The 59,405-nt window shown below is 38.0% G+C and overlaps 1 protein-coding gene across 5 annotated transcripts; it reads left to right on the forward strand.

Moving 5' to 3' along the window:
* Positions 1–20,039: 20,039 nt before the first annotated feature.
* LOC129270716 (WD repeat domain phosphoinositide-interacting protein 4-like) lies at positions 20,040–48,936 on the forward strand. Of its 5 annotated transcripts, XR_010295073.1 has the most exons (12): positions 20,045–20,186; positions 29,950–30,107; positions 30,798–30,872; positions 36,809–36,877; positions 38,800–38,923; positions 39,410–39,504; positions 41,005–41,207; positions 42,746–42,831; positions 44,240–44,341; positions 44,802–46,451; positions 47,049–48,090; positions 48,283–48,936. XR_010295073.1 is itself a non-coding variant. In XM_064106458.1 (10 exons), the coding sequence occupies exons 2-10, from the start codon at positions 30,062–30,064 to the stop codon at positions 45,028–45,030; spliced, it is 1,029 nt and encodes a 342-aa protein (XP_063962528.1). In that variant the 5' UTR covers positions 20,040–20,186; positions 29,950–30,061; the 3' UTR covers positions 45,031–48,936. The 5 variants fall into 5 exon arrangements, 3 of the variants coding, with proteins under 3 accessions (XP_063962528.1, XP_063962529.1, XP_063962530.1); XM_064106458.1 differs by having other exon boundaries at positions 20,040–20,186; positions 44,802–48,936; XR_010295074.1 differs by lacking the exons at positions 30,798–30,872; positions 48,283–48,936 and having other exon boundaries at positions 20,048–20,186; positions 47,049–47,949.
* The last annotated feature ends 10,469 nt before the right edge of the window (positions 48,937–59,405 follow it).

Below are 59,405 nucleotides of genomic sequence, written 5' to 3' on the forward strand. Positions count from 1 at the left end.
GTAAATAAAAAATGACGATTAGTCGCAATCTAAATTGAATTTTAATTTCTCTCTCATTGCTTCTCCTTTTCTTTCTCTATCCTCGCATACTCTCCCTGTCTGTCTACCCTTCTCTCTCCCCCTCTCTCACCCTCTCCCCACTCACTCTCTCCTTTTCCCTCCCTCGTTTACTCATACACCACTCTTTCCCTTTCGTTCTTCTACATGTTCTTCCCATAGGCCCGTTTTCTGAAGTCGGGTTTAACTTAAACTCAGGTTTAAAGTTGTGGTTTAAGTATGGACAGCCAATTGTTACATAATCACGAACAGTAGAGATATCATACTTCAGCTCAATCGGCTCTCAAATCATTCATAATTGTGTAGGAAGTATAAATAGATGATGATTGTCTTCACCATTGATGAATCAGGCAAGAGCACACTAAACATAAGAAACATACAACTTAATACAAATTTGATACTTTTGGCCTCCCATACTTAAACCGCTACTTTAAACCTGAGTTTAAGTTAAACCCGACTTCAGAATACGGGCCATAGAGTGCCAAATCCCGCTCACTACAAATTCCCTCAAGCACTCAGCTGAAGAGGAATGGTGCAAGGATGTGCACACTTATGTAGTATTATGTTTCTGCCATTCTGCGTTCATTGCCCGTCAGAGTGATATAACCGAAATATATGAAAAAGAAACCAATTATTTGAAAATCAAAATCCATTTTCATTGCCCCTATTGATTGATTGGGGCAATTTTAGAGGCATCGAATCTGCTATTGAAATCAAATCTCATCGCATGCAAAATGTGACTTATTGGCTGATTATAGTCTCACATTAAGGCATTTACACATTCCATCGACATCAAATTATTTTAAACTATAAGATAGAACGGAAAAAAGTAATTTGATATCAACAAGAATTCGTGGTGGGGGAGCTACTATTCACGATAATTAACAAGAATGAAATATTGATAAATTGTATTTTGTTGTGCGTCATTTTATTGGGTTTGGAGGCCATAGACCCCAAAAGATTCACGGCAAAGAAAAAAGGGGGAAATGAAATAGAATAGGTGAAAATATAACAGTAATTTCTGAATATTATGTCTAACTTCATCTAAAAATTAAGATATTTGTATTTAAAAAGGTCAAAACTTTTGCTCGCTCGTATCGCTGCTCTTGCTAAAAATTTGCACCATGTCTGCACCCCCCCAAAAAAAAAATTATCTGACTCATTACGCCACTCATAGGAATTCACTCCAGATTACCACACTTAAAACTCACACTCTAACTAATAGTCACGATTTCTTAATGGATTTCTGGACCAAAAATTCCGAGTTTATTCAATTTCGACGTACAGGTCGCTGTGTAGATTGACTTGGTTAAAGAAAAGGGCATGACTACCCTGCTATATCGTCAATGATCATAGGCTCAATTGCTAGTTCTATAGCAACCACGAGACAACATGACGATCTGACGCGGTACAGGTGGAAGGCACGGGATGGAAATGAAATGTTTGCTTTTGAAAATGTGTCAAGGGGTTGGTTACAGAGTTCGTTTGTTGATGGCAGCGCTATATCCATGGATACGAGATTCGCATTGGATAGCTCATACCAAGGTTATAAATGCTGGACTTTTGTAACATTTTCATATTTATAAGCCAAACTTTACAGGGGCGGCGGTATAATTATGCAGGAGGGGCAAACGCCCCCGTGATTTTTTTTTTCAAGTGTAAAGGGAGGAGATATGAGATCGAAGAGTATTTAAAAAAGTACTATGTCTGAAACTATTATTCAACTGAGAAAAGGTACGATACCAGCCGATCTTGCCCTTGCCCCCCTCTCCTTCCTCTCATAATTATGAAAGTTCCCTGGCAATGGACCTGTGTACATAACATGCCCTAACCAAATACATCCTTGGCTGCAATGGTTATGATTATAAACATGATGATGTTGAGCCACAGCATTTATATTGCCCTATATTTCTGTCAGAAACATTCATAAACATGATAAAGGATGCACAATTGAAGCAATTTTTTTACAAAATATTTTTTAAAGGAGAGAGAAATGACACTAACCACTTAAAATAATGACTGACGATTACCCGAAGTATAGCAGGTTCGATTGATTACAGATCGATTAGGAAGGTTTACAAATTAAGACAATAACAGAGACAATTATAAGCATGCTAAGGAGAGAGTATTCTTGCTAATTACTGGTATTTCTATCACCGAGTAACCCAATTCATTCATTTTTTTTACTGGCGTATTAAAAAAGGAGTATAATAAGAAAAATAAAAGGAAAAGTCGTGATATGCGATACAGTTCTCTGATATGTTTTATAAGAACCTATTTTTTTTTCAAAATTAGATTTTCAATTTAACGGTTAAAATTTCAGCTCGCTTGCCTCATACGTTAATGTTGCGCTGTGCCCCTTGCCCCTATGCGCCACAGCCTCTAGCTCTTGCAGCTTGAAAAAAAAAACTATCAGAAATTAACTATGCAATGTGTTAATATGAATAGCTGACATTGTGATAAAGAATAGTAAAGAAACAAATATTAACCAATATTTAACATTATATATCCTTTTCTTTTCTCACATAGTTCTTCGGGGGATATTTCAAAGATTGGATTAACATCGAAATTATAAATTCGACTAGGCTGTTATATATTTCAATTTACTTGAACTATATTATATTCGTCAGTCAGTAAGATCAGAGAAAGAAAAAAAAAACAGAGAGGTAGTTCAGTTGGATACGCCTCCAAATTACATTTTCAAAAGCTTCAAGCACACAGCAGGCACAATTATTTATAGGCGGGTGCATAAACACTGTAAGCTTCGCGCCTGTGTCAATAGCTAGACGGTATTTAATGTGATTTGGTGACGTAGGACAAACATAGTATAGGACGGGTATATAATATAATTACACGCCTATGTGTGAAAGTGTCTGTTTCAAATTGAGAAAGATACTGTATCGGGAGATGGGACAAAATCTAAAGGAAAAAAATGTTGGAGTAGGGTGGGAGTCGCAGGCCCGTACATGCATTTCCTCCTCCTCCTTCTTCTTCTTCTTCTTCTTCTCTTCCTCCTTCTCCACCTTCTGGGGCGACATTTATTCCAACGAATAAAAATTCGCTGTAGCCGATGAGATGAGCTTGCTTATTGATGTAGGTCTACAGGAAAAGTGTAAAAAATCTTTTGTTACTGTTTTTTTTTCGAATTGAAGGAGTGAGGAAGTATTCAGATAAATGAAAAAAACAATTAAGTTAAATCATATGTAATACCACGTTTTCTTGTATATAGAAGGGAAATTATCTTAGGGGATATATTCTTGTCAGAGCAGGGGGGGGGGGCTCGGATTTCAATGTTTCTAGTATGATATCACGTGTATAATATATAATTCATAATAGTCACGGAGCGCACGCTGAAATGCTTTTACATCAATTCTTGATTAAAGGAAATGTGAAGACCTTGGGATGATAACGATCTCACAATAGGACATAAAATTGAATATGTAAACAAAATCATTAAAAATACAATAGGGATGAAGAGAAAGGGAGGGAGAGAATGTGGAAGGATTTTAGTGAAGAGAACGAAAGATATGAAGAAAGAGAATACATGGGGGAAATTAAGGGGTTAAGGGAAGACACAAAAAGATAGAAAGACATTGTGTGAGTGTGGGTGTGTGTGTGTGTGGGGGGGAGGGGGAGAGAGATAGAATAGGAAGGGGAAAGGGAGGTCTGAGATATATAAGTTAGAATGAAGAACGGATTACGTTATCTGATCGTACTCGTACATGTACATCACCCCTGGACCATTAATTTCGCACTCTGTTCATATCTTATGATGATAACACCATTTTGGACCATACCTCTGGCTCTACAATGTTCCATTAACAATTACTTAACGAACAAAAAAGATAAAATTCAATAATTTATAAACCTTTTATCTCTATTCACCTATGTTTTGGGTTTTTTTTCACTGGAATATTGAAGAACCATAGTCGGATGCAGACCCTATTATCGTCATAAGATATGAACAAAGTGGACTTTGTTATCACTTAAAAAGAATAGGGTTGCATAGCCGCCCCCCCCCGAGTGACGTCACCCCTGCTGACTTCCTTTGTCATGTTGATAAGCCCACGATTTCCTTCCGACATATTATTATTGTGGCCTTTCCCTTTTGATGCATGTTCACCGAACATGTACATTGCCTTGAATATTCAAAGCAACAAAAACTATCGACCAAAAATCTTCCACCGCATGCCTCTAGGCAACCAAAGCCTGACATCAATATTCAAAGATAGGCATCTTCACTCCAAACCCCTCTGTGCTTGTGAATAATAACAACAATTTCCATCAACGAACTATATACCGTAATATATACTTCGCTATAACAAATCGAGAAAATTCGCAACAAATCTCCGTATGACCATTTTTAAAAATGAAGCTTATAGAGAATATTATGCAACTAAATGTATCTTCGATTTTTCATATCAGGAATTTCATATTCGGTATTAATATTCTCATTATCAAGCCCCCCCCCCCAAAAAAAAAAAAAAAAAACCCGAGTCATTTGGCCCCAGTCAGTTTGGGGTCACACTTCGATTTGTTCTATCTATCTATCTATCTGTCTTAATTTCAGTTATTTATATTCTGCGTTGTACCTACTTTGTTAATCTGTTTGAGTTTGAAATAAAAAAGAATAAACGCAATCAATCTATCTATCTACCATATTTTAAATATTACAAAAATGATATTTGTCAATAATAATACATACAACGCTACTCATTCATATTTGCCCCTATATGTTTTTTCAAATATCTCCCCCTTCCACCCTACCCCCCCCCCCTCCTCTCTCTCTCTCTCTCTCTCCTTTTCCCTGTATGCCTCGTGTGTTTCCATCTCTCATGCGAGTATTGGATTACACAAAGCTTTGTTAGGTCAATACCTGTTATAAGCTACTGAAATCATCGCATCCGATTGGCTAAGACCAATATCATCAGTAAAAATCACTGGAAAGATTCCTGAAACGGCCCCCGTCTCTCAACGCTACTACTATACTGCATTCAAATTAATCAAAACGGAGCACATGCAGAGTTCGGAGGATAGCTCAAATTGGATTGCGATTATTCATTCAATTTCTTCCTAGTTTATGTCTGATTTTTCAGCACGAGACAAATTTGGCGTTCAGAAATTCAATATCTGTGGAACGTCATGCGGCGACTGCGATTGAAGTAATTGGGATGGTGCAGGTTTAAAAATAGAAGAATTTATTCGAATGTCACGGAAGCATTTGTCAATTGAGTGGATTTGGTTAAGTCTTCTTTGAATGAGATTATTGATTTGAGTCTTTTCCGTTCGATTACAATACAGCGCAGTATCGCAGCCACTTATCTCAAGTAAATTTACACTATCATTTGACGTTATCATGGTTATAGCATGGACCTACTACACATGGTTATAGTGATCCCACGGCCGGGCAGGCGTATTATTATGGTAACAAACCTATTCTGCTAAAAATATAGGCTTATTCAGGGGGTCCGCCACATGCAGGCAGGGGGCGACCACCCCTTATAATTTTCAAGTGATTTAAAAAAATGAATAAACTGAGATGGAAAAAAGGAAAAATAAAGAATTAAGGAAGTATAAAAGTATAAAGTGTACCGTCCCCTTTTTGATCATTTTCTTCAAGGACAAAAATGAAATCTCCTTAAAGTCCAATGAGAGATCCAATAAGTATGCAAATATTAATTTAAAAATTATCAAGAAAGTCCCTTCTTGTCTAGCCCATGCTTATATGAATATAAGCCCCGAAGCCCCCGATCATTTTTTGGGGGGAATATATACTACATTTAGAGTTACAGTGCATGCTTTAACTACATAAATTACTCCGTTAAAACTATAAGAACTTAGAAGACATAAAGGGGAAATACATTATTCAGAACAAGTCATAAAAAACATTAATTTAATCTTTTGCATTTAAGGTCAAATTCGGCTTTTGAATTTAAAATGAAATGAATCGATTCCATAAGTTATTGTATCCATTAATTTGTGTTCATTCATTCATGTTTTATCCCATCTATATAGATGGAATGGTGAGGGGGAGGAGGAGGGGGGGGGGGGGCTTGGTAAGTCATTAAGTCATGTTCGCAGCACGGCCGTTGAGGGAGTTAACATAAGTTCGTATTACTATCAACTTGAGCTTGATCATATTTACTCAAATTTTGGTGGCGTGATGGCGTGTTATGATAATTCAAGAAGTGAAACCTAATACAGTCATGTACATGGAGTTTATGAACTGGGGAGAAAGAGTCCCTTAACTTTGCTCTCCCTCCGCCGGGTAAAGACTGGCGAAAAGAGGTGACATGGCGACAGGGGGGGGGGAAGAACGATAGGGTTGTCGAGGGGAGGGGAGGGGGTTGAGAACGAGGAGGAAAAGAAGGATATGAAGGTATGATTATTTGAATGTGAATCAACTTGTAAAGGATTGCATTTTGTATATAGGCACCAGTCAGATGTAAACGTGCAAGGAAGTACAAGTATCTAAGATTCAAGATTATTTCTCTTTTACTTTATATTCATTTTCGGTAAACAAATCAAAATTAATATAAACTGACATAATCTAAAATAGAAATAACAAAATTAATACACTAAAAATTGATCATAGTGAAGTGAGATGCAAACAGGAAGCATAGTTTCTGAAGAACTGGCCCCTGATTTACACACAAAGAAGAATTAACATGATGAAAGGGCGGGTGCACACTTAGAACAGGGGGGCGTTTCATGAAAGGACTTGTCGGACGTTTTATCCGACAAGTCCTATTTTATTCGACAGTTACCATAGTAACAGTACCTCTCAGCCAATCAACATCAGAGAAAGATGTCAGATCTGACAACTTGTCGGATGAAAATGTTGATGAAACACTCCCCAGAAATAAAGGAGAGAGCGCAGAAAATAAGAAGGGAGGAAGAAGACATCACTGAGGGAATGCTTGAGATGGTGACTTCCGGTTCTCAGGGAGCGTGTATTCCCCGGTGATCGATCAAAAGGTCAATCGATAATGACGTTAGCATGATCCAAGATCTGATCTGAATGATGAATCGATGGCCTGTGTTTTTAGCCAAAGCAAACTGGTTCACATCCGTGGGGCTTATTCATTTTCGGTCAGTGATCGGCACCAAGCGAAGAAGTCGACTTGGCCTCGCTGCACTGCATAAAGTGACCTTAATAGGGAGGCATCAATGAAAAGGATAACCGATGGAAGGAAAGGCCTACTTTCAAAAATCCATTCATACTTTATTATTATTAAGTAGTTGAAGTTTAACTATATTATCTATATATCTCCCAGCTATATTTCACCAGGGGCGGCAGTTGAAAGGGGGGCACTGGGAAAGAAGAGCACATTTCCTTTCGAAAAGGGCACTATCTTAAAACTAAGGGGGGAATGATTTATACCCCACTCACATGACTCATTAAACTTAAGGATTATTCTTAGAAGTTTCTTCCTTCATAAGTAGTAACATATAAAAATTAGAATATTTTTCTTTTTTTTTACCATAATGATGCTGATTCTTTATGGGAATTTGCCAAAGTACTTAAATTTGAACGAATTCACTAAATATCAGTAACCAGATCTCCTCAATATCAGTAGTTTCAATAGATTACTTTAAATTCAAGCCACTTCATTTAAGCATAAAAACTCAGGACAATACATAATAGACAATACATTCATTAGAAACAAACTAGTAGGCCTATATTAAAGTAATGATACAAGTTTGAATACTTTACATAGACCTACTCAACCCTTGCCTTTTATCAAAAAGGAAAGCTTTGAAAAGAATGACGGTCTCTTCTAATCAATACGCATCAAGTAATTATTACTTGACGCATTTCCGATTGAAGTCCTGCGTGTGATACGCATGGAACGTTTCAGTTGCGCGTATTGAACACGCATACGTTTTCCTCTGCGTATAGTGTTTTGTTTCGAAGATCAATAGCCTCGTATTCGTCGATATAATTATGTGAAATTCATCAATTTAAGGACGTTCCACAGTTTACAATGAAGTCCATGTCATTTTCACCAAATTTTGCAGAGAGTTACTTTGGTATCTATGCATTATGAAAATGCAAAAAATAATATAGGTTCATGTGCTTTTTTTTATTTCTACGGGTCTTCAAAGTAGCCGTATTTGAATGATATGCAATCTTGCGCAATCAAGAGAATTATGCCTCTCTTAGACCTCACGAATTCACCAAATGAGTTCAAATAATCTTTACTCAGTGGATACCGCATCAAAATTCATCTATTTTCAAGATATATAACATAGTGTATACCAAAGTAAGAGAAAGTCTTTTAATAGGTCAAACTATATCTTTTTGGCACAGAGATACGATCTTACGTATAAGCTCCCGAAGGGAGCTAGAGAGGGAACTCTTTCCGCGCGTTTTTATTTCCCATAGGTTTTGTACATAGCCAACATGGCTGCCGGCGGACAATTTGAAGGATGATTTTGGAGGGTCAATGTTTTATTCATGAGAATGACGTGAAAATACGCATAATGCACTTGTATGATTGGATTAAACGCTAATGTTTTATTCATGTACTCATGCATTAAACATTTTTTTCCGTCCCACAATTCCCTACGATATCTGTGCGAAGTGTCGTTCTTTTGGACTCTGCGAATTTGAAGTTTCTGAAACGAAATAGCTAGACTAATTATCTGTTTATAGAATTGATGTTCGAAATCATGGTTTCTGAGTGAACTTCATTGGAGCGGAAAATCTTGGAGGGAACATCAATACTATTCTAATGACATTCCTTAGGAATAAAAGTAAGTTACGCTCATTTTCATGTTTTGATCTCACTTGCAAATTGTAATGTGTTTGCCGGGGTTCGGGGCTCATCCTGTATTACGCACTATGTAAACCTCAATTTCAATATTTCTTTTGCCTGACTTCCAAATAAGTGTGATCATTGAGTTTCTCAAAAATACTAAATCTAGGACTAAAGTTAGGGGTCTATAGTTTGTCGTAGATCTAGACATTCATCGGAATGCTTCATGTAGGTCCAAAGTAAACCTTCATTTCAGTTTTATTGTGATTAGACAATTATCAGGGGTAGATGTGGACTTGTTTCCGACCTCCTGTTTTTTAGTAACGACAAACTGTCGATTTTAGGCCTATTCAAATTTAGGTCAATGTAGGGATATGGTCAGAGCGGGATCCGGCCTTTGATATCGCCGGTGCTAGCCGGCTAGCGAGATTGTCGATGTAGTCATGGGGTATGAAAATAGCGGGGACGGACTAGGCCCAAACTTCAAGCTTGAAAGTTGAAGTTTAGGCCTAGTCCGTCCCCTCTATTTCATCTTCATATGAATAAGTATAATTCTCAGCAGTTTCTTTTATTCAGGAACGCTTTACTTCAGAATAATCAGTGTTGAAATACGATTGACTTGTCTTAGCATTAATGTCTGTTATGTTAAGTGTTACTTGTCTTAGTCTTAGATTTGAATGAAATGGCGTAGCCGTAGCCTACCCTAGACCTAAATCAAGTCTATTTGAACAGGATACCCTGGGCCCGGCCTGGGGTGGTAATTTGAAAACGTTCTTATTGTTTACTTCATTCAAATGTGATGTGATTCTTAAGTTATACAGGCCCAGCATAGACCAGATTCAGCTATATACAGCTGTAGAAATATGTGGTTGGAATCATTTTACTTTTATAAACAGAGTGAGGTAGGCCTATGCCTCTATGTGATAGAGAATGAAGTTTCGGGTCCAGATAACTTTTTTGTTCTAGTTTGGAATATTCATTCATAGACCTGGGATATGGGCAGCTGGAAATTTCAAAAAAATATTGTTTAAGAAGAGTAATTTTATTATCTCTAAAACTCTCAAATTTAAATTGCCAATTGCAGATCCAATGGGACCAAGTTCTTAGCAGTTCACACCTAGTCAGAAGTACAAAATTGAGAACCATGCCGATCAGCAAGTGTTAGTTACAATCTAATGAGGAACAGGATATCTGAATGGAAAAATTGCAAGGTATGCTTACTGTTTTGATAATATACAGACTGTATCTAAGCTCATCACCCCCCCCCCCCCAAAAAAAAAAAAAAAAAACCCAAATAAATGAATATTTCCCCTTTTTTGGGAGGGGGTGGGCTATGGCCAATTGTGCTGAAACATGATGCGATATCATGTAATGTTAAAGTTCCATTGTGAGTTAATATTTGTTTGAATTCAGATTCACCAGTATTTCCATTTCTAACACTGCATACTAATTATCCATATCTCCTGTCTATACATACATTTGCATAAAAAACCCAAGATATTAACAGTTATCACAAAATTCTGATAAATATTTGAATTAATTTGCACTCTTTATTTTCAAAACATACTGTAGATAGTTATATTGATATATGAATTTATCTGGATGTGGGACGAAAGTGACTGCATGTGCTAAACTTGTTTTATCACTGAAGATATAAAATAGAGTTTACATCTTTTTTTTTTACTAAACTGGACTAGATGAGTAAAAATAATTTACAGCTTATTATGTTCTTTTCTCTTTTTTACCATGCAGGTTTCCCACTTCCTAAGCTGTTGCTATCACAACATAAGTGCCAAGAAGAGATATGAAACGGTCTCAAAATTTTTGCTGGTGCCACCCCGATGCCGTGACCCACGGTACGCCACTGCAAGTCTTCATAAATTATGTAGGGTTATTAAGTTGCATTTATTGTTATCTTCATTTTAAAAAAATGTGAAATGGGCTACCACTGCAATAATATATAAATAGACTATATTTCAAAAATAGATTGAATTCTAACCACAGTGACAGTAGACAAATCAAATTTTGTTAACGATTCGCTAATGTATTGATTGGGGAAGGCACTCTGTAGGATTCTGGCATTGTGTCCCACCCCCCCCCCCCTCCTTATGAGGAGTGCTCTCACATCAGTAGACTATTTCTTGTCAGCAAATTTGAAAGGAATTTACCAATTTTTTTTAGTGACAAACTTTTGTGGAAGGAAATAAACGAATATCAAAGGTTTTTATGCTCTTTTATGGAATATTAACTATAGGCTCATCGAGATCCTTTGAATGAAATTTTAACAAACATTGTACAATGTAGAAAAATGTACTTAATCCTATTTTTGTACATTTATATACCCACCCCATACTACCCTTACCCAGTAACAGCCCTTTTTAGCTATGCATTGCCTTCATTTTTTAAAATACAATTTAATGCTTGGTAGATGCTAATTATTATTTTTATGTTAATGTCAATGTTTTAGAAAATGGATTCCTTAATAAACATGTTAATTTTGAATTGAATTTTTTGATCTTGGTAATTTTCATTTATCAATGAATTGTGATGTCGATTGCTTCTGAGCTGTTATGCACAAATGGCACAAGATGTTGCACTGTACTGAAATGTGATGATGCCACTGTTACATGAGATCAAACAGCAGTCAATTAAAATATTATTCAAGAAAAATAAGGATAAGAGTGGGAAAGAAAGTAAAATGACAGGAGAATTATTTGCTTGTATGCATATAGTTATGTCAGTTTCTGAGAGAGAGACAGACAGAAAGAGAGAGAGATGGGGGGGGGGTGAAAGTTCAGTTTGTTTTGAAAGAAGCAATTATAAGACCTTACTGTTCATAACGGGGGGGGGGGGCTAATTATTTCTCCAAATTTTTTAAACCTGCATATAAAATGTATTTTTTCTTTCCAAATGAAAATTACACCAGATTCATTTTCAGTTGAAAATAAAAAAGAAATAGCCTACGATCGGTTTGCTCTCTTGCCTATTTAATTTTGAGAACCCCCCTCCCCCCTAAAATATGGTATATACCTAGGTCATGATTATTGATGTTTGACATAGAAGTCGCCATTTAAAATTAAGTGCTCCGAGGACTGCTATTCATAATAGGACTTATATTGGAGACTACAATTATGGAAAAGAATTTGATTTGTTATTATCTTTGTTTATATTATGAAAAGAGGTTCATTTCGTTTTCTGCAATAAAAAGAAAAAAGGGCTCCAGAAACTTAAAGAGATGTCATCGTATATGGCAACATTTTCTTTGGGAACCTCCTCTGTAATATTTTTTAGCAAAGATCCTGGCCATTTGCAGCTAAAACAAAGCAAAGATGCAGTAATAATCGTAACAAGCAATAACAAATAGATCATTAAAATAGATGAATAATAAAACTCTGAGGAGGAAAAAAAACGAATGATCTGACATGATGTAATCACTGACAGACACCATAAACGATATTAATCAGGTCGCGCATTATGCTAATTAGTGACAAAATACTAATTTACATATATTTACGCTATATATGCGCGAAGGACGTTCCGTGACCACGCCTTCATTTCGCTGGTGTACCAAAACAGTGGCGGTGTCCATAGGCTTGTATACGAAAAATGGGAGCAGTGTGCACTTTTGACCCTCCAAAATTTTCTTCAATTCTGACCGGATGCAGAAGCGGAGTTTCACCCCCCTGCTTTTTGGAGTCAGCAGCGCCCTCATTTGGCAAGAATGATGTAAAAACTCGGAAAAAACAAATCTTCAAAGACGTGAATCTACTCAAAAATTAAAAAAAATATTTTGAAAGCTGCACTTTTTTGAAAATCCATGTCATTTTCATCAAATTCGGCTAAATTGTAGAGGAATGCATATCGAAGGTGTAGGGAAGTAAAAATATGGGGTCCATGAAAAAAATTGTGCTCGTCTTTTAACTATGAGTGTCCAAAGTGTTGCGAGTTGGCTTGAAACAGCCCAACATGCGCCGAAAACAAGCAAAAGTCTTATAATACCGTCCGAAATGTCTAAAATACAAATGATTCCTTAGTTCTGCTCCCAAACATTTAAAATCCATGTCATTTTCATCATAATCTCTAGATTTGTAGAAGAATATATTCTGAAGACGTTAGAATATTAAAAATATGGGGTCCATGTGCTCGTTATCAAACTATCAGTGTCTAAAGTGTTGCGAGTTGGCTTGAAAAAGTCTATAATGCGCCTAAAATGGGCAAAAGTCTAATACCGTCCAAAATGTCTTAAATACGAATGGTTCCTTAGTCCTGCTCCCAAACATTCGAAATCCATGTCATTTTCATCATACTCTCAAGATCTGTAGAGGGATATATTCTGAAGAAGATAAAACATTTAAACTATGGGGTCCATGTGCTCGTTTTCAAATTATCAGTGTCCAAAGTATTGCAAGTTGGCTTGAAACAGCATTAACTACGCCGAAAACGAGTCTGTTAATACCGTCTAAAATGCGAATGTTTCCATATTTCGCTCCCAAACATTGAAAAATCCATGTCATTTTCATCATACTCTGCGCATAGATACTGTAGCACCTGAATATTCCAAATATGAAAAAAATAAACATTAGTCCATGTGCTTGATTTTTTGCTATAGAGCTTCAAATTTAACCCAAATGGATGTTCTTAAAAATTGCGCATTCAAAAGAATTTGGCATTTTTAGACCTCACGAGATCACAACAATGAGTTTAAAGCTCTATTACTCAGTCAAAATCCATGAAAATTTCATCAAATTTTTCAATATGATTAATAATTGTATCTTTAAGATAGATAATCTATTTATAGTGCTTTCAATCGTTTGCTCATTTAAGAACAGCACTCTCAGTTCTTAGAAATTGCGGGAAAGATAACAAATTCTCAACCTCGAAAATGTCAAATTTCAATAACAAACTTTAAGAAGTAAAATAAATGCTGCACTTTATTCAAAACTTTGCAAAGTTGTAGAGGAAGGCATACCTAAGAGGTGCAAACATTGAAAAATATGGGTTCATGTGCTTGTTTTCAAACTATCAGCACTCTTATTAGAGCAAATGTGCTTCTTAAAACACCCCAAAACCGGGCCCAAAACGCGCCAAAAGCTTTGTATCTATGTGAGGAAAAATTCCGAGCCACTCTACCATTTATTCAAATTCGGGGTCATGTTCATCATACTTTGCAGCACTACAGAGAAAAGTATTTTGAAATTGTAGAGGAATAAAAAAATGGTCCATGGAATAATTCCAGTTTATTAGCTTCATAAAGTAACACATCGGATATAGTGCAGATAAGGAGAAAAATCAGCTCACAATACCTACAGCTGATTAATCACCAGTTCATCCATTGTGACGTCAGCGCGCAGAGTGTAAAATATGCGCAGATCATGATGCGCACAAACATAACTGTGGAACGTCCTTAAAATTTGTTTAAATTCCAAAATCATAATAGGAAGACTAGTCTTGGTCTAAAGGAAAGGGACGCCATCAGAACATTAATAGACTGAACATTTACAGGCACCTGTTAGAAGGCAAAGGGGCACTAGTTAACACATAAAATGTGTCCTTCTTAGTTGAAAAGGGCATAGAACACGTTCATGAGGGGCACTCTTTTTGGGTAAAAAAAGGGGCACTGATTCGAGAAAGGGCACTTACAAGAAGGCAAGTGGGCACTTGCTAACACATAAAACGGGTCCTTCTCGGGTGAAAGGGGGCACAGAACAAGTTCGAGAGGGGCATTTTTTTTGTAAAAATGGGCACTGATATGAGAAGGGCACTTAATTATTGGTAACCGCTAAAACGGGTCCTCCTCAGGTGAAAGGGACACAGTATAGTGAGGGGGCAGTTTCCTTGCGTAAAAAGGGCACCTTTTCAGTGCTTCGAAAATCGCCGCCCCTGTATTTCACCTTTCCATTATCGTACTCTTTCCTCCTCTTTATGCATTAGCCACCCTATCTTGTCTTTAACAAACTTTAATTTCTAATGATTACTTTGTCTTCAAGATAATTGTTGTTTCAAATTTTAAACCCCTTTTTCAAGTACTTAACAACTCCTGTAAATTTCATACCGTATAGGAAACAGCGTTGGATAAACACTTTTATACAAAACAGCGTTTTTTTGTGGTGGCGGCTATCCCTTGCCCGCTGTAGCGCCATCCTCTGAAGATGGAGAAGTATTAGATTTCTCACTACTGACGGGGAATCTTTTGACTTGGGGGCACTGACTGGGGGTGGGGGCTTGGGGCAATGGACTCCCCCTTACAAAAAATACGATCAAGAAATAAAAAGAGAAAAAGAAAGAAAAGAAAAGGAAAACGGGTGAAATAGGCCTATGATATATTTTCTGAATATCATGGAACACATCACAAATAATTAATTTGTGTATTTAAAAGGTCAGAAATTTAGTTCGATCGCTTCGCTCGCTCGCAGCTATTTAGAGAAGTTTTTTCCCCATAAGGGATGGCTGGCCCCTTCAACATTTCTGGCTCAATTACTCCTTATGGGAAATTAGCCTTACTGCGCGTGAATAAGGAGGAGAACGCATGCAGACGAAATCCTATTTTAAGTTTATAAATCACCTGAAAGTGAATTGCTTGCACTGATGTGGAGGTTTTAAATTAAAAATGTATTTTAATAGATAGATTGTGCTTGTACCACTTGCCTGACAACAACAAAATATCTGCATAGGGTCTTTCTTATTAATATAAAACAAAATTCTCAATCAAGGAATGGGCTGAAAACTTCAAGCAGGCGTGATCTCACTCCGGGATCTCACTTTGCAACTTTCACTTCTCTCAAAGACGACTGCGCAAAATCTTGCAAACTAGAATCTCCTGTTTTAATCTTTCTCTCTTTTCTTCATCTGAAGTTATGAAAGTGGATTTAGCCTCGTTTAGAAAGCAGCTCTCCATATGTTGACAGAAGAGGCTTCCTCTGGCGAAAAAGATCCACCTCGAATAGCCCAAACCTGAATAAATAGAGTTGTGTTTTCTCACCAGACAGTGTAAACATTGCTGTGATTGTGCGCACCTGAAGTGCCCACTCCATGGTATAGCTCCATGGTTTAAGAAACTCGGTCGTCCGTTCGCGTGTAATATTGCAGGGGCGCTGATTGGGAGGGGAGGGGCGGCGGGGGAGTAGGCCTACTTTGTCAGGTAGGAATATGATTCCATTGCACTGCACTCGATTCGGTTCTGTCGGTTGCAGTGGCATAGTGAGCCGAAACTGTGAGGGGCAATTATGTTTGGGAAAAGGGTATCTGAAAAGCTGCTATCGAGCAACGAGCAAGGAAAATGTTTGACCATTTTAATACAAAAATACATTTTCTGATAGACTTTGACATATAATTTTTTCCCCTATCGTGAGTTTTTTAGGGGCGATTCGGCGTTGGTGTTTATGCTGGTGTTGGTACCATATAGCACAAATTAGAGTGATATTCCTTCCTCCGAAACCTAAAACCTAAAACAAAAATTATCCATTTAATATCATTAATATAGCTTAACCTCTAGTGAGATGAATCAATTTCATTATAATTTTTGTGCTGTTCCTGACTGAAACTTGGTAAGACGTGTTTATTTAGATGTGTTTATTTGCATAAGGGGTTAGGTCCACTTTGGACCATTCCGAGAAAAACCAGGTTTTTCATTCTCACTTATTGCAATATTCATATGAGAAACTAAACTGTCATGACGTACTACCCTATCATGTGAACATAAAATTGGGTATAGGAAATCTACCTGTGTTCAAAATTTTCTATATTAAAAAAAAAATTATCATTGTGGACCTAACCCCTTTTGCAAGCAAACAGAAATGAATGCAATCTCTTTTGATTAAAAAGGTGATTTTTATTTGCCACTTTCATTCACGTTTTCATTTGAATTTCAAATTTTCTTTGGTATCATCAGAGCGACTAAAAATTTAGAAGTTTAGAGACAGAAACAATAAAATTTATGAAAAATGGACCTAATCCCTTTTGACAAACGAGTTCTTCAGAAGAGTTTGGTTGCAAAAGGGGTAATTAGGTCCAATCCAAGAAAATCATTTTTTAAATATTCTCATGCGAAACTGAATTTCCATGATACCCTACCATAAGAACATAAAATTGGGTATAAAAAATCTACCTGTCATATTTCATAAAGATATTCTTTTCTTTAAAAAAAATCTGTGTGGACCTAACCCCCTTTGCGACCAAACTGAAATAGACCTAACCTCTTTTGCAAGTGAGCTTCATAATTATATAGACCCATTTTCCAGATTAATTCTCGCGTGAGGCTTGCATGGGGCTTTACTTGGCCCTTACCCATGATTTGACTGTGAATAGGTTCTCACATTTAAGGATTTTTCTCAAAATACAGACCCATGCCTAAGGATTTTCTTAGAAATATATAGACCCATTTTCCAGATTTTTTATTTATTATTTCTTATTTATTATTATTATTTTTTTTATAGCAATGAGAGCATCGTTAAACCCCCCACACATTATGAAGTCTGTGATGTATAACTGCAATTGACTATCGCACCAGGGGCGGAAATCTCTCCCAAAAGGTAGGGGGACACAGGGGCGGATCCAGCCTTCACCAATAGGGGGGGGGGGAATTGTTTCAGCCATATTTTCCCCGATCGGCAGCTCGAAGATGATTTGTGTTTGTTTCTTTGAAGGGGTAGTCTTCATTAGTTACTTCTTAGCTTTATTCTTATAAATTCATATATAATATCATAATCCTTATTTATATGATGCGAGCGCGTAGCGCGAGCTAATTTTTTGGACTGATGTATTTTTTCCTAAAATTTGATCATTCTGGGCAATGTTTGTTATCCTGAAAAAAATGTGTATGCAACTTAATAATTACTACAAACGCAAAGCGCGAGCAGAAATGAACTGATGGAAAAGATACCTGATAAAGACTGCGTGCAGTTAGCATTTAACAATCAAATAATGCGAGCGCGAAGCGCGAGCTGATTTTTTTTTAATTTTCACCTAAAGAATGGAAATTCTAAGCACTTTTTTTAACTCAAGCAAAATATGGATATAAGTAGACAATTGATGCGAGCGCGAAGCGCAAGCGGAAAATTTCGAGATTTAGACCTATAATATTTACTGAACGAGACACTCTATTCATGTTTTGTAAATCAAGAAAAGGATAAGTATCAATCACGCGAGCGCAAAGCGCGAGCAGAAAATTTCTATATACGTTTTGAACTGGTACCTGTTAAGGACTGCTTGCACTTAGCCATGAAGGCGTTACATATTCCAACAATCAAAAAATGCGAGCGCGAAGCGCGAGCTGAAAATTTTTAAAGAAAGAATGGAAAATTTTAATCAATTTTTGTAATCGTGAACAGGATAGCTATATAATTCAACAATAAATGCGAGCGCGAAGCGCGAGCAGAAAAAAAATAGAGATTTAGACCTAAAAATGGGCCACTCTGTTCATGTTTTGTAAACAGCCAGAGGCTTATCGAGGGCTTTTTACCGTGTTTAAATAAAAAAAAATCAATCAAAATCAATGTTTTGTAAATCATGAAAAGGATGAGTAATTAATGATGATAGTCATTAATGATGACTATCTTCCTACATTAATAATGCGAGCACAAAAATTTTGATATTGTGATCTGAAACTGGATAATGATTTAAATAGAGAACAAGTTGAGTATTTAGACCTAGAATCTAGGCATTCTAAATACATCTTTAATCATGAAAATCATGAAACTTTGATATTCCGATCTGAAAAAAAAGTCAATTACAGCTTTATATTTCAAGCACTTTGTAGGAAAATTGTAAGGTGGATATGGATTGCATTTTAAAAAAGAGCTAAAATTTTCATTATTATTACTTTGAGTTTTGACATAGGACCGGGACATCCTTACAGTCATGTCATGAAAATGATGACTATCTTCCTATTCCTCTTGCTAAGCGCGAGATGAAACAAAAGGGACAATTTAATTATCAAATTAATATCATATTTATTAATGCCTAATGAGGGCGCGAAATCTGATATTATGGCATAAAAACTGGACATTTCACTTTTGTAATTATGAATAGGATACATCAGTTAATATATTTTTAACCATTAATGCGAGCGCAAATCGTGAGCTAAAATTTTTGATAAACTGTCATGAAAAGGGGATTTTAAGTAGTTTGTTGTATAATCAATATTGAAACATACATAACTCGCCAATCAAAATGCCAGCGTGCAGCGCTAGCTGATACGTCTTGACAATCAGACCTGAAAAGGGATATTTTGAAAACTTTATGGAATACACGAAAATGATAGGTACCTGATAAATCAAAATTTGCGAGCGCGCAGCGCAAGCAGCAAATGTTGATAAAATTATAAAATTGACATTTTTACAGAGCACTTTTTAAAAATCAATTTGTAAATCACACAAAATAATGAAAGTTCGATTTCCGAGGTGAAATATGTTTTGTATATTGACTTCCAAACTTGATATTTGAGCTCCATATTGAACAAGATATGTAAATCACCTAACAGGTAATGCGAGCGCGAAGCGCGAGCGAAAATTTTATATAGTGGCACGAAAGATTCTTTTTATTTTCCATGTCTTCCCCTCATCTTATTTTATGCACTCGTCGTCCTTTTCTTCTTTTTCTCCTCTCTTTTCCCTCCTTTTTTCATTTTTTCTTCTTTCTTTCCCTTTTTTTCTTTTTTTGCTCCGCCAATAGGGGGGGGGGGGGGGCCCTCGGCCCCCCTGGATCCGCCTATGGGGAGAAGGGGCGGGAAAATTTGACAAGCAGAAAAAGGTTATTATCCCAAAAGTACGGTCATCTCGTCCCATCTCGTCCCAAAATACATGTTTTATTTCGATTTAGAATGATGTATTTCGTACCATCATAAGAGACAAAAAATAGTAGGGGGACATTTGATATTGTGTCCCCCTACCCCCTACTATTTTGAGTAGGGGGGACACGTACGTCCCCTGTCCCCCCTGGGATTTCCGCCCATGTATCGCACTAAGCTGTGGAAATAGTAGTACAGGTAGAATGTACTCGCCCCGGGGTCCCGGTTACTTGTACTCTCGACCAGGACTAACAGAGACATATATTTCCGGGGCTTTTCCGGGGGATTCTTTTTTTTTAAAGAAACGGACCCATGTTAGTATTTTGTTAACTGCATGTGGCAGCTTATGCGCCTATGTACATGTAATGTACTTCAATTCATGGTACACATATGTCTTCTTCTTCTTCTGTCGATCGTAGAGGGCGACCTATCAAAACATTGCGAAACTCAAAGTTAGTGAAGCCACGCCACGCCTCGCCTCGGTCGGAAATTCGATTGGAAATCATCGAACCAACCAAAATTTTAAGCCAGAAATTGAATTTTATTTTGAACTCAGTTCAAGAGTTAAACGACAGTTGTTGGAGGTTCGTTTGTCATTGCTTATTTTTTGTAATTTAAGGATCCAATAGTTACTATTTTCTGTCTTTGTCTTGTCTTGTCTTGTCTTGTCTTCTTGGGTTAAGTTTACCGCGGCAGCCCGAACACGTTAACCAGATCCTACCGTGTATTTGACCATGGCATAAGTCTTGTCGAGGTCCCCGGGCGCGGGGCAAGGGGGCATTATCGTGATCCAAGTCCCCGGTGACTCGGATCCACTGACAATTTTTCACAACGTAAAACTTGTCCTACCTGTCTCTACCAATTAACCTCGTAGTTGTGTGTTACTTGTCTCTTTTCAGTCTCCACTTTATTGGCGTAATAAATCAGAATTTGCATCATTCTCTATAGACCAAAAGCTTCGGTCTCTGTAAAAGACTGTAGACAGCTGGCAGCCGTCTGTTTCGAGGAGTTTTTTAACATTTTATTTTTTTTAAATTTCTCCTCATACACAGACGGCTCGCTAGCGTGCAGCCACCATTAGGGGACTTGCAATGCAAAATCCCCCCGTCGGGGCTCTTCAATTTTTGTCTTTAATGAGTAAAAATTTTGAAAATTCACGCGACCAAAATGCAAATTAATATTCCCTCTTGGCATCAATTGCCAAAAAACTGAGAAAAATCAAGTTAAAAGGAACAAAAACAGTGACTTACCTCGGGTGTCGCGCAAATTCACTTAACCGTTTTATCCGATCTTAAGTACATAAACATATGGCCATTGAGTCCCCTGTACAGATCGCGCTAGAACTTCGGTCTCTGTATTTGGTGAGTGAAGCCAACGGAGTTCAGCTGAACAACCAACATAACAGAGACCGAAGCTTTTGGTCTACGGTCTCTGTTATGTTGGTTGTTCAGCTGAACTCCGTTGGCTTCACTCACCAAATACAGAGACCGAAGTTCTAGCGCGATCTGTACAGGGGACCCAATGGCCATATGTTTATGTACTTAAGATCGGATAAAACGGGGAAGTGAATTTGCGCGACAGCCGAGGTAAGTCACTGTTTTTGTTCCTTTTAACTTGATTTTCTCCGTTTTTTGGCAATTGATGCCAAGAGGGAATACTAATTTGCATTTTGGTCGCGTGAATTTTCAAAAATTTTATTCATTAAAGACAAAAATTGAAGAGCCTTGACGGGGGGATTTTGCATTGCAAGTCCCCTAATGGTGGCTGCACGCTAGCGAGCCGTCTGTGTATGAGGAGAAATTAAAAAAAAAAAAAAAATGTTAAAAAACTCCTCGAAACAGACGGCTGCCAGCTGTCTACATTCTCTATTGCTTTACTTTAGTTCGTAAACTATTACTTTTCATATAAATAAATCAGGATTATATTCATCTTTTTATGTTTCTTACAATATCAAATTTGCTTTATTTCGTTTACGTTTTTACTAAATAAATCAATAAGCCCTATATAATCCTCTTCAGTCTCAATTGCTTTATTTCGTTGATTCCTTATTTACTAAATAAATCAGAATTGCATCTACTTCTTTTCAATCTATATTGCTTTATTCCGTAAACTAGTACTTTTCATATAAATAAATCAGGATTATATTCATCTTTTTTATGTTTCTCACAATATAAAATTTGCTTTATTTCGTCTACGTTTTTACTAAATAAATCAATAGGCCCTAGATCCCTCTTCAGTCTCCATTGCCATTGGCTTGCTTTATTTCGTTGATTCCTAATTTACTAAATAAATCAGGATTGCATCTACCGTACTTCTTTTTCAGTCCTTATAGCTTTATTTCGTCATACTTTTTATGCTAAATAAATCTCTTTTCATATATGGTATGTTTCTTATGATTTTGCTTTATTTCGTCTATCACGTTTTTACTAAATAAATCAAATTGCATCTCCCTCTTAACAGTCTCCATTGCTTTATTTCGTTAGGTAAAAAGAATGTCTGCATAATTACTCCTCGTGATCCAAGTCCCCCCTCTAAAATAAAAAGGCAATTAACCCCGTTGATATTCATCTACCCCTCATTTCCCTCCTCTTCAAAACCACTCTGCCACTTTTAGACAGTTTCCTAGAGATGATAAATGAATATTTTCGATAATAAGAATCATTAAAATCAATGAAAATCACATTAAAAACACTATTTAACTGTCTTATTACTCCTCGTGATCCGAGTCCCCTTCCCGTGTTAAGACTGTCCAATTTCTCATAGGAGGGGACTTGGATAACGAGGAGTACTATTACTCGTTATCCAAGTCCCCTCTCCTAAAAATACAAAACGGCAATTAACCCGTTGATATTCATCTACCCCTCATTTCCCTCCTCTTCAAAACCACTCTGCCACTTTTAGACAGTTTCCTAGAGATGATAAATGAATATTTTCGATAATAAGAATCATTAAAATCAATGAAAATCACATTAAAAACACTATTTAACTGTCTTATTACTCCTCGTGATCCAAGTCCCCTTCCCGTGTTAAGACTGTCCAATTTCTCATAGGAGGGGACTTGGATAACGAGGAGTACTATTACTCGTGATCCAAGTCCCCTCTCCTAAAAATACAAAACGGCAATTAACCCGTTGATATTCATCTACCCCTCATTTCCCTCCTCTTCAAAACCACTCTGCCACTTTTAGACAGTTTCCTAGAGATGATAAATGACTATTTTCGATAATAAGAATCCTTAAAATCAATGAAAATCACATTAAAAACACTATTTAACTGTCTTATTACTCCTCGTGATCCGAGTCCCCTTCCCGTGTTAAGACTGTCCAATTTCTCATAGGAGGGGACTTGGATAACAAGGAGTACTATTACTCGTGATCCAAGTCCCCTCTCCTAAAAATACAAAACGGCAATTAACCCGTTGATATTCATCTACCCCTCATTTCCCTCCTCTTCAAAACCACTCTGCCACTTTTAGACAGTTTCCTAGAGATGATAAATGAATATTTTCGATAATAAGAATCCTTAAAATCAATGAAAATCACATTAAAAACACTATTTAACTGTCTAATTACTCCTCGTGATCCGAGTCCCCTTCCCGTGTTAAGACTGTCCAATTTCTCATAGGAGGGGACTTGGATAACGAGGAGTACTATATTACTCGTGATCCAAGTCCCCTCTCCTAAAAATACAAAACGGCAATTAACCCGTTGATATTCATCTACCCCTCATTTCCCTCCTCTTCAAAACCACTCTGCCACTTTTAGACAGTTTCCTAGAGATGATAAATGACTATTTTCGATAATAAGAATCCTTAAAATCAATGAAAATCACATTAAAAACACTATTTAACTGTCTAATTACTCCTCGTGATCCGAGTCCCCTTCCCGTGTTAAGACTGTCCAATTTCTCATAGGAGGGGACTTGGATAACGAGGAGTACTATATTACTCGTGATCCAAGTCCCCTCTCCTAAAAATACAAAACGGCAATTAACCCGTTGATATTCATCTACCCCTCATTTCCCTCCTCTTTAAAACCACTCTGCCACTTTTAGACAGTTTCCTAGAGATGATAAATGAATATTTTCGATAATAAGAATCCTTAAAATCAATGAAAATCACATTAAAAACACTATTTAACTGTCTAATTACTCCTCGTGATCCGAGTCCCCTTCCCGTGTTAAGACTGGCCAATTTCTCATAGGAGGGGACTTGGATAACGAGGAGTACTATTACTCGTGATCCAAGTCCCCTCTCCTAAAAATACAAAACGGCAATTAACCCGTTGATATTCATCTACCCCTCATTTCCCTCCTCTTCAAAACCACTCTGCCACTTTTAGACAGTTTCCTAGAGATGATAAATTAATATTTTCGATAATAAGAATCCTTAAAATCAATGAAAATCACATTAAAAACACTATTTAACTGTCTAATTACTCCTCGTGATCCGAGTCCCCTTCCCGTGTTAAGACTGGCCAATTTCTCATAGGAGGGGACTTGGATAACGAGGAGTACTATTACTCGTTATCCGAGTCCCCTCCTATGAGAAATTGGCAGTCTCAACACGGGAAGGGGACTCGGATCACGAGGAGTAATTAGACAGTTAAATAGTGTTTTTAATGTGATTAATTTTGTTTTATTTAGTGTTTTTGATCATTGTTTCATCAACTTGGAAGAATATACAGCCACAGGAGAGAAAAGAAAAAGACTATTATTGTCGTTTGAAAAAGTGTCCGAGTCATTTGTTATTGTGTCAATGGGAAAACGTGTGGTGGAAGGAAGTCCCCGTTCAGTGAGAAGCTTTGCACCGCGAACAATAGATTTCTTTTGAAAATCTTCCAACCATGGATTCCATTGAAAGTTTGCTGATATTTGAGGTGTGTCTCAAGTTTGTCCCCAGTGACTTGGATGACGATAAGGCCGGCAAGGGTTAAGTCGGCATTAACCCAGGGAACTCCCGCCCGCACAGCGGGCGGGAGCCTAGGAGCTTACCGTGTATTAGACCAAAAGCTTCAGTCTCTGTATTTTGGTTGTTCCGCTGAACTACGTTGGCTCCACTCACCATACATAGACTGAAGGGGATGGGGCCCCGTACCTACAGCCAACGTATAGTGAACTAGTGTTTTATAGATCGCGATTTAAAACTGTTTTTTAAGCAAAATTGAAAGTTTCATGGTTTCCATTATCAGGGAAATATAAATAACTTAAGTAATTGCATACCTTGGGCCGGAGTTATTGAAAAAAATCCTCTGGATGATTGAGAAATCTGTCATCTAAGACATTTTCACCTGACCTGACGGTTTTTCTTGCAAGTTGCCATCTTGAATGACGTCATTATCGTTATTAAATATTAACTTAATGTCTCGAATCGATATATCGCGATTATAACTAGTACTAGTACTGGTATAAGACTATAACTAGTATCGTTTATCTTCGGTTTCGCTCGCATATGGAGCAGATCGTATAATATCGAAAGCAATATCGATATCACATTCGTGATTGTTGACGCCCTCTCCGTTCGTTTGTAAATATTTCATAGATTGGCTGCCATTTTGACCATTTTTATCGTGTTCAACCCAATTAAACATCGGTAAAGTATAATTTTCATGCCTTTTTCATCTATATCTCTATATCGTTTAAAGTATTTTAATAATGGAATATCAAGTTTTAAAAGTTTGTTGTTTATACATCCTTAGATTGTAAATTCGATGTGTAAAATTACATCAAACTTTGGACTGTGAATTGACAAAACGGAGGGAGTGAGAACACATGCGAGCCCACACGAACACTCTACCGTCGGTAAATGGGGATTACAGTAAAATGTCAGAAATTGTTGAATAAATCCCCAGAAACGACGGTTATTCCTGTCTAACCGTGTATTTGACCATACTCATGGGACTAGCGTGATTTATGGTCTAAATATTTCTCCAAATGAATTGTGAAAACAGAAATTATGCATTTACCACGATTAGGCCTATATGGATGAAGGTCTAACGAGTGGCAGTTTCCTGACATCGAGGCACAGACTGGAACTTCAAAAAAACGAAAAGTTCTCTCCTTCTACCCCCGTCTTGATCGGCCATTTTGTTACTAATGTTAGTGTTACGATTCATAACAAAAATGGCCGATCGAGACGGGGGTAAAAGGAGAGAACTTTTCGTTTTTTTGAAGTTCCAGTCTGTGCCCACCCAAGGGTTCATTACATGCCGCCGCGCACAGAAAAATCAAGCCATAGAAGTCGTGTGTTGTGGACCCAAGAAGTGAGATCCCAGCACGCGCGACCCACTAGTTAGAAATCCACTGCCAAACGCGGTTCGTGGTGCGAGGTTAGTATACTAATACTAACCCAAGGCCCGTTCGGGCCACCAAAATCTTTGAATAATTTTTTTTGGTGGCCCGATATTAAAGTTTGGTGGCCCGAAAATATAAAGAAAAACATTAAAAATGAATAAATGGGTATAAATGGTTTAACCACTGTAAAAAAAAAATGAAAGAAAATAATAAAATGGCAAAAAAAAGTGTGAGAAAATTCCTTCCCTAAATTTGCCAAAATGTTGGAAAAATTCACATTTCATATTAATGAAATGCCTTCCCAAAGTATTTACTTTCTCAAGAGTTGTTTAAGAAATCATTTATAAACAAGAAAGAAAGTAACTGTTTGTTTATTTTTGGCTAGAAAAGAGCGGAAAAGACACAGCTTCGAAAGAAACCAAGTAAAAACATACATACAAATGCACATGTGGGACTGTGATGTACTCACCTATGTGTTTTTATGTATATCATTTTCATTTGGAAATCGGTCTTTTTGAGTCAAAAGAGAGGTCATGATTCCTCTTTTTAATGCTTGCAAATAATCAGGATACACCAGATTTTAGCAAAAAGGTCTGTAGAAGGGCATTTCATTGGTGTAAAATGTGACTTTGACTTGGATTTTCATAGTTCTGTGGAAGATTTCTTAGCAGCAACATTTCGTATCGCAGCTCCCTGAGTCTGAGTAGGCTGCTAACGCACAGCTGCTTCAAGCATGCAAAGCTCACGCCAGCCGGCCGGCGCAGCCGGCTGGATAAAAGCTACTTAATGCTATAGCGGTAGGCCAACTTTGTGTGTGTGTTTGTGTGTAGATCAACAAAAAGGGCGCATGACGAACTGGCTTGCAATTTGAATTGTAGAATGTTGATAAATGCGTGCAAAATGGGGAGAAAAATTGCGCTATTCTGAAAATTATTGGTTGCCCGATTCGGGCCACCAAAACTTAATATTTTTTCAATAATGGTTGCCCGAGGTGAATTTCTGGTGGCCCCGGGCCACCACTAATGTCGAGCCTTGACTAACCTCGCAATACGTGCCTTGATGTCAGGAAACTGCCACTCGTTAGACCTTCATCCATATAATCGTGGTAAGTGCATAATTTCTGTTTTCACAATTCATTTGGAGAAATATTTAGACCATAAATCACGCTAGTCCCGTGAGTATGGTCAAATACAGGGTATGCCCCTGGGCTCCGGCCCGCACTCCCTGGGTTACACCCAAGGGTTCATTACATGCCGCCGCGCACAGAAAATTCAAGCCATAGAAGTCGTGTGTTGTGGACCCAAGAAGTGAGATCCCAGCACGCGCGACCCACTAGTTAGAAATCCACTGCCAAACGCGGTTCGTGGTGCGAGGTTAGTATACTAATACTAACCTCGCAATACGTGTGAGTGCCTTGGTTAAGTCGGCATATGCAGACTTGCTGTATTGGCGCGTTGCGAATGCACCGCATATGCACAAGCGCTAGCCCGACCAGGCCAGACCCCGTGCTCTGGAGCACGGCGCCTGGACTGGTAACCCAGAAGAGAGCTCCGGCCCGCGAAACACGTAGCTTTCTTAGACTATAGTATACTATAGCGAAACTAGATACCCTTTTTTCATTATTTTAGTGTTTTTGACACCCTTATTATGTTACGTACGTGGTTCACGTACGTAACATGCCCTACCTTGAAAAAGACATCCTTTTTACATGTTTTTTTGGTCGCGCATGGTATCCACTCGTCAATGTATTTGTTAGACCAAAAGCTTTTTTTTTTATTAATCACCTTTTATTCGCAAAAAAGGGAATCAAATACAATAATATGCCCAGGTTATCAGTTCTAAACGAACGAAATACAGGGCAACATAAATTGAATACAGTATAGGTATACATAAACAAACATAAAGCAAGAGATGATAATTATTTACATATCAAACGCGTCAATTCGATTCAAAACAAAATTTATACCTAGAGTGGTGAGAAGGGGGAAGGAGGGGATGTGCTATCCTGTGGTTTAACTTAGGTTGTTGTGATTTTAAAATGAGGTCATTGTACTAACATATGGTATTACAAAAATATATAAATTATGCAATTATAAATATATAAACAAATAAAGAGTAAATTCACATAAGTAAGCCTAGATCTTGAGTTTATATTTTGTATATATAAGAAATGTGATTTTGTTCCGCAAATTATGATATATTACAGTCTGGCATACATAAGTGAAACAAGAATGGTTGGAATAAAAAGAAATTACGGTGGGAAGAATGAGGAAGCAAGGGCTGATGGAAAAGAAATGGTGTAGAAAAGGTTTGGAAGAAGAGAAGAAATAGGAAAACGGGAGAAGGCCGGAAAATAGATAAAGAGGTAGAGAGGGGGTGAAGTATAAGGAAAAGGGAAAAGGAATCAGCCCTTACGCCATAATTATCTGAACAGCATAATAATGACAGAAAAAATTGCAAATATTTATCTTGAGATGTACAACAATCATATTGGGGAAATTCAGAATGAGATTTAGTGAAGAAGTGTCATGTCGGTCCACTGAGGTTCACTCTTTGCATTGTAGATTACGTATGAACCAATTAGTGCTAATTTACTCATTGTAAGGATAGTATCTTTGTATTTCCTTGAACCGGCGTGATGTAGAATTGTCTTAATTTGCTGTTTATTGTCTCTGGTAACCACCCCTCTACTTCCGACTTCAAAACATATCAGATGCGACTCATAATTCTTAGACATGATGTCCCTATTCAGTTGAACGTACCTCATTTGTTATTGTTATTTATGTTGGTTGTTCCGCTATACTCCGTTGGCTCCACTCACCAAATACAGAGACTGCCGTTCTAGCTCGATCTGTACAGGGACTCAATGGCCATATGTTTATGTATTATGTTCAGATAAAATGGAAGTGAAGTTGCGCGACAGCGGAAGTAAGTCACTGTTTTTCCCCCTTTTAAGTTTATATTTCCCCGTTTTGGTGCATTTCAGGCCAAAACGGAATAATAATCTTTATTTTGGTACAGTTCTTTTTATATATTTTTATGAAATAAAGACAAAAATCGATGAGCCCCGTCGGGGAGATTTTGCATTGTAAACCCCCTAATGGTGGCTTTACGATAGCGAGCCGTCTGTGTACGAGGAGAAATTATTAAAAAAAAACTCCTCGAAACAGACGGCTGCCAGCTGTCTAATGTATTGTAACTAATGTAAGTGGCCCCCGGGGCATCTATAATAAAGAGTTGGGCTTTCAGTTAACAAATACTAACACGTGTACCTTCGAGGTTGGGGTACCTAAAACATCCAATTTCAAAAAAAAAAGAAATCATGGACCCACATCAAGAATATACAAGTTCGCTAATCAGAAAAAGAACTTAAAGAAGTTTCCAGAACCTCAAAAGGCAGCGTTTATGTGATCGAAAGGGGGGCTAGCAACGTGCACTTCAGAATGTCCGCAGTGCGCGTGCACGGAGCTAGCTTGCTTGCCCCCTTTTCGATCCCATAATGCATTGCGGTTCTGATTAGCTATAAACCTTATTATATGGATGAAGTTTAACGGACTGCAGACTCCTAACTAAGTCCTGACATCGAGGCAGCTAGTGCGCCCTAGTACTAGTAGACCTAGTCCCTCAAAAAATGGGGGAAAAGGCCGCGTTCGTTCACTCGCTTTCAAAATTGCAAACTGAAGCTTTTGGTCTAGTGGGATCGCATCCTGAATCCGGGTCTACATGACACTGCTAAAAACCTGTTGTGTGTTTCATTTTTATAATCTTTGAATAGAAAACTAAGAGCTGATGATCGATGAGCTAACAGCTCTCCACATAAACAAGTAGTGTTCCAAGATGAAATCTGCATTCAAAACTTCAAATAATATAGTACTATAGTCTACAAGTATTTGGTACTTTTATTTTTTTACAATAAATAGACAAACAAAAATGAAACAATGTAGATCTAGTCGTAATCTGCAAAACAATAATGCATCAAGTAATACACTTTTAGAAGAATAATGATCTTTATACAAATTTAACTTTATTCTGTTCATTCTTTATCATCATATATAGACCCTATAGACTGGTAAGTTAGAGGGAGCCCTACATGTATGTGCATCAAATAGAAAAGCTTGGAAGAAAAACCTGATACCATCGACCTACCCAATAGACCTAGTTGATCGTCATGGCAACCAGAGGCATACTCTCACTACGATTCAACCAAGACCAAGGTAAGGAATGTGATTCGAATTATTTTTTTGTTTCCTCAATCGTAAACCTCCAACTTCTATGCCTTGTTGAACAAAGAGTTCTGTTTAAGCGCACCCCAAAAATCAAGTGGAAGTCCCTAATCTGCATGAGTCATTGCTTAAAAACAAGTTGTATTCGATTTTACTCTTTCTAAAAAAAAGACCCTTGATTTGTCAAATAATGGGCTATGCTGACCCTACATGATAAAAAACATTAAAAAAAATAAACATGTAGCGTGGGCGCGTCGTGGTCTAGTGGTTCTGACTCTCGCCTTTCAAACAGAGGGTCGTGGGTTCGAATCTTAGCCATGGCGTGTTTTCCTTCAGCAACAAATTTATCCACACTGCTGCACTCGACCCAGATGAGGTAAATGGGTACCGGCAGGAAGTAATTCCTCAAAAAGCTGTGCCCACCAGAATCGGTAGACCAACTTAGCCGGGGTATATCGGAGTGCCTTGAGCACCTAGCAAGGTGGATGCTGTGTGCCAAAGGTTGGGAAGAAAAGAGAGGGGTTCAGGACTTTACAGGGTGAACATGCTTAATGCTTTTTAGATTGTATATATTGTGATATTCCAACTCCTTTGCCATTGTCATGGACTCCACCCATTTTTTGTTGTGACTCTCCATTTTTACAGTAATTCCTTAAATTCTTGTTTATTTATTGCCTTCAGGTTGCTTCAGCTGTGGGACCGAGACTGGTCTCAGGATCTATAATGCAGATCCTCTTGCTCTCAAGCTGAGATTAGGTGAGATCTCTTTTTAAAGGGGAATCCAGCCTTGGCCATTGAATGATGGGTTGGGAAGGAGAAAAATAAATTAAACAGAATGGTGAAAGTTTGAAAGAAATCGGACAAGCAATAAGAAAGTTATAGCTGCTTTCAAATTGAGATCACTAATACTATGTAGATTTCAAATTGGCAACTGGGTAAGTAAATTATGACAAGGGGCAAGGACAACTTTCCCATAGGCCATGTACTTTATTATCAGGGATTTGTGGTTTTCTCGTAAGTACCCATTCCCCTGGGGTAGTAATCTAAATATAACCCAGGTAGTATATTGTTTTATGTCGTCATGAAAGAAAAATATAATTTGAAATAAAACTTTTGGGAAAAATGACATTTTAGCCATAATATGTATTGGAGTAGATGGAAGAGTAGTCCTTGCCTTACATCACTATGACATCCCATATGCGGCCAATTTGAAGTCTCCATGGGTATAGTGATTACCAATATTTACAACTTTTAAAAATTCATAACTTTCTTGTTGTTTGTCCAATATTGTTCAAACTTTCACCTATCAACTTGTCTGATTTTTCTTTTTCTTATAAAAACAAGTTTTTATTTGGGTTGGATTCCCCTTTAAGCCCCCATCACACTTATTCCGAATCAAGCAGAATTGGCCTGAATGAAAGGGCTATTGTTTGACCACCAATTGGTCATTTAAATCTACTTCCAACATCGTTCGAGAATACCCCTCGAATGTTTTGAACATGACCAAAACCTTCGGGACGGCCAAAAGAAATGACAAAAATATTTCGAGTGCACTCGGAATGCAGTCAGAATATTTAGAATGCCCCTAGAATGTCCAAGAACGTAGCACGAATTATCAATCTGACTCCATTGCGGTTCATTTTGACTAGTGTATGATGATACACCTGGTCAATTTACTGAATTTCATCTCCAGTTTGATGAATTCATAAGTTCCTCCCAAAAATTTATAGATTTTTTGAATATTTTTTCTTTCCAGCTTCTGCTCGATTCCTGCTGATTCCGAATAAGTGTGACGGGGGTATTAGCAAATGTTGGCACATGACTGGGATGACCATCCATATACTTTATTGACTATAAAATAAATGTCATTATTATCAGAGATACAGATTTAATTAATGTCATAAGACGAAAAGAAAAAACAGGACATGAGTGCTGGATAAGTTTCTCAGTCATTTTGGTTGCCTTGAGGTAGAGTCGAAATCTAAATTTCATAGATTATGAATCTCATTTTGAAAAAGCGTCTGAATGAAACATCGAGTATTATTTGAAGTTTGATTAGGGGCATAGGAAAAGTGCCTCTATAATGTTGAAACGGAAAAACCGTTAAGCACAAGGAAGGGTCACAAGTCGTACGCTAAATTGTGTGTAATCCAATAAATATTATATAGCATATATGAGACGCCGATTATCTAGTTGCCTATTCAATGGCGCATCTATCACCCCGGCATTAGCTCCAGCTGCTAAAGGCACTCGGAGCATTCAAGTAATTAATCTTGCTGGGTACCAGGGCTCGAAATTGGTGGCGGTCCGGGGGCAATTGACCGCCTAAAGCTCCGTCGGGCACCCTAAAAGTCGGGTAATATTGCCCGGGCTGACCACCAGAAAAAATAAATGTAGATAACCGAAAATGAGTAGGTCTAAAACGATTGAAACCTCTCTCATGCAGAGAGTTTAAACTTATATTTTGTTGCTTAAGTGCTTACAACAATGATAACAATTGCATTAAGATACTTGATACAGGTTTGAAAATGATACAGAGGCAATTTGTCAAAAAAATGAACAATGATCGACTGTATTGTATTCACTGTTAAACACCAACTTCAAAGAGCTCCGAATAAATCTTAACCCATCCGGCCTTCCCCTCGATACACAGTGTACATGTGGGCAATTCCACAGGTTGGTGGACATGAGCTTAAAAATTAAAATTCAATATTTTCTTGAATTTGTTTATACTTTAAGTCCTTCATGCATGATAGTTTCAGGAACAAGAAATAAAAAGTTTATTTTCATATGTATACTTTGGAAAAAAATGGTCAAAAGTTGTGTCTTCCATTCTGTACCAAAATACAAGAAAAATAGTGAAAATGAAATATGCCTTATTACCATTTTGTTATTGCAACAACATACCACTTTATATATTTCTGAAGTTTAGAAGAGTCAAATCACCTAAAATACACAACAGCTTTTCAAGTAAATTTGTAGTACTCATTCAAAAATGAATATTGCAACCTGCTCAGGTGATGTAACGTGAGTAACCGAAAAAACTGACTTTGTTTTCTGAGAGAAAAATTCTTCACAGTTAATTGGTGGGATTTTAAATTCTCTTCCTTCAAACAATCTTTGACACAGTGATGACTATCAAAATCATTAAAAAGTACAATTTTTTTATAAAAATGATGAAGAAAAACTGTAATGTGAGTAACCTTGTAACGTGAGTAACCATCATGTAATGTGAGTAACCAGTAAAAATCATGCAGTGAGGTAATATTTTCAGTGGGATGTCAAGTTTTAAGTCTCATGGTGAGTTGTGAAGTTATTTTTGATTAATTAAAAGCAAAATGAGGGTACACCTCTTTGATGTGACTCTTAGTTCATCAAAATATCAGTGGTCATACAATCACACAAAAAATTGAATATTAGTAGAAGTATTCACAATGTGAGAGTGCATTAGTAAGACTTGGTTTCGATTAACCAAACTTTAAAGAGTGTTCGAACAACACATTGAATGACCTTACCTGTAACCCTATCTAGGCTGGGGTATTTTGGGAGTTAATATGGCCCGGGGGGGGGGGGGGGTGGGGCCTCCCCCCCCCCCTTGAGATCTCGGCCATTGGCCGCACGATCACGCCGAAAATTTGCACGCAGGTTGTCTTGGACATAATCTACAATACTATATAGTAATTTATTTCATGCAAATTGGTATGAAGCAATTATGCTAATTTATGCATAATTAGTAAGCAAAATCATACTTTTCCCTCTTACTCCCTAATAAAGCTCCAATATTTCCAATTTTTTGTATAAAATCTCTTTTTGATGTTCCTAGCAATGAATTTTACACACATTATTGAATTTTTAATGACATTTGTGTTGTTAACCATACATGGACAAAATGTAACGTGAGTAACCGTAACGTGAGTAACCATATTATCTGCACCCCAAGTAAAAACCATGTGTTCTTTATTTTTTTAATTATGTACAAAGTTTGTCTCCCTAATATACTTCTTTGAAATGGATATAATCAACTTTCATAAAAGCCTTGTATGAGGAGACTTTTCACTTATGTCGACTTTTCATTTTATGCATGTCCAAATCATGTAACGTGAGTAACCGACACATTCCAATGATTTGCCAGGAGCATAATAAAATTTCCAAAGTTTTGTTTTTATACAAAGGATAGTCAGACTGTGTACTTTGTTGTGATAAGGAGATGTTTAGTTCCTATCAATAATAATGGAGTAACAGCTCCAAGTATGAGTCAAGGTGTCTCCAAATGTAACGTGAGTAACCGCGGAATAGCCCATGTGCGTCTTAAAATAGAACACAAACAGAACAGCTAATTGCTGATCTGTGATTGGCCAGCGCTCCACTGATGGGAGTTGCTTTCAAGCGCGCGTGTGACCATTATCAGAAAAGGTCATGACTTCAGAGAAAAAAAATCAACCCCTCCCCATCTGTGTGCGTGTGTGGATGTGTGAGAGGGGGAGGGGGAGGAGAAAGATAGGGGGTTGGAATCATTGAATGCGGGAACCCTTTCATGTTTCAAAACAAAGCAAAGCAAATCTGTATTACCCCCCTCCCCCATACACAGGCACACCAATTTTCCCCAGAGGCCTAAAAATAACATTCCAACACGTACCCTTCGCCTATTCATTCCATGTCTCGACTAGTCTCCAAATATAGACCCAGTTATAGGTTCAAATTATCCAAAAAAATAATTTGGAACTTAGAAATTTTGATTTTTTCATTGAATAATATTTTGCAATTACTTTTTTTTTTTAATACAGTGTGTAGCATCGTGGGCAGTGCAACAAGCTTGGGTATGGCACGTAGGCAAGGGATGAATTTTTCCCCCCAAAAAGGTGTCTCTGTCACAAGAATACGGCGTTAATGAATTGTTTACTGTGAATTGGAGACAAAAAAAGACGTAATTGGACTTTGGACTGAGCTGTGAACAATGATCTGGACTGATTCATTCATATGCGGGGGTGTATAAAAGCATTGATTCAGGAATTTTTTTAAATTGAAACAATAAACTGATAGTTATTTAATGTAATTTCTTTTGACATAGTCAAAGGAATCAAAGGGGAATAAATAGTCATACTTTCATTTGTGAGAAACAGACCCTTGATGCTCAATGCAGTGAGGTCCAGTTGTATAAGTGGGGCATTGAGAGTTGTAGATTTTCTGCATTTTTGGTCACTAATAACTAGGACAACTTTTGCGATTTTAGAAGACGTGATTCCCGACGAACAATCGAATCATTCGATTGTTTTTTCAGGAAATAATCGAATGGTAAAAATGACATTCGTCCCAGGCCTAAACGACATGATCACTTGTTTATGTTTTGCCTCATCCAAGCCACTTGTGATTTGTTCCCACTCTTTCTGAAATGTATACTTCTGGGGCCCATTTCATAAAAAGTTGCTATAAATTCTTTCGCAGCCAGAGGCTGAATTGTGGAATCTTATACAAATAAAAAATATAAACATTACATAAACATCATGAATAATTACATAATTACACAATGCAAAATTAAAATACTAATATGATATCCAAAAACAAACTATGAGTACAGGATATCATGCATTAAAAGAAAACAAATTAAGCACAGAGACTCAGAGTTTACCTTAGAGAGAGTGACAGAGAGAAAGGGACAGGGACAGAGAGGGACAGTTACACAGAGGGGGAAAGAGAAACATGGACAGAGGGGGGGGGGGGGGAGGAGCGAGGAAAGGGGGGGGGGCTGAAAGTGAAGCCTTTATATCAAGTTAGTACATTTAGTATTGGGGGTAAAAAAAAGGAAAAAATAGTTTACACATGTGACAGACCAAATCATGACAACAACAAGTCTTGGTTTGATTCACTTTATGGAGTGAGTGCACTTCAACATTTCCGCGGCAACGACTGTTAACTTGGTGTGATGTTTTGACAATAAATTTATCATAACCATGATCAAATGTGAATTGAATGATGTTCTTTCCAATTTCAGTTTGGTGAAGTTGTATTCATTTTATTACGCATGGTTTCCCTCAGTGTTGGTGAGGGTGTTGTGCTTTTATTTCAGGAAATGTCATTGACCCTTGTTCATTTTAAAACGTACCTCTAACTTTAAGTCTAAAAATGAACAAGTCTCAAGTAAAACAAAGGTGTGAAAAGGATCATGAGTAATTTTTTTTTATCTCCTTTGAAACAAAGCCTTGAGTTTGTCCTTTTTAATCCACAGAAAGGTTCCACCAGTAATGTAGTGTTTCGCAGCAAACTTACACATACAGAGTTGATACTTTACAATTTGTCATGATACAATATTTTCAATATGCACGTGATGACCACCTAAACTGCCATTTGACCACCTAAAGTTCAGTCCAGGGTGCCCGGCTGACTTCCAAAAATTAAAGTTAATCGAGAGGCCTGGGTACCCATTCACCTCACCTGGGTTGAGTGCAGCACAATGTGGGTAAATTTCTTGCTGAAGGAAAACATGGCATGAAATGACTCCCAAGACATGAATGATGATATAAACAAGTCTCCAAGAATATCACAACACAGGGGTCTGAAAGTTGCCATTTCATCTTTTTTTAACACTCTTCAACTTTTTCAGCTCTTTATATTTGTGATAACTCACATCCCTGACTGCAGTACCCTTTCATGAAATATGGAATCATTAAAAAAAAATTGTATTTGATATTTTTCAGACAAGGAAGATGTTGGTAGTGTTTCTCAAGTTGAGATGCTTCACAGAACAAACCTCATTGCTGTTGTGGGTAAGTAGGTGACTTGATGGATTTGAAAACTAAAGCCTGTATTAACCCATTGCCTACTGGAACTGGGAGGTCACTGTACAAAATCTATGGGAATTTCCAAAATTCAGTAAGCAAGGGGTTAAGTTTTGGTAAATTTGAAGATTAACCACTTAAGGTTTGGATTCATTGTGAGATGAAATAAGATTTAATCATGAAACTGGGTGGTGTGAAAGCTTAAAGATAAATTCCAGTTGTGGGGACGATCTCAAAATTACTTTTTACAGAATTTAATATAATGATCACCAAAGTGTCTGTTTGTATGAATAAAATATATGTGCCAAAGGATTCTGGAAGAAATTGTGTAATTGCTGAGAAATAAGCAAAATAAGCGCGGATTCTGTCACTTCCGTCGGGTCTTTATTCCAGCGATAATAATACACTGTCCCACGTGTGCCTACATGTATCTGTGTTGGCGATCTTCAGTGTGATCGTTTTTTAGCTTAGATATTATGATTTCACAAAGTTCAGTTTATGAAATTGTACCAGATCTAGATTAGATCCACGATGATATAGTAATACTTAACCTTGGTTTTACAGACTTTCTCACGAAATCAGTATTTTACTGCAACTACTGTCATTTAGCTTTAAGTCATAATGGTTATTACAAATTCAATGTCTTTATAAAAAGTCAGGATCCATTTGTGTTTTGGGTATAAAAGTACCACTTCTTCAGAATGGAATCGGCAGAAATCTCAGGATATAATCTCTGTAGGTTGGTTTCTGAAATTAAATTATTAAATGTGCAAACACCCCTTTGCATTGTAGTTTTTTTTTGTCTTGGAAAGAAAAAATTGTGTCAGTGTCAGGATAGAGACATGGCTAAGTTCGTTGACCTGCCCTCCAACTGACCTCGAGCTGATTCAAGATTTCTTTGTCTGAGAAAAAGACACAAAAGCTTGAATAAAACTACAATTAAATGTTCTTTAAGTGGCCTTAATAGACAAGTTTGAATGTATGACTTATTCCATCAGCATACCATGTATTCTAAATTTTATGCTGATGTAACATGGACATGTGTTGTCGCTATTATAGTATAGGAATTGGGTTTTCTTAAAGTATCTAACTCTGTAAATTAGTTTCTTTAATGGGTTGAATCGAATATCAGGGATGGCATGTAGAATGTATAGAGTGCCTGAGGTGAGAGCTTATAGGTGAAAAGCATTGGTCAACATTAAATGAGTTGTAGATCAAGGACAATGAGAGGATTATTTGTAGTAAGCTGATATGATTGGATGGTTGAGTGAACGTGATAGATGAATGATAGTGTGGTGTGTGAAGACAATAGCAAAGAGAGAGCAGACACATGCTTTAGATATTATAATCCTCACTTTGCTGAATCTATTTCTCAAGCATGGTTGTGATTCTTACTTTCGTTCACTCTCTTCCAGGTAAGAGTCCCGTTTGTCTTAGACTATATTGTCACAGAGAATTCGATTGAAATTATGGTAAAAATAAGTTAGTTGAAATTATTGTTTTAGAACGGCATATTTGTTAAAATTACATTCAAGATGATGGTCGGTGGCGGACCGTGACCCGGAGGAGATAAAACATTGGAGGGGCATAGCATTGTTCACAAACCCCTCAAATGTTTTGTCTCCTCTGGGTCACGGTCCGCCACTGATGATGGTGGTTGTAATAAGATCAAGAATGATGAATTTTTGTTGGCTATGCCAGTAATAAATCATGTTTGCATTTTATTGCTCATAGATCTGTTTCTTGCATCAGAAATTCCTATCATTAAAGTTCATATATACCAATTGCAGTTATGTTTCATGCACTTTCCTAGTGGTAAAAATGACAAAATTCTGTTGCTATAAGATAGGACATTTGATCAAATGTGAAATGTTATCCGTTGGCTTGAATTTCATTATTTTTACATTCAGCTGGAGGTGGGACACCCAAGTTTGCAGAGAATACAGTTCTGATATGGGACAACCTGAAGAAGAAGTTTATCTTAGAATTCACCTTCCCTGGCCTTGTACTTGCTGTTAGACTGACAAGAGAGAGGTGAGGTAATAAAACCTCATAAACATATTTTCAGATAATAAATGGTTGCTACCTTTAGTATAATTCTAAAACACAGCTTTTTGGGGATGTAGGTTTCTTAATATTTGGAGGTACAAGGTGTTAACAACCTGGAATGGTGTAATGTACTGGCTCTGTTTTCACAGGGGTTAAATTTGTCATAAATATGTGATTCAGAGAGTTAGTAAAAAGGAAACCTATAAAAGAATGTCCCCACAAAGATGAAATTCAAGGTGTTGTTTCTTGAACTTGTGACTTTACGAAGGACAGGAGCATAAATAAGCAACATGCCCCCCCCCAAAAAAAAAAAGATAATGGAAAAAGTAGACATATATGATTTATTAGTTTATTATTCATTCACTATCTTTTTTCTGCTCTATCTTTCTCTCCCTCTCTCTGTCTCTCTCTCTCATTTCAAGTTGCCTGATGATGACCTTTGGTTTTCTTATCACCCTTTTTTTTCTGTAGATTAATAGTAGCACTGCGGACCAAAGTCTATGTGTACAGCTTTCCTGATAATCCTCAGAAGTTGATGGCCATTGATACACGACCGAACCCCAATGGTGAGTACTACATGACATATACATGTCCATTATTAGTAGCAGAATCTTGAGACAATACTCCGACCCACAAATGCGATTGATCATAGGATGTTTTCAACAATTGATTGCATTGATTATTGTGTGTTATCATCTATATAGAGCGTTTTAGCCATACATTAAAAACTCGTATTTTGGTCTGCATCAATTTCCTGTGCAGTATCGGAGCGTATCCCTAGAATGACAGAAATCCGATGAATATCCCATAGGCTCCTGTACAAAATTTGCTATTGAATATGAGAGCATATTCAACAGTAAAGTGGGCATGTGCGAATGTGTGAAATATATACAATGCGTACAACAATGAAAGCAATGCGATGCGCAGCATAAGAGCACAACGACACTCTATTACGTCATAATGAACTACATGCAAGTCACACTATGTCAACGACCAAATTTGATCTTATGATGTGATGATGCCATTATGTGCTATGTGGATATGACTTGTTCAATCAAATTTCTCTCTCTTTTTGATTGCTTGGGGTTGGATAGATGATAATAATTATATGGCTTTATTTCATGGAATACCAGAAATATTCCACTCGTTAGGGCCAATATTCCACTCATCTGAGATTCGTGGAATATTTGCCCAGACTCTTGGAATATTTCTGGTATTCCATTCAGAGCCATCCAATATAATATAATTATCAATTGTAATGAGAGCCATGAACAATTGCTAAGCTCTATATTTCACGGCTCAGGTAAGCACGCATACAGTCAAGATTGAAAAAAAAAACATTGCATTCTTTTTCTCCATTGAAAATGTAGTCTTTAAGAGTAATTGTGCATTGTAAACTATGTGCAGAAATCAATTGTGAATATCAATGAACATCCATATTTTACACCCAAGTTTCCTGTAACATAAAAGATACAATAATTTGTTCAATTAGATACAAACTTTGAGTGTATGGCAAACCATTGAAGTTATAATAATCAATTGTAAACTTAAGTCTTTTAATCTGCCTACATGACCCAAAACTCAACATATTGAATTTTAAACTACTGAGTGATGAGCTCTCTTCCGCATCAGAGGGGAGGTTTGCTGAAAATGAGTATGGTCCGATCTTTAAGTAGACATGCCCCTTTGCACTGAATGCCACTTATAGTTATCTCCTGACGGAGGATAAAAAAAGTGTCTGATCAGGGTTGAGAATTCTGTTTTTGGTGGGGGCGTCCTGGTCCAGTGGTCATGACTCTTGTCTTTCAATCTGAGGGACGTTGGTTCGATTCCCAGCCATGGCATGTTTTCCTTCAGCAAGAAATTTACCCACATTGTGCTGCACTCAGCCATGGTGAGGCGAATGGGTACCCGCCCCGGCAGGAATAAATTCCTCGAATGCCAGAGCGCCTGTAGGCAGCATGGCTATAGCCGGGGTAATAATAATGATAATGTTATTGTAATGCACACTTGAGTATATACATAGAAATTGTGCAATATAAATGTACAATTATTATTATACACAGGTATATTAGAAGCATGTCCCACATCAGATCACCCGTTGATCGTCTTCCCGGGCCACAAGTCAGGCAGCGTCCAGCTAGTTGACCTCTCCCAGGCACAGCCAGGAAAGTCGTCTGCTCCAGTCACCATCAACGCACACCAGGGTGATATTCACTGTATAGCAATCAACCAAGAGGGCGGCCTTGTTGCTACTGCATCTACAAAGGTATGGCATTGCTCGCCAGGAAGGAAAAATAGGCATTTAGGGATAATAGGGCGTTGCAAGAAACGTATGATGAATTGCAAATCAAGACTAATGGAGTATTGAAAGAAACTAGAAATCAATTGAAAGTCAAGTTTTGTTTTCAAAATCAATCCTAAATCTTGAAATTAATTGCAAACTTGCACTTAGTTTCTAATCTGCTTTTTCTAAGGTCAAAGTCCACCCCACAAAAATGTTGATTTTATAGAAAAATCCAACAGGTATGTCACTGAAAATTTCATCAAAATTGGATGTAAAATTAGACAAGTATGACATTTTAAAGTTTCGCTTATTTTTTGACAAAATATTTATATGAACAAGCCAGTGACATGCAAATGAGAGTAGATGATGTCCCTCAGTCACTATTTCTTCTGTTTTATTATTGTTTGAAATATACAATATTTCAATTTTTACAAATTTGACAATATGGACCAACTTGACTGAACCATAAAATGTTTTAATAATGGTAATTCCACATGTTCAGAGAGGAATAAAACTTTTTTTCACATGACAATGAGGGAAAAATGAGAATATTTCATGTAGTAAAATACAAAAGAAATAGTGAGTGGATGATGTCATCAGTCCCCTTATTTGCATACAGACCAGGATGTGCATATAACTGTTTTGTGAAATTAAGCGAAATTTTAGAATGTCCTAACTTTCTTTTTTTTACATCTGATTTTGATGAAATTTTCAGTGTTGTGCTTGTTAGATTTTCTCTTTTTATTCAAAAGAACTTTTTGTTGGGATGGACTTGTCCTTTAAACAAGAAGTTGAAATATATTTGCACTGTTGAATTAGTCTATCACTTGTAAATTTGCAACTGATATTTGCAAATATATTATTTGATCAAAAGACTTGATTTTGGACATACGCTTGATTTGGAGTTGATCATAAGTTTCAAGCATCCACCAAATAGTGCACACCCAAGATGATGACGTACATGTAGCATGGTTGAGAGATAAAGAGAGAGGAAGGACAAGAGTTAAGATTATGAAAAAGGGCTTTGACATGCAACTTGATGTCATAATCCTACATGAGTTAGTAAACATAATTGCTACTCCCTTTTTAATGAAATTAACTTGAGAATTGCTACTAAAATGTGTTTATCAAATAATTATAATGTAAATTACTAAAAGGTGTTTTGAAATGGATTTTAATGCAACCACTGTAGGATTATTACATCATTGACATCTGGATTCAGTCATTACAATTATGCATATACGTCACTGCAAAATTTTCCTCCTTAACACATATCACATAGATATGTTATGAAATTACTTGGGAGAATATATGTTCTTTCAGGCCATATATAATAATTATGTATTCATGACATATTTTTCCTTAAATTTGGGATTTCTCAGGTGTCAAGTTTTTTTTTACTCACACATTATTTGGAATTGTTCTTGATGTGAAATAGCAAACATGCTTTGAAATTTTTTATTGACCAACATGATTGGTGAAAAAAGTAATGTAAGAGCTCTTTCTGATATTTGTTACAGGGTACTCTTATTCGAGTGTTTGACACGCACAGCAAACGTCTAGTCATTGAGCTTCGTAGAGGTTCGGACCCCGCTACATTATACTGGTAAGTAAATATCACAAGCTACCTGAAAAATAATGATATGCAGCTTTTCCTAGAAAAAAATGAATCTGAGAAATATCAATGCTTTATTAACTTTATCATAAATATGATTGGCATAAGTTTTATCATTGTAAAGCTTTAACCCTAAACTGACCGGGGGGGGGGGTTGAATCAACCCCCCCCTCAACATTTTCTGCGATCATTTCGCCGCACGAAATTTTTTGACCGGGCCACTTACAGAGTTTATACTTACCAGTCTCGCGCATCTTTTGAGACCAAATTTGCGACGCCCGGGTACGCGGTTCCGAAATTACGCAACATTTCGTAAGTGCATGTCAGACCAAAAATTGTTCCAAAACGTGATTTTGTGTACAAAGTCAATGCAAATTTATTCATAAAGATATGATTATTTTTGCTTTAAACAGCTAAAATCAATTGATTTTTGCATAATTATGCTTCAAAAACGTTGTGCAATAAATCTGGTGAAAAAATGAAGAAAAACAAAAGGTTGAAAAACTAAGAAATACATAAGAAATTCATAAAACAATAAAATACATAAGAAATTGATTTCCAAACCGAAGTTTTTTTCAATTGCGATTGTTAAGAATGCTACAAAAAATATTTTTTACCAAAAATAAGCATTCTAGGAGCTTTATTCAGTGAATTAGAGCAAAAAGTACGATTTATGCATAAATTAGCATAATTAATTCATATTAAAAAAAATCTCGTTATTTTGGAAAATTTTACCATACAGCCTTGTAGATTACATCGCACACTACCAGCGTGCAAATTTTTGCGGCGCTCGCGTGATCGGCGGCCGAGATCTCATGGGGGGGTTGAATCAACCCCCCCTTTGGCCACAGAACAGCCAAAAAAGCCCGCTCTAGTTAGGGTTAATAGGTTCTATTTTATTCTGTTTTAAAACTTTACATACATGAATTGATCATTCTGAACCAAGGCTACAAAAAAAAATCATTTGGAGAATGGTGGCTGAATTTCACAAAGAAATTGTGCCACAGGTCCTAGATCTGCAATCAAAGACGATTACCAAGGAATAACAAAGTTTTGTTTATTGAATATGATGCTTGAATTTCCATGTTTTCATTAAATGAAGACATTTTATAGGCTGTCTGTTAGACTTTTGACTCTGTAATCAAACATGCACAAAGTCTATCGTTGATGATGCCATTGCTATGGAAGGCGGTATGTGTGTAATATATGTTGAAGTTATATCAATAAAATTTGAGAAATGTAAGCATTATTTGAATCTGTTTTTAACAATCAGAATAAGTGCACCTGGGACTTTGCTTTTGTGTTTACATGTAAATGCAACTCTACATGTATTTGCAATAGGTTCCAGTGCTCACTTAAGTAACCAATGGGTATCTCTCTTTCATTTCTCCTTCTGCAGTATAAATTTCAGCAATGATTCTGCCTATCTCTGTGCATCAAGCGACAAGGGAACAGTTCACATCTTTGCTTTAAAAGATACATCATTGAACAGACGGTCATCGTAAGTTCCATAATAATTCCCTTTTTATCTGACTACATCATTTGTTTTTTTTAAATTTATTCTCATTGTATTAAAATATGCTCTTCACTATGTTAAATTAAGCGGCGCGTTGACAAGCTGTTCTTCACTGGGGTCCCAAACCCATCATTCTGAGTTCTATTTTATGCATTCTACCACTTTTTTGTGTTTGATTTTGTTTAAATAAACTATACTATACGAAACCAATTGCTAGTTTAGATGAAGAGCCCATTCCCCACATTTTTACATTTTCAAAATGTACTTTCCCAACAATTTTTCATTTGAATGTTAATACAATTCTTCATTTGATTGTTAATAGAGTACTTCATTTGATTGCTGATACAGACTTAGAGCCCATTGTCTGCATTTGCATTTTTGTCTTGAAATAGATTTCCCTTTGTAATACAGTGCATTGATTTCACATTCTTTGCCTCCTATTCAGGCTTGCCAAAGTTGGTCTTTTAGGACCCTACGCAGAATCCCAGTGGGGGCTCACAAACTTCACCGTCCCAGCAGAATGCGCCTGCATATGCGCCTTTGGTCCCCAGTCATCCGTCATTGCCGTCTGCATCGATGGAACATTCCACAAGTACGTCTTCACGCCGGAGGGAGGCTGCAATCGCCAGGCGTACGACGAGTACCTGGAGCTTGGAGATGACGATGAATTCTGATGGGGATCAAGCACCTTCGTAAGGTTCTATGCTTTCGAGAAAGGCCTCTGGATGATCTAAGAACGCTAACAGGTTTGGAGTGTAAGAGAAGACATGAAATGTTCAATGTGCAGTCATCACTGATGCTACCTGAAATGCCATTGGATGATTTAAAAGTGTTAACAGGTATACAGTGTTATGTACATGAACTGTTCCTTGAGGTGCAGTCATAGCCATTGCTAGCTTGTCAGCTCTGTTGTTACTGAACCTGTGCTGACAGGCACTCACGGATCATTTCATGCAAAAGTTGATGCAGGTGTTTCCAATTATGCTCACTTTGAATTTTCTCAACCATAACATAATTTTTTTTCATTTTTTTTAAAAATTTCAGTTAAAAATATGCTCTCGATAAATACAGTCCAAAGTATCTTGGTTAACATGGCCATGTGATGGTACCATCGTCATTCTAAAAGAAAATCACCATTGTAAGAAATGTCTTTGAAATTCAAATGTTGTAGGTTCTTGGTGGTGATGCATGTATATATAATTCAAATTTGCAATGGAACAAGAGCAACGATGTTGAGAAACAATAGCCAACCAGTTTTGTTCAAAATTTTTATTTTGAATTGATATCAAATGTGAGTTTTGTGTAGAGATCATTTTACCATCCACACACTGCCCGGTGCCTATTTATAACTGTTGATTTTAAAGAAAGTATGTCCAGAATAATTTGTGCAAAGTGATCATCCTAGATGGCCTCGAATTCATTTCAATTCTTAGTAACTCCTTGTAGACCTTACATCAGAGTGTTGAAACACTCACAAGGAAGCCGAGAAAGTACGTACATTGTGTGCAATGCAAGTCGGATTCCAATGACTGGGGAAAATGATTTATGTATAAAGTGCTGTAATAGAGACGTCATTGAAATGTATTTAGAGCTATGTAGAAGCAGAATATTATTTAAGAATACAGGGCAAATTTATGAATGAACACGTTGACCCTTGTGGGTAGAAGTAAAGGATAAGGCTTAAACACAATGCATTCACACTCCAGGAAGACCATAGATTACCCGACCCATGCATTTACTTTGCATTAAGTTCACAAACACACGTGTAGCAGAAATGACAGGGCTGCTATTCCTTTCATTGGCATTTAATCTGTGTATTTCTCTGATCATTGGGTGATAAATATTGATACTGTCAATCAAATTTGATGGAGCGGTTTGTGCAAGATTTTAGCTTGTGTCGCACATTGTTCAGATGTGAACCGGGTTGCTGTCGTAGCTACATGTATTAAGAATGGTAAGTAATGAGTCCGTGTCCAAGTTAAAGTCCACTGTCATGTCTGAGGGTTGGTTGAGGGGAAAGTCCTCGTTGATCTTATCCGGTTCATCCAGTACCTGTTGGATTGATGGATTGATATGTAGGTCTGAGCAATATCGAGTATGAACAGACGAATATGGATCTTGCACAATAGTCCTATTTGTATTTAGGGGTAGAAGCTGTAGAAACAAAGAATATGAATAATTTGGCAAAGATCTCTACCCCCAGTACTTTCTAATATAAATTTTCTAAGGGAAGAGATTATGAGCTTTCCAAAGAAGTAGATAGGTAGGAATTGGGGGATTATAAGGCATTGTCCCCCCCCCCCCCAGTCTAAAAATGGTGTTGTATGGCGAACTAGGACATCTTCGCGTGGGTGTCTTCAAAATGAGTGAAGGGCCTGAAAACTGTACTATAATTGAGTTTTATCAGAAGCCAGTATGTAACTACAAGGTGAATCAAGAACAGATGTTATAAGCGTTTATCTTTTTCAATTCTCCATGGCACCACCCTCCTCGACTTCAGTAGCATCTGCAACTGCAGCATCTGCAGCAACGACTTCGGCAGCGACAGCTGGAACTCCAGTCTCAACGTTATCAGCTATCTGCAAATCAGAGCAAACATTTATTTATGAATGAAATGTTCATTTCAATTTTACCATAAAAAACTAGGGGTATGATAACCCCCCTCCTTAAAAACAACGCCTATACATACAAGCTCATTTGGTGAGAAAATGGCATAATGAAAATTATGAACCAAAATTGTATCTGCACATAAGTAAATATTATTGCCTGTCCAAAAATATTAAGTCTCGAGACCAATGCCTAAAAACTTATGTCTTGAAAAGCTAGGGTGGCAGTGAGGTGAATCCGGCCACCCTATCAACGAGGGCAAAACTGGACTAATGATCTGCTTTATGTACAATATTGTTTTACAGATAATTTGGGCTGAATATTGGGTCAATCCCTTTCAAAGGGCACATACAAATAACTACAGAATTTTCACTCATTCAATCAAAAGATAACTTTGAAATACAGATTTTTTTTACCCTAATCCCATGGGGGGGGGGGGGAGGGGCACATTGTGCCTTCTTGTGGATTCACTGGATCAAAAAAGCCCAATGTGATTAGGGTTAAAGGTATTGTTTAACTTTGTGAGCAGCCGATTTAAAACATTCTCAAACCAAGATGAAACATGTGTACAAGTGCATGTATTAGAACTAATAAACCCTGAAAACAACCATTATTGAGAATGAAAAGCTAAAACTACAAGGCAAACCCCGATTTTGTAAATAGGCGTCTTATAGACGCCTAAATAGTACACATTAGTGTATGGGATGAAATTAAGATGGTGTTTTCGGTCACTTTATATTTCAATTTTTGAAGCACTAAATAATTATTTTCGAACGCAATTTTTTCTGGGCTTCATTTCTGTAACATATCACAGACACAGGTGACAAGTGTGACCTTCTAGCTCAGATTTTTAAAAAGTCAAACCAATGTTAACCAATCACTTTAATGTCCAAGCAACAATCAGTCAAAAAAGGTAGAATGCCCTTTGAAATAGTAAATTGATCTGGTATTATCTTGCAACATATTTATGTATTTTGATGAAAATTTGCATAATAATAAATAAAAAAAGAGTACAAAAAAATTAAAAGGAATTTACCTTCCATTTCCTCCCTCCTGGAAGATATGGAATTCGCTTGGGAAAGTCCCATAGGACTTCTTCAACCTTCGTCTCTTTGGCGCCCTGGTAGGTGTTTCATAAAGCTGTTCGTAAGTTAAGAGCGACTTTAAGAACGACTGTTGAACCTTTCTTATACGCTAAATAATCACCAATGAATATATAATGGTGAACATCATTTACCACAAGAAAGGATCACCAGCCGTTCTTAAAGTCTCTCTTATCTCACGAACAGCTTTATGAAATGGCCCCCAGGTACATGTAGGTCTTCACGCAGGTTCCTGAAAGACAGAAGTGCTGACCCCTTGGATCATTTTATTATTTTAATTTTCTTTATGATACATAGACAATACAGTTTACACACCTTAACCCTAACAGATCACTCATATTCAGATATTTTTTGTAAAACATTTTACATGGCTATTATCACTCGATTGGTGCGAGGTACTTATGCACCGGCCGGTCAGTGACAGTGGAGTGCACGCACATCCTGCCGCCATAGCCAGCCGCCCCCGGCCCACTGCCGGGATCGGAACAAGGCAGTGGCAGTACAAAGAAATCTGAAGCAGGCCTAGACCTCTAGTGCATGCCGCGCTATTCAACAAACTACGAAAAGAAAATCATAGAAATGGTTATGGTATTTAACTTAACTGTTTAGCCTACTGCGAATGTCTTTGAAGTCGTTGTCCGAATATGACCCGTGTTCTGTTAGTTGTTGAAATATTGACGGCCTCCTTCGCTTCAGCTGCTCAAAGCTTTTTCAAATATATTGGCGGTTGCACTTGCAGTGCGCAGCTAACTGCATTTCGTGCATATATTTTTTCATTATTGAAAAATATAGTATCCATTTTAAAATCGATAAAAATATTCTATTTCACCTGTAAAAATAGCAAAAAAATTGTCTCTGAGTTAAAAATAGACTACTTTTTCTATTTTATTTGTAAACATAGTAAGAAAATATCCCTTTTTATCATTTTTTTAAAGGAATTTTAGGACCGTAGGTCTCTTTCTGCATGAACTTGAAATATTTTTTCCACTCATCCTTTAGGTAGGAATTGAATTTTCTGAGATTAAAGAAAATAAAGATAAATCAAGCCTTACATGTACCCCTTCCAAGAAAATCTTTTGTCGTCAAATGGAATTGATTTCAAACTTATTTGAAAAAAAAATTAACTCTTGAAAGTTCAGAAGTAAATGCACCATGCGCCATCCGCCGTTTCTTGGCTGCAACATCAGTGTGTATTCCATAAACTAAAATATCCTTAAAGTATTTATTCCAATTTATCGAATTTACTGTCATGCAGGTATATAAAAGAAAAAAAAAAATTTCCTTGGGATGTAAACAACTTGTAAGCTAGCAATTTGCTTCATGTGAGTTTGGTCTCTATGCAGGCACATCATGAAAAATGACAGTAAATTCCCAAATATTGCATATTTTCACAAGTATTTGCCAAAATACTTAATATTTGTTTCTCTAATGATAGTGGGTGAATAATATCAACAACAGCACTTACCTCTTTTTTCACTTTCTTCACTCCCTGACTCTCTGGGAAGGTTTACATTTCGTTTTCATGAAACAGTAATTGGTCTTATCATCGATAGGATGGTACTGGACTTCCTCCATCCTCGATAGGATCGTACTGGACTTCCTCCATCCTCGATAGGATGGTACTGGACTTCCTCCATCCTCGATAGGATGGTACTGGACTTCCTCCATCCTCGATAGGATGGTACTGGACTTCCTCCATCCACCCTGATGCAAAATAACTATAGGCTATGCCTTCTGGTCTTTGTAGTCCGACATCAGTCTTCGGCGAAGAGGAATGTCATCAATTGACTCCAGGTACTTTCCTATATCAAACGCCATGGTTGGCGGCCACATGGTTATGGAACTAGCTTCCGAAACCCAGTTGTTCAGAGTTTTTGGATCCGGCAGCGATCCTGTCAGAGTCTTCAAAATGTCTCCAAAATGCTGTGCTTTCTCCGTGTCCTTGGCTTCTTGAGTCTTGGGCGGTGCGACAAGCTCAGGCATCCTCTTCGCGGCGAAGACTAACGCAACCAATTCATCTTTTCTCCTACTTTTAAGTTCCTTTTCTGGAGAAAGTCTTTCAATGCGCCCACGTTCCACAGTTAAATATTGTCGATCGATATATCCTCATCATCCATGATGAAACACACAAAAAAAGTTATGAAGACTGATAAAATCGTCGAATTACAGAGCAAAACAAATGGCGAAACAGAGTCGAAGATCGTACGTATGTGGAATAACACAAAGTAATACGTATGGGGACGTACAGGGTGATCACATGAAAATTAGCTACATCCGGAAAGCCAAGTTTTGTGACCTGTGACGTCACAATAGCCATGGCTGTCTCCGTCGCTATTTACAAACTGGCTTATATGTATAGAAAGCATAGAACAAGGTATAAAATAATCACACTAAAATGATACTAGAAATATTTGTTTTTGGCAGACTCCATTGCAAACAGACTATCACATCACTACTGAGCATGCTTAGTACAAGCAGACAATCATCTCACTACTGAGCATGCTCAGTGTAGTGTTATAATAGTGTGCTAGCTTCAGTTCATGATTTAATCCATGGACTAAAGTTAGCACCGGGGTATAACTCAGCCATGGGTTAAATTTAACCCCGGGTGCTAAAGTTAGTCCATGGATTAGTTGGTCCACCGTTTGTGAATAGCGCGGTGGACTAACTTTATACCCGGGTATAAGTTAACCCATGGCTAAAGTTAACCCCGGTATAAATTTAGTCCACTTTTGTGAATTTGGGCCTAGACGTTAAAGACCCTAGAAACCCTTTCATGAAAGTACAATGATCTATAGTTGTGACGTAACAATGTTTTCATATCATAACCTCACCTAATTCCTATGTTTACATGCTTGTTTTGGGTTTCATATATTTCTGGTGCACCTGCACTAAAATATAACGTTTTGTATCAAATCAAAGGATTCCTCGATGGGTGATAAAGGTAAATGATAAGTTATTCATGTTTCTCCAATATTACCACAAGGGAAACACAGTAACTGCTGCTACCTATTCCCTTATCCGAAGTTGCATTTCGATTTTCCTTGATCCCTTGTTCCAGTGCTAGGAGACATCGGTCCTTGTAGATGTTCACTCCTCACAGGCTCCATCATTGCCTCGTACACTTTGATGTAAAACTTCTTACGATTCATTGGTGAAGGATTGACTTTACAGTAAATAAAAAATGCATTCAGGATGGTCTTTTCTACTTCATATTCATACACTTTCTGGTCCGCAAGATCGACTCCTATCTTTGTATGGTTATACAAATACACTGCTTGGTTTTGTCCACTGTGGCAACATTTTCTCCAGTTTTCTTCTTTACCCAGCTGGCACTTCCTTTTGTTGAGAGTAAACACACACCAGGTTGTTTCGGTGAAGCTTTCTGGCGAAATGTAATGGAAAGTAGAGGACCCTTCCTCAACGTTGACACGCTAACAACTTGATTCCTTGCCTCCTTCACTGTATTAGGTATCCCATGTCTTTAATTTACTCTCACTGTCCTTGTTACTTGAATTTTCCTCATAGTTCATTCACAAGTTCCACATTGCGTTAGAAATTATCCATTGTAATGTGCCACCAGTTGTTTGCATGCCATTGACACAGCTTCCTAACGACATCTCGTTTCTTCGGATATTCCTCCAAATAGCATTCAGGGACTCTCGTTTCTGACCCGGCACACAACGATGATGTTATCGTGTACCCCGTAGTCTTGCAAACTTCATAGTTTTTTTTATCCCGAACTTGTGCTTCCTACTAAGCATTCATCGTTCGTCTGGTCCTGAAGTGGCACATAATGTTCATAGAGAGCTGAATTGAAATGCTCGTACACAAATTGCACCTCTTGCCCAGGATCCTCTACATCAGCATCTTCATACTCGCAGTCATAGAACTGGATGAATCTCATCAGGAGTAAAAAATAATTGTGCGGCATCACCTCGGCCCAGCATTGCATTAACTGTGACCAGTCCTATTGATTCCAGTAATCACCGACGCTGGATTTCCGGATCATACCCATGTTCAAGAACAGAGCAAGAAATGCCAACACAATTCCTGGACAGGCTTTGTCCACTGATGATAGTGTTATCGAGGAGAGAGGATTGTCTCCGCACTGTTGTCCCGAGCATATTTGTTCTTGGCAGCAGCAAAGACTTTGCATACTTTTTAGTGAAATCCACAATAGTCATCAGGAATGCCTTGGCCAAAAATAGTCCATCCCTTGCAGTTGCAGTCACATTTGAACCGGGTAATCTCATACCTAGTGTCAAATCAAATGTCTTGCAAATATCTCCCCTGCTTACAACTATTTTTTGGAAGATTCATTTGGTCGCAGAAGTGGCCTCCAGATAGTATGCTTCTTTCCTTGGTATACAGATAATGAGATCTCATCACCTGTTAATTGCACTATCTGCCCTATACCCTTTGACTTTGTCAAAACCATCATACCAGTTGTGAGAGTGGGGGCTACCTGGGTAGTCTGTGACCGTTGGTTCCTTTTATGTACAATCTGAAAAAAAAGGTTTAAATGTATTAGGAGCAGAAACAAATTAAAGCTGAATGATTTAAATTACAAGTCATTGAATGACATTTATTTCATACAGATCTTGAACTAGAAAAGAATATCTTTTTCCTTAATTGTGACGCAAAATAAGATGAGGAATTAATTTGTTTTCATGATTGAAAAAGTGTTTAAATAATGAAACTGTTGTAAGTTTATGTCAGGGGGCATATCGTCTCGGTTAGAAAGAAGGATGGTAGCTTGAGACCGCATAGATTATCCGTATTAAAATGATTGTTCGTGAAAGATTAATTTCCACTGTCAAGAATTGAGGAGACTTAATGATGCTTTGCAGAAGACAATTATTATCATGATAGTTATCACCATCATCATTATTAATATTATTGTAACACTGTCTCTCTCTGGATTGGTGGAGGAGAGTAAAGTTAACTTCGATGGCGAAATTTGCGAGTGTTACTAGATAAATGTACTTTTGATGATACATAAACAGATGACGCAGGAGACATTGAAGTAAAGTTCCAGAGTATTTATTTTTTACCTCTCTTGAAGGTAGAAAAGGTAATTATAATGTAATAATAGTCCAGACGATAATATTAAAGATGCTGATATTCAGGATAATATATATTTTTATATATATATATATATATATATATATATAAAATGATATTTAGAAGCTGGTGACTCCGTTACCGGCCATACATGTAGGTTTGGCCTGGAGTTAAGAGCACTGGGAGGGATGTGATCCGGAGAGTCACACACCCAAGAAAAAACCCAGTGACAATTTGTCTACTCTTTTATTCAATATTGCATGTGTACCAATATGTCAAACTACGAGTAGTAATTCGCAGGAACAAATTAATAAAGGATTCCTCTTCCCGTCATACGGGAGCGCCTCTGCCAATCGCCGTACTCTTTCTTCGCTTGGCTACGTAGTTGCTTCCATTTATTTTTTATTTGTGTCGTGGTCCACTTATTTCCAAATCTGGCGATGATTGCTGAGCATACTTCATCCCACGCAAGGTTTTTTCTTCTATTATTGAGAGCATCATTTGCTCTGTCGGCAAATATGTGAGCTCTGTACTGCACTAGCTCCAAAAGAAAGGAGCGCTCACTCTGATGCCAGTTGGCTGATCTGTTTTTGGCAGACTCCATTGCAAACAGACTATCACATCACTACTGAGCATTCTCAGTACAAGCAGACTATTATCTCACTACTGAGCATGCTCAGTGCAGTGTTATGATAGTATGCTAGCTTCAGTTCATGATTTAATACATGGACTAAAGCTAGCACCGGGGTATAACTCAGCCATGGGTTAAATTTAACCCCGGATGCTAAAATTAGTCCACCAATTGTGGCCTGTTCTACTTCATATTCATAAGCTTTCTGGTCCGCAAGATCGACTCCTATCTTTGTATGGTTATACAAATATACGACCTGGGGAACACAGTGCTTGGATTTGTCCACTGTGGCAACATTTTCTCCTGTTTTCTTCTTTACCCAGCGGGCACTTCCTTTTGTTGACAGTAAACACACACCAGGTTGTTTCGGTGAAGCTTTCTGGCGAAATGTAATGGAAAGTAGAGGACCCTTCCTCGACGTTGACACGCTACCAACTTGATTCCTTGCCTCCTTCACTGTATTAGGTATCCCATGTCTTTAATTTACTCTCACTGTCCTAGTTACTTGAATTTTCCTCATAGTTCATTCACAAGTTCCACATTGCGTTAGAAATTATCCATTGCAATGTGCCACCAGTTGTTTGCATGCCATTGACACAGCTTCCTAACTACATCTCGTTTCTTCGGATATTCCTCCAAATAGCATTCAGGGACTCTCGTTTCTGACCCGGCACACAACGATGATGTTATCGTGTACCCCGTAGTCTTGCAAACTTCATAGTTTTTTTATCCCGAACTTGTGCTTCCTACTAAGCATTCATCGTTCGTCTGGTCCTGAAGTGGCACATAATGTTCATAGAGAGCTGCATTGAAATGCTCGTACACAAATTGCACCTCTTGCCCAGGATCCTCTACATCAGCATCTTCATACTCGCAGTCATAGAACTGGATGAATCTCATCAGGAGTAAAAAATAATTGTGCGGCATCACCTCGGCCCAGCATTGCATTAACTGTGACCAGTCCTATTGATTCCAGTAATCACTGACGCTGGATTTCTGGATCATACCCCTGTTCAAGAACAGAGCAAGAAATGCCAACACAATCAGAGCATTTAATTCCTAAACAAGCTTTGTCCACTGACGATAGCGTGATCAAGGAGAGAGGGTTGCCTCCTCACTGTTGTCCCGAGCATATCTGTTCTTGGCAGCAGCTAAGACTTTGCATACTTCTTAGTGAAATCCACGATAGTCATCAGGAATTCCTTGGACAAAAATAGTCCATCCCTTGCAGTTGCTGTCACATATGAACCGGGTAATCTCATACCTAGTGTCAAATCAAATGTCTTGCAAATATCTCCCCTGCTTACACCTATTTTTTGGAAGATTCATTTGGTCGCAGAAGTGGCCTCCAGATAGTATGCTTCTTTCCTTGGTATACAGATAATGAGATCTCATCACCTGTTAATTGCACTATCAGCCCTATACCCTTTGACTTTGTCAAAGCCATCGTACCAGTTGTGAGAGTGGGGGCTACCTGGGTAGTCTGTGACCGTTGGTTCCTTTTATGTACAATCTGACAAAAAGGTTTAAATGTATTAGGAGCAGAAACAAATTAAAGCTGAATGATTTAAATTACAAGTCATTGAATGACATTTATTTGATACAGATCTTGAATAAGAAAAGAATATGTTATTCCTTAATTGTGACACAAAATAAGATAAGGAATTGATTTGTGTTCATGATTGAAAAGTGTTTAAATAATGAAACTGTTGTAAGTGTATGTCAGGGGGTATATCGTATCGGTTAGAAAGAAGGATGGTAGCTTGAGACTGCATAGATTATCGCAATTTAAATTATTATACAGTGAAAGATTTATTTCCACTCTCAAGAATGAAGAGACTTAATGATGCTTTGCAGAAGACAATTATTATCGCGACAGTTATCATTATCATCATTATTAATATTATTGTAACACTATGTCTCTCTCTTTGGATTTGTGGAGGAGAGTAAAGTTAACTTCGATGGCGAAATTGGCGAGTTTTACAAGATAAATGTACTTTTGATGATATGAACAGATGACGCAGGAGACATTGAAGTAAAGTTCCAGAGTATTTAATTTTTACCTCTTTTGAAGGTAGAAAAGGTAATTATAATGTTATAATAGTCATGACGATAATATTAAAGATGCTGATATTCAGGATAATATATATATATACACTACTCAAAAAAAGTTAAGGACCACTTTTTAAAACGTACATAAAGATTTTATACAAGGTGTTTTATTTCTGGAAATACCTCAGTACAACTGTCCTAAATGTCCTTAAACACGCTGTAATCAATTTCACGCATGGGTGGTTTCAGTTGTTGCACAATGTCTCTCGAATCACTGCATATCCTGAAAAGTGGGCCCCGAGGGGTATCAGCTACCGACATGAAGTGGTAAAAACGAATGTCTGAGTGTCTTTCAGGCAGTTCAGTAACGAGTGTGACCACCTCCTACAGCAATAACGGCTTCACAGCGCTGTCTCATGGAGCTGATGAGGCGATTGATGTCTCTGACGCCCAGTGCATCCCATGCAGCCTCCAGAGCCACACCCAGCTGCTGCAGTCCAAGTGGATGGGCTTCGAGCTGCTCGAGACTCCTCCCCATCATGTCCCAGACGTGCTCTATCGGGTTTAAGTCCGGGGACCTCGCTGGCCACTCCATACGCTCAATCCCCTGGCCCTCAAGGAACTCGGTCACCACCCTAGCTCGGTGGGCACGGGCATTGTCATCCATGAAAATGATGTTTTGTCCCACATTTTCTGCAAATGGCACCACTATAGGTTCAAGGACCTCATCCCTGTACCTCACTCCTGTCATTGCTCCCCCTGGGACCACGTAGAGACGAGTACGGTTGGCGTAGGTGATGCCTCCCCACACCATGACGCTGCCTCCCCCATAACGGTCATGTTCTGCAATACAGGGGTCTGCAAATCTCTCTCCTGGTCGCCTCCAGACTCTCGAACGTCCATCATTGTGGTCAAGGGAAAACTCGGTCACCACCCTAGCTCGGTGGGCACGGGCATTGTCATCCATGAAAATGATGTTTTGTCCCACATTTTCTGCAAATGGCACCACTATAGGTTCAAGGACCTCATCCCTGTACCTCACTCCTGTCATTGCTCCCCCTGGGACCACGTAGAGACGAGTACGGTTGGCGTAGGTGATGCCTCCCCACACCATGACGCTGCCTCCCCCATAACGGTCATGTTCTGCAATACAGGGGTCTGCAAATCTCTCTCCTGGTCGCCTCCAGACTCTCGAACGTCCATCATTGTGGTCAAGGGAAAACTCGGTCACCACCCTAGCTCGGTGGGCACGGGCATTGTCATCCATGAAAATGATGTTTTGTCCCACATTTTCTGCAAATGGCACCACTATAGGTTCAAGGACCTCATCCCTGTACCTCACTCCTGTCATTGCTCCCCCTGGGACCACGTAGAGACGAGTACGGTTGGCGTAGGTGATGCCTCCCCACACCATGACGCTGCCTCCCCCATAACGGTCATGTTCTGCAATACAGGGGTCTGCAAATCTCTCTCCTGGTCGCCTCCAGACTCTCGAACGTCCATCATTGTGGTCAAGGGAAAATCTGCTCTCATCTGTGAACAGAACTCTACGCCATTGCTGTCTGGTCCATCTGACATGCTCCCGGGCCCAGTTGAGACGAATACTTCTGTGAGCAGGGGTGAGTGGGACACACTGAGCTGGCCGTCTGGCATGCATATTGGCTTTGTGAAGTCGGTTACGGATTGTTTGAGTGGAAACAATCACTCCAGTTGCTGCAGCGAAGTCATTGTTGAGGCGGCGTGCACTGTGAAAGCGGTTGCGGAGGCTGAGATTCGTCAAGTAGCGATCATCTCTAGGGGTTGTCGAAACTGGTCGGCCACTGCGGGGTCTCTCGGAGTATAGCCCTGTCTCTCGGTGTCTTTGATTTGCTCTGCTAATGACACTGTGTGACACGCCCATCATTCTGGCTACTCTTCGCTGACTGAGGCCAGCTTCCAGCATCCCTAGGGCTCTGGCTACATCTGTTTCACTTAGGTGGTGTCTTGGCATTGCTGTTGTAGGCAAGTTGTTGATTGTACAGACTAAAGACGGAAAATGCTTTGGAAGACACTTGTCTTATGGCCCACTGCAATGATGCCAGAGACATCATGAAAGAACTGCATGTGTGAAATTGATGTCATTGTGTTTGATGGCATTCTGGACAGCTGTATCTTGGCATTGCTATTGTCAGCAAGTTGTTGATTGTAGAGACTAAAGACAGAAAATGCTTTGGAAGCCACTTTTGTACGGGCACATTGCAATGATGCAAGAGACATGAAAGAACTGCATGTGTGAAATTGATTTCATTGTGTTTGATGGCATCCTGGACAGCTGTATCTTGGCATTGCTGTTGTCAGCAATTTGTTGATTGTAGAGACTAAAGACGGAAAATGCTTTGGAAGACACTTGTCTTATGGCCCACTGCAATGATGCCAGAGACATCATGAAAGAACTGCATGTGTGAAATTGATGTCATTGTGTTTGATGGCATTCTGGACAGCTGTATCTTGGCATTGCTATTGTCAGCAAGTTGTTGATTGTAGAGACTAAAGACAGAAAATGCTTTGGAAGCCACTTTTGTACGGGCACATTGCAATGATGCAAGAGACATGAAAGAACTGCATGTGTGAAATTGATTTCATTGTGTTTGATGGCATCCTGGACAGCTGTATCTTGGCATTGCTGTTGTCAGCAATTTGTTGATTGTAGAGACTAAAGACAGAAAATGCATTTGAATCCACATTTGTACCACTTCACAATGGGCCCACTTTTCAGGATATGCAATAATGCGAGAGACATCATGCAACAACTGAAACCACCCATGTGTGAAATTGTTACAGGGTGTTTGAGGAGATTCAAGACAGCCATATTCGGGTATTTCTAGAAATACAACACCCGGTTTGAAAATTGTATACACACATTAAAAAGTGGTCCTTAACTTTTTTTGAGTAGTGTATATATATATATAAAATGATATTTAGAACCTGGTGACTCCGTTACCGGCAAAACATGTAGCTTTGGCCTGGAGTTAAGAGCACTGGGAGGGATGTGATCCGGAGAGTCACACACCCAAGAATAAACCCAGTGACAATTTGTCTACTCTTTTATTTAATATTGCATGTGTACCAATATGTCAAACTACGAGTAGTAATTCGCAGGAATAAATTAATAAAGGATTCCTCTTCCCGTCATACGGGAGCGCCTCTGCCAATCGCCGTACTCTTTCTTCGCTTGGCTACGTAGTTGCTTCCATTTATTTTTTATTTGTGTCGTGGTCCACTTATTTCCGAATTTGGCGATGATTGCTGAGCATACTTCATCCCACGCAATGTTTTTTCTTCTATTATTGAGAGCATCATTTGCTCTGTAGGCAAATATGTGAGCTCTGTCCTGCACTAGCTCCAAAAGATAGGACTGCTCACTCTGATGCCAGTTGGCTGATCTGTTTTTGGCAGACTCCATTGCAAACAGACTATCACATCACTACTGAGCAATCTCAGTACAAGCAGACTATCATCTCACTAATGAGCATGCTCAGTGCAGTGTTATGATAGTATGCTAGCTTCAGTTCATGATTTAATACATGGACTAAAGTTAGCACCGGGGTAT

The sequence above is a fragment of the Lytechinus pictus genome, chromosome 11 (assembly GCF_037042905.1).
Source record: "Lytechinus pictus isolate F3 Inbred chromosome 11, Lp3.0, whole genome shotgun sequence".
NCBI lineage: Eukaryota > Metazoa > Echinodermata > Echinoidea > Temnopleuroida > Toxopneustidae > Lytechinus > Lytechinus pictus.

What these genes read in the sequence shown, in the direction of transcription:
- LOC129270716 (XM_064106458.1), top strand. Translation starts at nt 30,062, where the DNA reads ATGGCAACCAGAGGCATACTCTCACTACGATTCAACCAAGACCAAG. An exon ending in TTGCTACTGCATCTACAAAG is followed by an intron (nt 41,208 to 42,745) that starts GTATGGCATTGC and finishes TATTTGTTACAG; the next exon opens with GGTACTCTTATTCGAGTGTT. An exon ending in TCATTGAACAGACGGTCATC is followed by an intron (nt 44,342 to 44,801) that starts GTAAGTTCCATA and finishes CCTCCTATTCAG; the next exon opens with GCTTGCCAAAGTTGGTCTTT.